The sequence below is a fragment of the Anser cygnoides genome, chromosome 13 (genome assembly GCF_040182565.1).
Source record: "Anser cygnoides isolate HZ-2024a breed goose chromosome 13, Taihu_goose_T2T_genome, whole genome shotgun sequence".
Classification (NCBI taxonomy): domain Eukaryota; kingdom Metazoa; phylum Chordata; class Aves; order Anseriformes; family Anatidae; genus Anser; species Anser cygnoides.
Window position 1 is genome coordinate 21,443,285 of NC_089885.1, and position 69,648 is coordinate 21,512,932.

The 69,648-nt window shown below is 48.9% G+C and overlaps 2 protein-coding genes across 11 annotated transcripts; one reads left to right on the top strand and one right to left on the bottom strand.

The window, feature by feature from the left end:
* The first annotated feature begins 11,927 nt into the window (after positions 1-11,927).
* On the top strand, positions 11,928-27,483 carry EDA2R (ectodysplasin A2 receptor). 4 transcript variants are annotated; one of them, XM_067004827.1, is made up of 9 exons: positions 11,928-12,132; positions 17,185-17,294; positions 17,977-18,155; positions 19,050-19,135; positions 19,447-19,611; positions 20,111-20,257; positions 20,640-21,154; positions 21,945-21,993; positions 22,417-27,483. In XM_067004827.1, the coding sequence occupies exons 2-9, from the start codon at positions 17,208-17,210 to the stop codon at positions 22,710-22,712; spliced, it is 1,524 nt and encodes a 507-aa protein (XP_066860928.1). In that variant the 5' UTR covers positions 11,928-12,132; positions 17,185-17,207; the 3' UTR covers positions 22,713-27,483. The 4 variants fall into 4 exon arrangements, with proteins under 4 accessions (XP_066860928.1, XP_066860926.1, XP_047933569.1 ...); XM_067004825.1 differs by lacking the exon at positions 11,928-12,132 and adding an exon at positions 13,115-13,425; XM_048077612.2 differs by lacking the exon at positions 11,928-12,132 and adding an exon at positions 14,736-15,971.
* A 6,598-nt stretch (positions 27,484-34,081) lies between these two features.
* Positions 34,082-51,419, bottom strand: LOC106045569 (G-protein coupled receptor 83-like). 7 transcript variants are annotated; one of them, XR_007168585.2, is made up of 7 exons: positions 51,184-51,418; positions 49,793-49,980; positions 47,493-48,365; positions 46,600-46,725; positions 45,361-45,494; positions 40,161-41,253; positions 34,082-34,544 (listed from the first exon to the last, which is right to left on the bottom strand). XR_007168585.2 is itself a non-coding variant. In XM_048077643.2 (7 exons), exons 3-6 carry the CDS (start codon positions 47,874-47,876, stop codon positions 40,659-40,661), a joined length of 1,239 nt encoding a protein of 412 aa, XP_047933600.1. In that variant the 5' UTR covers positions 47,877-48,365; positions 49,793-49,980; positions 51,184-51,418; the 3' UTR covers positions 34,082-34,544; positions 40,645-40,658. The 7 variants fall into 7 exon arrangements, 5 of the variants coding, with proteins under 5 accessions (XP_047933600.1, XP_047933620.1, XP_047933623.1 ...); XM_048077643.2 differs by having other exon boundaries at positions 40,645-41,253; XR_007168586.2 differs by lacking the exon at positions 34,082-34,544 and adding an exon at positions 39,299-39,851.
* Between the last annotated feature and the right edge of the window lie 18,229 nt (positions 51,420-69,648).

Here is a 69,648-nt window from a genome sequence, read left to right on the forward strand (position 1 = left end):
AGTTTGAAGAATCAATTCAAAGAATATAATCAATTGATATAGAATGATGTTGTGTGTGCAAGTGAAAGCAAAAGGTTGCCCAAAGACATTGATACATTAAAAGATCAGACTGACTTGAGCTGACTTCATGCTATGACTGGCCTTCTGAAACAGTTCTTTGCAATATTCATTTGGCAGAGGCTGACATGTTATTTAGTTGTTTATCAGTCATAGCTATTGCCAGGTAGTTAAGAACAGTTAATTTGCATTAATGCCTACAAATGCACTTTTGGCAGTAGGTTGCTACTGCCAGTGCTGAGTTCCTGCTTATTTATTTGTTCTGGACAGCCAGCTTTGGCACCTGATGTATAGACACATTTAGGGTTGACTGCTGTTCAACTACAAATGGACTGCATGTTACTGAAGTCAGAGGAGTTAAACACATCTGCACAGATGGAATCAGATGAACTCAATGGCAACATGTGAAATCTTTCCTTGCAGAAAGCTTAAGCTCTTCTTACTGTGAGCAGACTGGAAGATATATATAAAAAGCAATATTGTTTTTGCAGCTGCAATCTAGCAGCACCAGCCATACATCGAGAAGAATAAATGGAGCTAGGCTGAAGTGTACCTGAAGAAGTAATCGCTTCTTCCCTGTTCCTCACTGGTCAGGATGCCCAGGGATGGATTGCTCACTTTCCCCTGTAATGCAAGATTGGCAGTTGTCAAATAAGTTACGGATTTCCAGTTCTGAGCAAATAAAAGGACGTGCTCCCTTACACAACAGGTAGATGAGCTGTGAAACCCCATGTCAAAAGCTTCTGTGGATGCCACATTCATGCATGGGTTTGGGAGCAAACTAGAGAGTTCAAGGAAGAGAACTCTGTCAAGGTCTCATAAGGAAATGTGCTTTTTTTTAATTCCCTTCCCCCATCCCTGCATCTGGCTATTATCAGAATCAGGGTACTGGGCTAGAGGGTCCTTTGGTGCGGCCCGGGAGGCTTGTTCTTACATTCTTAGCTAATTCCCTTTCTGGAATCTTTCCCTCCATTATTAAATCAGGTCCTTTTCTTTACCTGCAAAGCTTTACATCTGCATACGGTCCTTTTTGCTATGTTGAAGTCACTTTGTCCTCCTTTCTCTGCCATTGCTCTCAGCCTCACCCCAGTGTCGGTCGGGTTTTCACGCCAAAGGCTTTATGCCGTCCCTCCCAGACAGTTCCTGAGCCTGGCTCAGACTCCCTGTGCTCTGATATTTTTCTTCTGCCACTGAAATTTGAACTGAGAGATCCAAAGCAGAGACTGCGTTTGGAAGAATACCTCTGCTTCTGGGTGCTATGCATATGACTGACAACACAGAATAGTCGTTGATCAGGGCTAAGAAAGCAGGGAGTCTCCTTGTGTCATCAGTGAAAGAGGGAAGCTCTGAGCAAGGAGGAGGCACTTGGCCATGCCCCCCGTGTTCACAACAGCAGAAGCAGTGAACAAAGAAGCCCGGCCCGACAAGCTGCAGGAGCCACATGGGGAAGGTCAAGTAGTGACAGAAGTGCTCCGGCTTGGATCAAAGCGTGGGGGGAGTTCATAGCTTTTATCGTCTACTGGATTTTCCCTGTAAAACCGAGTCAGGGCACAGAGGAAACAGAGGCAGCCTGCAGCCCACAGCTACCCATGCTGCAGCTCAGGGCTAGCTTGAAACTCTTTCAGCAGCTCTGCCATCAGGGCTCTGTCTGGGGGTGAAACCAGCTCAGCCTAGCTAGCTTAGCAGCTCGCACTTGTTAAGATGGTGAGTCCGTAAAGAACAAACAATGCAATATCCAAATATCCTTTTCTAACAAGGGAGCAGCAAACAATGACTTTTAAGTACGTAATTCCTCCTTTTCTCAAATACGTAATTATTAGAAGTATATAACAATAATATGTTTGTTTGCTCTCTTGCAGCATACTGGGACTTCGAGAAAGATTGTCCATAACTTTCTACCATTCCTGCCAAAAGAAAGCTCCTGAAATACACTGTAATGTCCTCTAAATGCTGCAGGGAAGGATATGTGCCAAAAAAAAAATCTATCTGTTCTGTTTTTACTTTTAATCGCGCTGAAAGAACAGGTGGCCAAAAATGGATGCCATAAAAACATTAAGGATTATGCAGAACTGTTTTCACTCTGCAAGTGAATGAAAGCCTTTTTCCTGCTAAATACTCAAGACTCTGGTTACCATCAGACTTTCCTTAAAATGTTGAAAATGAAGAATGAAAAACTGTGGGTGTATTTCCTCAAGTGGCCAGTGAAGGACCAGACTTCTTCTGGCTGACAAACCTTCGTCATGGGCAGGATCATCCTTCCCGGTTTCTTTTCCTCACTGTACAACTCAGGCTCGTGGAAGAAGACAGCTGGAAAATGTTAACCAGCTGCCAGCCAACCTTGCAGAGTTATTTCCTTCTGCAAAAGACAGCAAAGCATCCAGCCAATTGTTCCATTCATCTGTTGATTACCATTTTCCCCTCTGAAATTAGAAGGCACTGTCTTTCTCACAGCCCCTGTTTATCTGGGGATCATCCTCCAGCAATTCTGACCTGAGCTGGCATGACCAGAGGAGTACCTTCCACCTTAAAACAAAAAAAAACACTACCACCACCACCAAACAAACAAACAAGCACAGAAACTGCCATCGCTTGGGGACTGATTCACTGCTGTCTAAGGGCAGGGTGGGATCCTAAACCATAGCTAGGGGTATTGCAACCAGCAGTAGATTTTCTTAGGTGCTGTTGGGGCAGTAACTTCCTGTTCCTATCTGTACTTTGCACTGCAGTGTTGTAATGTGGAGCACATATAGCCCACTGATGACCTCTACTTCAGTCCCCTGTGGTAGTGCCCGTAAAACACAACTGCTCAGCAAACTGATAAAGCTTGAGGAAACTTCTTATGCTCCAAGACAAAGCACCGTACTGCTCTCAACTGGTGTATTTGATGGTTGCTGCCAAGTCTCCCACTACTCCTGGGACAGCGTTCATTTTAGCACGCCTCATAGTTTCTCACACATCTGGAGAAATAGGTCTTTTTCAAAAGAACTGATCATGGACACTGGGAATTTGATATCCCAGGAAGCACGGAAGTCACAAGATGTCCATTTCCACATAGCTTTGTCAAAATCAAATACTTCAAATGAAACGAATTTCTTTTTGCATCCTGCAGTCAAAAGGATGGACACTGGATATATTTGCTTTTCTTCTTCAACATGAAAACAGAGTAAAATCAACATACAAGCTAAAATTCATTTTATTATAAACCAAAACAAACATGCATTTACCTTTGAAAAGGCTGAGAGAAAACACAAGAAGTGTTTGAAGATGAAAGAAAATTTCCCATATTACTTCTTTTAAAGATTTCCAGAGAGTCTTCTGACCTCATGCCTTTTTCCAAATGCCCTGGTACAGCTAGATCCCTGTGATGTTCACGATAAGCAGAATGGTGGGTGTCCTCCTAGATGAAACTCATTCTAACATATATGCTTTGGTAGATAACCAAAGCAATCCTTGAGAATCGTACTGCCCTGAAGGTACTAAGGGAACGGATGGAAGCTTTTAGGAAAATCTCAGTACCTCAGGAACAGAGCTGTGAAAGGACAGCATGATTTCTGATGGACATTGACAGTGGGGACTGGGAATGCCTTGGAAAAACTTTACCAAGACAGCTTTAGAGCACCTGTTTTTCTTCTCAGGTCCAATGAAAAGGGATCTAATATAGTGATTTTCATACCTTTTGGGACCGTGAACAAGCATCAGCCATGGTCAACAGTACAAGCTCCTTAAAGTAAGTTTTCTGGATGGAGGAGTCTGCTGCACCATAGTGCCAGTGCCTTATATTGCAAGGCTACACTTAAAGCCTCGTAACACTGAGGCCAATTCATGTGCCACATGGCTTCTTATCACATGAAGTCCAGATTTTCAGCTGCTGCAAATGCACGAATTAACAAAGGTTTGACCTGCTATGCAGTGCTATACAGGCTGTGAAATGAGTGCAGGCTGCGTGCAAGGGAGCTAACTGTGTAATGTAGCCCTTAGTGATGTGGTTTAGTGGAGGACTCGTTAGCGTTAGGTCAGAGGTTGGACTCGGTGATCTTGGAGGTCTCTTCCAACCTAGATGATTCTGTGATTCTGGGAAACAGAGAGTATGGGATATTTGGAGGTGGCTGACATCCAGCATAGACATACCTTCTGTTCCTCAGAATTGGAGTGTTTGGGCAGGGGATAGTTGTTGCTTGTTGTCTTTGTGCTGCAGACCTGAAGTGCTCAGCACAGAGGTAGGCCAATATCCTAAGGAGGGGAGCCTGCAAAAGGCAGGGCTGGAAAGGCACGAGGAGGATGGCTGCAAGAAAGCCCTGAGCTGGAGAGCTGCTGAAGGCCTTTATTTCTGGGCTTTTAAATCAACACATGGTTTCTTTTCTTTTCTGTCATTTTTTCTCCTCTTATTTTCTCTCATTTTCATCTGTACTAAGTCTATTGACATATTTAGGGATTTCTCTGAACAGAATAAGGAAGGTGATAATTTTGAGATTTGCCAAGCTGCAGGAGGGTAGTGAATGTCCCACTCCCATGAAAATGAGGAGTTGCATATCCAGACTCCAAGACAGCCTTAAAATGCCAGCCAGAAGATTTCCAGTTTCTGGTTTTCAATGTGTTTTTGTTCAGCATTTTTCCTTTCTTTTTTATTTACTGTTTCTTCTCAGATAGATTTTTTACCATCAGTAATTCACCTCCTAGAGGCCTGCTCATTGACAGTGTTTCAAATAAAATAGCTCAAAATTCTTTTGCACAGAAAGGTGGCTCTTGGGCTTGGGCTGGGTGGTTGCTTGTAGACAGCAAGTGCATCATTTACACATTGTTTTCCTTAAGTGTTCTCTTATTAAATGCTGTGAAAGCTTTTCTAGCCCTTGAATTGCTCTGCTAATTGCAGGTGGGGCCCCAAGGAAGCGTTGCCAGTGTCTGCCAGGTCTTTGTCTCCACGTCAGTGCTCCCCATCCCCATCTGAAGCCCTGTTTCTGTACGCAAGCAGGGAGTCAGTCTCCACGGCATTCCTCCATTACAGGCAGGCTGCGTCAGGCATCCACGTAAAATACACAGCCCTCCCACACACCCCCAGCAAAAACAAATAAGCAAAACCAAAGAAATAAAGAAAGTAAGAAAGAAAGACAATGTGAGAAGTTATCCCCTATTGAAGGAATATTTTGTGCTTCTTGTTTCGCCAGGTTAAATTTCTTTCTTGGGGCTTGCTCACTCATTCATTTTGATCATTCAGTGCATTTGTTTGTTTGTTTATTTAGGCATTTTCCTCTGGTGGGGCAGTTAGGATTCTGGATAGTTGAGAGTATCCTGGCAATGACCCACCAGAGATGCTCAGGGAATACAACTGCAGACGTGGTTTCTGTGCACAAGCACTTTTACAGTAGTAGCTGGAATGAGCCCTTATTTGCTGTGGTCCCTAAGTAAACGCCAGCTTCTAATAGAGGACTCAGAATCTGAACTCCAGACTTAATTGCAGCACAGGTATGAAAACTGAATGTTTAACGCTCCTAATCGCTGTGGCTGCTCCATGACCCAGCTAGCTGGAGCTGTGACTTGCTGATGTGCCATCTCTACTTTTTAGAGCTCTTCATTTCTCCATTGGGAATGTGAAAAAAGCTAAAATCATCTCTTGTCCTTTTTCTCTCAAATTAGAGTATCTTTTTGTTCTCTTCCCTGCTGCCAAAGATCTCCAGGCCTCCCTGCAGCTCTGACCATGCTCTGCAGGGTGGTGTTGCCCCAGACAAAGGCAGCAGAGGCACAGGAGGAGGCTGAGAAGTCTGAGGACGACTGACTGCCTCTTGGCTTTTCCAGCCTGGGCAGTGCAGGGAGGTGCAGAGCATGCTGCTGTGTTGGGAGAGTGGCAGACAACTGATGAAAATAAGAGTAATTCCACCCAAAACAGTGCTGCTGCACTGCCCATATACTTGTGATTGTTTCTCTTATGCAGCTGTAGATTCAGTTTTGTTGTAGGCTGTAATAATATGAAAAAAGTACAATACTTCACTGGGTACTCCTAACTTCTTTCTTTTAAGAAAGACCACCTGAAGAGCACTGGAAAGAGCCAAAGGCAAGCACATAATTCCAGCAAGATTCACATGGGCAATAGGGTCATACAGGAGTAGTGCTTTCACCTCTGAGAGCGTTCATTTTCATCTTACCACCTCTAGGCAAGAAATCGGCTCTTGTGTGTTGCTCTGGGACAGGTATATTCAGCCCATGAAGACAATCCAGACCTTCCCATTGTTCCAGAGAGGTCTGATCCTACCTCCACTGTTGTCACTGGAATTGGATCAAACTGAAAAACTGTGCAAAGTTACGCTGCTCAGAACGTGACTGCAAGGTAAGAGTAATTCATATGATAGAGGACTTACAATGATTTTGCAGTGACCTGCACTAAGGCAGAGCCCAAAATGACCCCCTTGCTCCCAAACCTGAACAAATTAGAAATGGATCCACTGGGAGAAGGGGCAGAAGGCAAAGATGACATTTCCAGGGCAGGGCCCCACTTCAAACATCCAACGATTTCTGACTCCGATGTAAGTGTCACAGCAGGGCAAGCTGCCATGTAAATTGTGTGGCTGGTATGAAATGGATTTTGAAAATACACCCCAGAAAATGAGAGGCTGCATAAAAACTACAGTGTGTGGTAATTAATTGTCACACTAGCCCAGCAAGTTCGATGTGCTAATTAGAAAGAGTTTGCCAAAGAGGTGCAGGAGCAGGAGCCACAGGCCAGTAATAAACCGGTGAAGTGCAAGGTGGCAACTGCCTTGCATGGTTCTGTGCCATCACCGTGACATGGGTTAAAACCTTGTCTGGAAATCAAAACCTGAATGTCAAGGCCAGTGCCTCAGTGACCGTGTGACTGCTGCCTTGTGACCTTGCTGGGGAGAAGAAGCATTGAAATGAAGCATGAGGAAGGAAGCAAATAAATGAAGCCTGGAAGCCACTGAATTACTTTGAGTGAGTTACTCAAGGTAAGTGAGAGATGCAGCAGGAAGGGAGCAAAACATCTCAGTGCTGTAAAAGAAAGCAACACGGGAAGCTAATGGATGCTGAGGAGAGGGAAGCAATGGCAGGATGGCTGCAGGGGCAGTGCCGAGTTCCCCAGAGGGATCCCAGTCTCTTTTCTCTTGGGCCACTTGGAGAGCTGTGAGTTATAAAGGAGTAGGGGGAGAGATCTGCAGCATCCCTGGGTCACCCAAACCTCCAAAGCCTCCCCAGCCCCCTCTCCAGAAGATGTGACAGTCTTCACACCACATGTAATGTTTTGGAAAAGTCCAACCTGTGTCTTCCATCTGTGAGATGAAGACCATGCCCCAGGGCTCCACGGTGCTGCCTTATGAGTGAAACCAAGTAGAGACAGAGGGGTTTGAGTCCCCCTTCTCGCCTCAGGCTGACTTTAAGTACAGGTGTTTGAGTCATTTTTAGCTGTCTGAAGGGTGCAAACCTGCTGGGAGAAACAGGGCATTTAGCAATGAGATGGAGAGGAAACAGTGGGATGAGGCAGAGGACAACTCATTTGGGTCTCGCTGTTGAAAGTAGAGCCTGAAAGCAAGATCCACTTGGTTGCACAATACTGAGTTCAAACACACCACCTCTTCTGTCAGGAGTACTACCGGCTTCTATTTTACAGTTAAAACTGCAGGGTTTTGCATGTAATTGTATGAAACAGGGAGGTCCAGAGCAGCCTGTCATGCTGGCTATGGCATGGGCAAGCTGTGTGGACCGAAAGGGGTGAAATCCTGGCCAGTGGAGTCACGGGGAGGAGGTCTCGGCTGCTCAGAAAGCCCTGTATTTTATGGCTGGGAAGAAACGTAGCAGAGGAGTGGTAAGGAAAAACTGGAGATAGCGAGCAAAACTGGGTCAGAGAGTAAAAAGAAAGGAATGGAAAACTTAAGGCAAAGTGAAATTAAATCTGTGCCTGTGGTTGCGTGACCTTCACCAACTAAACTTGGAAAGGAGAGCATAATTTACTCTCAACTTGCTCCGAGCAGCAGAGGCGAACAGCCCGGGCCGGGTGTCTGTCCGAAAGCACTGACCGCCCTCTGCTGGCAAGCCCAGCCCGGTGCCGCGAGCCCGCAAGCTTTGCGGCGGGCTGCTCAGCAAACGCGCGGCAGCTTTCTGAGCTCTTCGTTCCCTCGGCAGCAAGAAAACCCAACTCGCGGGGCCCTCTGGAGAAACGCTGAAACAAAAGCTGGTCTGACCCTCCCCGAAGTGCTTGCGGGCAATCTCCTCTTTCCTGCCCGTGCCTGCCTGTGAACATGCATCCTCAGCTCCCAGCGCGCGTGGAAATACCCTGAGCCAGCCTCACGAGACGGGACGGAAAGCTGTCATATAAGAGGGTTACAAAAGGCAGGGCTTACAGAAAGAGATAGGCTGTTTTGTTAGTCTAAGATAGCTGGGGAAAAACAAACAAACGATTTTCAGGCACAGAAATGACACTAGTTTTTTGGAGGCTGTTATCTCTTTTTGTTTTGCTTTGTTTTTGTTTTGTTTGCTTGCTTGTTCGTTTTCCAAATGTAAAGATGAACAGATTCTGAACATTTTAACGCCCTGGAAAGACATTTTAATGCCCAGGAAAGATTTGTGACCGGTAGTATGGGTACAGAAAAAACTTTAAGCTTTGGCAAATGAGATGCAATATTACTTTTTACTGGCCCATACCTAAGAGGCTCAAAAGGAGAGCTGACTGTCTGCCACCAGCTGAGTTTGGATTCTGTTCCTGGGTAGGCTGGGGATAAAAAACTTGCATGGCTCTTATGTGCTGGACAAATTCACAAGGAAAATAAGCTATCTGCACTGTTTAGTGCAAATACACCTCTTGTCCCTGAACCGCAGTTCACTGGGAGGCTATTTTGGAGAGGTATCATGTTAGCTTTGTCCTTACGCTTGTGGTCACTGCCAGAGGCAGGCTGTCAGCCAGCTGACTCCTGGCCAGCCAGACTTGCTCCCAGGGGATTTTGTGACCTCTCATGCTGGGAGGGGAACTGACTTTACCTCTTCCGCTTCCCAGGAAAGTCACTTAGTCAATGGGTGCTTGTGTAAAAGCAGATAGTGCCATCGACCCCTTTCCCTCAGGCTGTGTGCAGAAAGTGAGCATGGCTGCCTCTGCCTCTAACCCTAACCCTAACCTGTCCACATGGGTAAGGTGGGTTCAGTGTGCACCCCATGAGGTTGAATCCCATGGGTGTGAAGAGGAGAAAGCCTGGTTGCTGGATGCTTACACTGGCGTTGAGAGTGGTATGAAGTTGTTAAAGTGTTGTCAAGCTGTCATTGTCAACCCATGCGGACAGGGCAGTCTGGGTGGGTTTGGAGGCATAGGTCTCTTTTGGAGGAACCTGGATTCAGGTGGAATCTCGAAACCTGTGTTCTGGCTTGTACATCACAGGTAGCGTCCAGCTCACGGTTAGACTTGCAGCTCAGTGTCCCAGGTTTAGGAACATGTTGTGAGCACTGGGAAGCACAGTCGTGTCTTGAAAAAGTCTTGCCTAGTTTTACGACTCAAGCCCCAGAGAACCAAAATACCGTATCTTATAGAAGCCAAATGCCTTCTAAGCACCTTTAAAAAATGCCAGCAACAAATCATAACTGACGTGTACAGAGAAGTCATAGCATGCATGGGGTGATCACATGAAAAACCTAGTTCATGTAATGGCCTTGGAGAAAAGAAACCATTCTCACTGAGCTAGATGGATAGATGCAGGAAACACCATACAACCAGGTAAGAGAGTAAGTTCCTTTGAATACGTGCTCTATTATTTTGAGCACTGTAAATGGAAAAGGCATTGAATCAAAGAACATATAAGTCACAAATCACCTGAAAACTCTACTGCTCAGCTATATCTTATGCAATCACAAGATTTTTCATAGAGAAAAGTCAGTAGATCTCAGCCCAAAGCAGCTTCTCTCACAAGGTAAGCAACCAAAGGTGCTTCTGAAAAGGTGGCCTTGCCCACGAAACAAGAACTAAAACTGGAGAAATGTCGGCCTGGCAGGGATGAGACTTCACCTGAACACTGTGCTGGGCATTTCCCTTGGAGCACCTCCTCCAGGTTTCAGCTGGATGCCAGGTGCATCACAGCATGTGCAAAGAGGGGAATTCTGCACCACTCCCATCGCATTTCATGACCTCCCCATGTGGTTAAAATATGATTTGTGAAGTCTTAGGCAGGGTTGGGCAGAGTGCTGATCTGAAGTGGAGGGAAAGGTGTAAGGTGTCCAAATGGCTGTGATTTCTTCACCACATCTTGTGCCAAGTGCATGATTAAGCTGTTTCAGCTGGGGGATTGTGTGTTTGTGTGTGTCTGCATGCAGGTGGGGTGTTTATGGTCTGCAATTGCCCCCACGATATATTCGTGCCTGGAGTTGGGGCCCTCTACTGTTGTAAACATTCCAGTGTATAAGAAAAGCTTGTTAAACAGATTCCCTTCTTCGGGATTCATGGTTATGCTAATTTTTATTGTAATACAGTAATGCTGCCAATTATGTTTCATAATTATAACTCAATGAAGAGAACGTGACCCCGAACATATCAGGTAATTAGAGTCACACCATTAAATGTCTCAGGACATGTTTCTGTAGGCTGAAGCTAACATCTGAAAGGCCTTAGGCTGTGAAATACATCCAAATCTGTTGGATGTACAGCACTTTACCTACCCAACAGATCCCTTCATCTGGAATATCAGGTGTCTGGCCAACATCACGCAGCCAGTCACTCCTGTGTGCAGTTTCATGAGCCACTACAGCCAGCCTAAGTCTGTGCTGCCACCCAAAGGCCAGTGCTGCACCTCCCCAGGTGGCTGTTAAGCAGTTGCAGACACGCGTGGGGCAGCGCTGCTGCTCGTGCCTGCGGCTGTAAGGTGAGATGGGTCAAGTCGGTGATCTGAATGGGGGAAAAGTAAAACAGGGTAATAACATTTCCAGATCTCTTAGCACTCTGCTCTGGCTCACATAAGGCCACAAAGGGGACAGCATAATCTCACTGAAAGGAGCTGGGAGACAGGGAGGTTTCAGTCTCAGCCCCAGCTCTGGAGGGCCCATGCTGACCACTGAAACGCGCCTTCCCAGCGCCCCAGCAGCTGTGCATTGGCTGCCAGCAGGACCACCACGAACCCCGCGGCTCGGGGAAGCTCTGACTAGGTGGGGCGGTTTGTTCGGATAACCCACCCCGTCGGCACAGTGCGGTGTGCTGGATGCTCTGCCTGCAAGGCTTCCATCTCGATTCAGTCAGCTTCGGAGCAGAAAATAATTCTACATATGACCTCTGCTGACTTAATTTTTCCCAGTTAAACGACTCTCTTATCAGCTCTCCAAAGTGCGGGAGCTGATGGTAACGTCCTTGCCCGCCCTGGCTGTGTGTAAGCCCTGCAGCCGAGCACCCGCTCGCACTCCGCTGCTGCCTGACCGATGCAGGAGCAGCAGCAGCCGCACGGTGCGGGCCGGCTGCACAGACACGGACCTGCGAGAGGCAAACTGCCCGTGTGAGCAGGGAAGCCAGCCCCATCCCTCCGCAGAACGAGTCCAGCTGAGCTTTTTCCCTGTGGAGATTCCATCTTCCAGCTGGCTGAAGGACGGAGCTGTGGGAAATCAGAGGGCCTGGGGACGACGCAGCGGGGAAGGTGGCTGCTGCGTGGGATCTCACGCAACCCCGTCGGGCTGTCCCAGCCTGAGGTCTCCTTACACCCTGCTGGGGGCAGCTCTGAGACTCAGCAAAAGCACCCGCAGGAGAGAGGTCGCCTGAGCCGCGGGGTGCGGAGCCGGAGGGGGGGAGGCAGGGACCCCGCACGCGAGGCCGCCCGGATTCGCGGGACCTGCGATTTGCATAGCCCCGCCCAGGCGGCCCGCGCGGCCAATGGGAGGCGGCGGGGCGGGGCCGCCCGGGTGCGGATCCCGCGCGCTGCCCGCGGCGCGCCTCGCTCCACGCGGCGCCGCGCGCCCTGCCCGGGAGCCACGCGCGCCCTGTCCGGGAGCCACGCGCGTCCTGCCCGCGGCGCGTCCTGCCCGCGGCGCTCTGCCCGCGGCACGCCGCGCGTCCTGCCCGCGGAGCCCCGCAGCCTGCCCGCGGAGCCCTGCCCCACGCGCGCCGGGACGCAGGTGAGTGGCGGAGCCCACGCAGCCGCTCGCCCGCCCGCGGCAGCGGCTCCCGGCGTTTCGCTGGTGCCGGTGCCACCGTCGGGCGGGGGCCGCCGGCGGGTGGCGGCGCCGGGAGCGGCGCAGCGCGCGGTTGCGGCCGCCCCCGGCGCCGTGTCCGGGCCCGTGGCGCCGGGGCCGGGGGTGCCGCGGCCGTGGGGGCCGGTGCGGGGGCGGTGGGACGGGGGCAGCCGGTGGCGGGCCGGTGGCGACCTGGTGGCGAGCTGGTGGCGAGCCGTCGGGCCCCTCGGCGGGGCGTGCCCGGGCATATCCCCGCGCCCTGCCGCCGTCCCCAGGGTGGGCGGCGGGGGGCGCCGGCGGGGCCCGTCTTCGGGCCGGGGTCGGGCCGGCCGCGCGTGGGTGCGTGAGTACCGCTGGCGAGTTGTGCGCAGCGGTTGGTACTCGGGTTACGCGCCCCTTCTCCCTCTCGCCGTACCTGTGCGAGGGTGTTCACAGTTGTAGTAAGAATTGGAGGGAAAAATAGACGCTGCAGGTAACCGGAGTTGTTATTGCAAGCAAGACGGTGACGGTTATGAATGAGTAAACGTGGGGAGGAAAAAAAAAGAAAGGAAAAAAGAAAAAAAAAACAGATAAAAATCAAAGGTTTCATGTAAATTGGTAGGAGTTTTGGAAGTCTTAGTTGAGATATCTCATGAGCCACAGACACCCAAGAAGGATGACCAGAATTTCATTCAGTTTATATGAACATATGTACATGGGGGCCCTGTGATTGAAGGTATCCTGCTACTGAGGGTGTCTGCTCCTCTAGGATGCTCTATTCTTTCCCAGGCCCCATTTGCCCACCGCAGTTTCTCATGCAGCTCCTGCTGGTGTGGGCAGCCCTTCCTTGGGGCCTTTGGTGAGCAGCCGCTGTGGGCAGGGATGAGGCTGTGGCCGGGGGGGTGTTCTGTGGGACTCTAAAACTGAATGGGAACAACAGCGGAAACAGGAGTGATGCACCGTGTCCTGTATTGTGGGTGGTTTTGGTAGAGTTTCAAATATCTCCCTTTGCACTTGGAACGCGAGGAGCAGAAAGTGAACGCTGCAGCCCTGGGACTACTGCAGGGCAGTAAAGAGAGATGCAGCTTCTCCCAGAGTACCTCCCGTTCTCGTCTGCCGTTAGGATGCTTTCCTCTAAAGCAAATATAAGTTTCCAGCCACTCCATGCCAAGTAATTAGTGGACAATTTTGTGATCGGAACTTCCAAACGTGTTGGAAAACATGCTGATTTCCAAAAAGAGCATGGGAAGATCCAGAGTAAGTCCTTTTTTCCCCCTATTTTGTTTCTCTGAGCAGTCTTCTGGTCCACCAGGCATCCCCTAGGGGTGGCAGGTCACTCCCCGCATGCTGGTTAGTGTAGGAAGGCACACAGAAATGCTGCCTGGTGAAAAGGACTCCGGGTTAATGAACGCGAGTGGAGGAATAACTGAGCAAGAGGCTGGGGGTAGACATTGCCATATGCAAGACATGCAGTCATATTTTCCAAATAACCTTTCTTTTTTCCTCCCTCCTTTTCATTTGCAGTTTTTATTTGGGATATTTGTTCTCTAGTTTTGTTTTTCAATACATACCGACATTCCTTTTGAGGTCCTTCCTGCTGGTGCCTCCTGGCTCTGCTAGGCGGTAACTTCATTCATGAGGCCGCCCGTAGGGATCTGCTTGGCCGGCCCCTTGGCTCGAGCAGCCGTGCCCAGGAGCTGTTCCCTGTGCGCGGACACAAGGGCGCCTGAAGCAGGGGTCTTGGCTCAGGGCTCTCCCAGCAGCGGGGGCAGGCAGAGACCCCCACCCCTTCCTCGGGGGGGGCTTGTGTGCCCACGTAGGGGTGGCCCAGGGCAGGGGCTCGTGGGGCTGACCTGCTGCAGGTCCTGCCCTGCCCAACCTCTGTACCTGCTGCGGTGGTGACATGGCAGGGACCAGGAGCAACATCGTTTGTAATTGACTTTTTTTTTGTGTGTACCCTTTCGTTTATTTCCTCCTCCTTTTTATTCCCTACCACAATCTGTTAGCTGGACACAAAAGGGAGTTTATAAATAGTCCAGATTCCCATATAGTTTAATTTTTTTTGAAAACTTAGTTTACACTGGAAAAAGAGAATCAGAGCTCCAGAACTGTCACTGAGGTAAATGATCTGGGACTCGCACTGTAGCTTTGAGGAAATGCTTTTTTATCTGATGATGATGATCTGATGAAATTCATTCAGCAATTCACGTTTTTGCTGTCTCAGTAATAACGCAGCAGGGAGCACACCCTGCTCGCCCAACTCAGGCAAGTTGTCCCGTTAAGACGATAAAAAAGTACGTTAACAAGTTATGACTTTTAAGTTAGAAGATTTCGCATGTCTTGAAACAATGGCAGTACGTTTTGCTGCCTTCCAGCTGACAAGTACATTGATACCATACCATGTTTGTATTCCTCTTTGGCAGTCACCTTTAGATCCTCTGTAGTTTTCAGAGAGGTGGGAGGGTTTTGTTGTTTGTTTTTGTTTTTTACTTTCAGCTAATTAGGGCTAGTCATTTTTGTTGTTTATTAGACAATCAGAAATTGCTGCTTTTCCAGGGCAGTGCTATGTGGTTTTTGATGTGTGCTTCATTTACAAATTAAATGTCTTGGTGTTCTGGTATTGTTAAAATAAGTTTTTTTAAGAAGTACCATCACTTTGAATTTCATGCCAGATATTCAAGAAAGCTTTCATTCCACTTATCATTAAATTGTGGCTTGAGAAACAGCAGGCCTGGTCTATGCTTCACAGTTTTGCGGCGTGGTTGTGGTGTGATGTTTCCCCCACCATCCCTCAGCGATACCGTCATGCTGGCAGGTGTCCTAATGTACGCGTACTTGCACTGGCATAAGATTCCTTTTGCCTGTGTAACTTTCTCTATTTGGCAAACTGCTTTAAGCTGTGCCCCTCCTGGGGAGATAGTCTGGAAGGGATGTGTTCGTATCTGCAAACCCTTCTGACGTGCAGAAAAGTCTGTAAATTCACAAGAGAAAGAGGTCATGTCAGCAGAAGTTGTTTGCATTACAGTTTCACCAAGACTTTCTTTGTCATCTGTATTTCTTTCTTGTATTACGAGGACGCTTTGGAGAGCTGATAGGCAGGCAGCCCGAAGTCTTGCCTTCTTTTCTCTGAGTTCAGCCCCAGGTACCGGCGTACCGGCAGCGCTGGCTGGGCAGCCCGGTGTGATGGGATCCTACCAAGGCCTGGGGGCCTGGGGCTCGGAGCAGCAGCCTGCCAGCCTGCTGGCGTGGTGGCTATCGCCTGTGCTCGGCCTGTCTCCTGGCTTTTTATTTCTCCTCCTTCATTCAGCCCGTAGCAGGAGCCTAATGCTGAACTTGAATGTTTGTCCTTTGACAGTGGCACAGAGGTCCCTCTTCACCACCTTCTGAGATGGTGACAAATTTCCTTTATTTATTCTATAGTGTCAGTAACCTTTACGCTATTTATAGGCTGTGATCGTGCCCCTCCCGAGATGTTTGCAAGATAAATTTAGCTCCCTTAGCTTCTCATTGCCGTATGTCTTCACGTCCAATCCTCGCTGGCTTTCGCTGCCTTTCCTTGTAGCAAGTGAGCCGCTGGCCATGTGCGTGAGCTGCAGTAAGCAGTGACTCACCTTCTAAGCTTGTCCGGGGCAGACTTCATCTCAAATGAATCCTGATGGTTCAGAGACTGGGGAGCCTGGCCAAACGTCTGCTTCCTAAAGGCAGTCTGCATGGGAGTGGTGGGGGATTAGACAAAGTCCAGAGACAGCCTGCAGAGACTCGAGGCTGCAGGACGCTTGTATCCGCGCCTGCTGGTGGAGCAGGTAGGATGCGAGGGGCTGTCGCAGGAGGGGGCGGCGGGGAGAGCTTGGTGGCCGTGCAGTCCTCTTGTCCCCCTGGTCTGTGCGGGGGTCTGGCAGGGTGCTGTCCTCCCGGCTGAGCCGGCCTCCTGGGGCCCTGAACAGGACAGCTCCGGCTCAAATGCCAAGTTTCCCAGGTGTTTCAGACTGCTCGGAGTGGTGCTCTTCAAAAGAGCATTTCCAAGTGTTTCCTGCTCCTGGTGGGTGTTCAGAAGTTAACGGGTCTTGCTGTCGAGGCAGGAGGAATGCTGTTTATCTACTGCCTGGCTGCAGGAGGTTTGGAGGGAAGTGGAAAGAAGAGTGGTCCAGTGGGGGTGGATTTTATTCCATTTCTGTCATGATAAGAACCCACCTAGAATATACAGAAAAGCACAGACAACCCTGAAACTGTAAACAAGTCGCTCGGTTTTGTAGCTTTGGGTTTTGTTGCTTGGTGAATCTTCAGTATTGTGTTCTCCCCTGAGCCATGCTCACTGAAGGTGGAAATCATGTTTCCACTGAGGCCAGGGGCAGTTCTGCCGTTAATTTCAGCTGAGCCATTCATTCCCCTTGGAAAGGCTCTGGATGGTGTTTTGCAGGGAGATGGCTGCTTGTCTTGCCAGCCCTCTGAGACAGCTGCGAGTGAGTCCGTGTCGTGCTGAAAGCTCAGTGCAGCAGGAGCTCGAGCACCCCATACAGCCCTGGGCTGTGGCTGTGGGGTGGGGGCGCGTGTCCTGCCTGGCTGGGACTGCCTGTCGTGGCACTGGCCAGAGCGTGGCTGCCAGATCCCTGAGCTGGGACTCATCCCTCTGGCTGACAGTCTGGGGTGCCCCAAAATACAGCTGGAGCCAGCAAAACCCACTGCCTGCCTGCTGAACCAGTGGCTCAAGTGGTCACTGTGTCTAGCTTAATATTTCTTTTCTTCTACCTTGAGGGCTGCGGTATGGCAGCAAAATCAGGTACTTTGTCTGCAGCCTTTCTCAGAAAGCATCTTCTTCATGAGCTGTCTGTGCAGGCTGCCGCGTGGGTGAGAGCAGGCAGTCTGGCTCCTGCCAAAGTGACATTCTTGGTGCATAAGAAGTGCAGGCTGTCTTCCTGGCCAGCGTGGAAACTTTTGCCCAGAAAAGGGCACGTTGCTCCTCTTAAGTACTGGGACTTGCTATGACCTCTGTGCTTTTTTTTTGCCTCCCTTCTTCAGGTTCCGGCACCTCCCCAGCCTCGATGGACTGCAAAGAGAGTGAGGACCCGTATGAGCACAGAAAATGCACCCCATGTAGAAATTGCATGCCTGGGCAGGAGCTTTCCAAGGTAAATTGCTCTGGAAGGACTAGGAATCATCTAGCACCAAGGCATTTACGTTGCTGGATGAATCCTCTGCTAATTGTCATTAAGAAGGATGATCCCATACATTAGAAAGAGCTGATCCTCATTGGGAAGGGAAGATAAGCGGTTTCACTCACCTTGCATAGGAGGGTAAGAAGACAGAAGTAAAAAGTGGGGAGGAATTCCAGGTTTCTGCTCAGGTGGTTCTCTTTTTGCCAAAGGAAATCTGAATTTCCTCCCAGTCAGTAGCCCTAGGTAAAGCTGCAGCACTGTAGCCTTTCTGAGAAAGCTTTTTTCCTTCCTGAACTCTCCATGCAGGCCAAGCTGCAGGCTGGGTGAGCAGGAGCAGGATGCTCCTGCAACGCCTGGGTCTGGCCCAGCCTTGGCCATGGCAGTCATGCTCAGTCCCCATCTCCAGCGCTCCCTCCTGGAGCACAGCCCTGCAGGGGTCTCCTGTCTAAAACGTGCTCCAGCGGCTGAGGCAGCCTGAGGGCTGCTGCTGGGCAAAATACGGCTTCCTCATGAGGTCAGGTCTAAGGTTCTCTGCTTTCGGCTGTGTTTGGAGGACCTTTTCACCGCTTGCCTCCAAATAGAGACGCCATTTCTTTCAGCATAACCTCAGGTTCTGAAGTGGCTTCTCACTGCTGCCCAACCTCGTGTCTTGCAGGAATGTGGTGATGGTACAGGAGGGGATGCACAGTGCGTTCCTTGCCCACCCAGGAAGTTTAAGGATAGCTGGGGCCATCACAGCTGCAAGCCCTGCCTGTCTTGCGCTCTCATCAACCGCATCCAGAAGTCCAACTGCACAGCAACGACCAACGCGGTCTGTGGGGAGTGCCTGCCGGGGTGAGTAGGGCCGGATCCTTGCTCCAGGCCAGCAGTGGTGGTTACCCCTGGGAGCACGCGGGGAGGGGTTGGCTAGAGGGAGCTTCATCTGAGGCCGCTTCTCACACGGTACTTAGGACGAGCCCTGGTGGTCCAGAGCTGCCTCTTTGAGGAAACACAAATCAGAGCCATCAGAAGGGAACCTGAAAGCTCCCACGAATGAGCAGTGGAGGACTTCAGGCCTGAGCTCTTCCTGTGGACACCAGGGTGGCCAAGCCCCAAAGGAGGAGTGTCTGTAGACCGCTACAATTAGCAGTCCCTGAAGAGGAGGGTAGAGACCATACCTCGAGTGATGGGTGCCTCTTTCCAAGCACAGTCATGTGGAGGAAGCTGTGGTTTCTTTAACTGTTGATTTTAGCTAATTTTTTAAGGAGTTCCTGAAGTGAAGACTGCTACATACAGCCCATGAAACGCCTGAGAGCTGCAGACCATTTCTTAGCAAGCAATGTGGTTTGTGACAGAGGAATGTCAGAGCTCTGGTTTTTGAATCTCTTCCCAGACCAAGTTGCTAGCTGGAGTTTTTCTGTGGTTTTGTGGAGCTATTAATCACCATCGCCCTCCTTTAGCAAGACCCGGGGAAGGGGGAGGAGGGAGGCGGGAGGCTGCTTCTGGGTGATGTCACTCCTTGGCAAAAGCAGCTACCGAAGTGAAAAAGTAGCTCTGAGCACTGCGTGAGCTGGCATCTGGGAGAGACGTGGTGCCTCGTGCCTTCTCGGCGTGCTGTGGCACGAAGGAGGCTCAGCTGCCTCTGTGCTGCTGCCGGCTGAGGGAGGCGGGCGCGTCTTCTCGTGGTGGGGTGGGCACGGGCCGGCTCCTGGCCCCGCGCTGCTGAGAACCCTCTCTGCTCTCTTGCAGGTTTTACCGCAAGGCACGGATCAGCGGGCAGCTGGGCTGGGAGTGTATCCCGTGCACCAAGCAGACGCCCTCCTCTGAGCCCCAGTGTAGGTGCCCCACAGCCCACCTCCTGTGGGTGGCGTGGCCCTTGGGTGCAGGGAGCAGGGGGACGGGGCAGGGCAGCTTCATGGTGTGCGCGTGAAGTCGTCGTGACCATGTCGAAGGCATGTGCTCGGATGTGCATTTGCACCATCCTTGAGCCATTGCTGCTTGTTCTCTCCACAACACTGAACCCCTGTCCCATGTGGGCCTGCTGGAAGAAGCTTGTTTGTTATATGTGAAGAGGGAAGGGGCAGGGAAGGGGTGGCCCAAAGCCTTTGGGTCAGGTTCCAATACTTTGTGTCTGGTGTGTGTGCAGGTCGATCCAGAACAAACCTGGTGAAAGTAGCAGTCCCCACGGTACCTCCACAGGACACAGCCCTGCTCGCACTGACCAGCAGTGCCCTAGTCATCATTGTGCTGGTGCTTCTGGCCCTCTCCATCATCTACTGCAAGCGGTTCTGGAAGAGCCAGTGCCAGCGAGGTGAGTCAGTGCGTGCAGCATTTCTCTGTTCTCCCTTTGCTGTTTACACGTTTCTGGCCCCTTTGTTGCTGGTAGAGCACTGTCCTGAGCATTGAAAGTCAAACGTTCCTCTATTCATAGAGAATAGATGGCTCGTCCTGCTTTTGTATCTGCACGAAGACACAGAGGAGCCTCCCTCCTCCTTAGTACCAGAATTAGTAGGAGGAGAATGTCATTTTGCTGTCAAAGTTGGCATTCTCTCTTGCTGGGGTTTCTCAAGGGCAGGCAGATGTTAAGTGGCTTTTTGCAGTGCAGGACCAGTGGGGCTGGAAGTGCAGAGGTAGGAAGGAGTATGTTTGATGGCCCGGGCTGGGGTGCATTCAGGTTGGCGTCCACCAGACGGTGGGCCGAGGAGCTGCTGTCTTCCAGCTCCTCGCCAGCAGACATACCATGCAGCTGAGGCCATGCTAGGGACCCAAGCCAAGCCTTTGCTCAGACTGGTTCTTCTCTATCCTCCAAGTCTTCCTGAGGACTCAGAATTTCTCAGGTCAGCGAGCAATGTTCCCCACGTCGGCTGCACCTGGCAGGTTTCTGTGTGAAGAGCAGATGTCTGGTCCCTGCTGCCTGGGCGTGAAGAACCTGAGCCCCTGCTACAGGCAGGCGGAAGGTACCCGTTCCTCTCGCTTTCCTCTTGGGGGGGAAGGGAGGACAATGCTGGGCTCCAGTTCACACAGTCTGAAGATAATCTGAGACTTTCTGAGGAGGGAAGATGGAGAGTGTCCAGGTTCCACCAAAATGAAATTTGGGGTCTTCTGTTAACAACTGCTTGCGGATTTTGTACCAGAAACACTTGCACTCAGCTCTGGTGGCTCTCAAGTCTCCATCCAGCCGTGTCCTAGCTGTCGCTGTGGTGGGGGTGGCACAGATGGGACTCAAAGCTTTGCAGAGGGGTTGTGGAGTCGTGGTGTTGGGTCAAGGGCAGAAGGCTGTGGGAGGTGGGATGGGGCAAGGCCTGCATTGCACTGGGTTGTGGCCCTTTCTTATTCCAGGTCCAGTGGAAGCGGTTCAGTTCATTTCAGAGGGAGAAGCCATCAGCCTCCAGCTGCCGCCCACGCAGCCGGAGCTGGAGTTGCCGTCGGCTGTGGCAGTCAGCCCTGCCTCCAAAGGCCAGCTGGTGAGGAGCGTCCTGGAGAGCCAGCCCCTGGTCAGGAGCTCGGGCTGCAGCGACCGCCTGGCCACCGCCCTGGCCCCCTCCGACCTCAGGCCGGGCCAGCGGGGAGTGGCGGAGGCGCTGGCCCCCCTCTCCTCCTGCGCCTCTGAGATGCAGCACAAGTGGCCCCATGCCCCAGTGGAGTGCACCGAGCTCGACCTGCAGAAGTTCTCCTCCCAGCTGGAGTTTGTGGGCAGCGAGAGGTCGGAGGAGGTGGGGAGCCAGGCAATGCGAGGAGTCCCCAGGGAGGGGGGCAGTGCGGCGCTGGAGGCTGGGAGCAGCCTTGTGGTGGACCCAGCGAGGGGCCTGTCCCCCACCTTCCAAAACCCCACTGCTGAGAGCGGGGAGCGGCCAGTAAGTTCTTTCTCATTGCCTCTCTGACACACCATCGCATGTCCTGGGCCTTGGGCACAGAAGGCTAGTGGGTTAGGGACATGGGTTCCTAAGATTTAGGGTCATTAATGTCCAGGGTGACCTGGTAACTACCAAAAATGATTTGCCAGATGTTTCATGGCGTGTTTGGTGGGAGTAGGTGAGCATCATTTTCCATGGTTCATGTCAGAGCCCTGGAGCAGCTGGTAGCCAGCACAAGTCCAGTGTATCTCCCAGAGGAAAGGATTAGCGTTCTTCCTGGAGGTGTCTTTTTGAAGTGGATTTGGCCATCACTGCAGGTGGCGTAAGGTCACCAGCCCACAGAGGGCCATCAGCCACTGAGACAGGACCTGCTGGGATGGTTTCAAATGCTAAGAAGACTGGAGTCCGTTTATTCAGTGTATAAACCCACCTTTAGCTACGCATAGCTGATGTACTCTGCGGGTGTTTCTCAGACTCCTGCTCATCTAGAAAGCTGACCTGGCACCAGGAGGCAGTGATTCCTACTCCCACCCAGGTTTGCTTGTAATGAACCTAGTCATTAACATAATTGAGGTTCAGAAAATGCCTGGTAATATATATATTAACTTAGCTCCAGGTCTCTGTTCATGGAAGTAGTTTGCTGGGAGGCCCTAGGCGGTTGTTAGCTCCTGGGGTAGTAATGCTGAAATGACAAGTGCCATTGCTTTGAACCTCTGTGGTGGCCCTGGGAGGACTGACAGGCATTGTTGCTGTCAGACTGTCCCCAACCTCAGTGCCTTTATCTTGCCAGGTGAATGATGCCCAGAGCCTTGTGACTCAGATCAATAACACAATGAAGGGTAAGTGTCTTCCCAGCTTCATTTTTGCTCACCATGTATTGGGGTGGCAAAGATGCAGATTTTGAAAAGGAGCTCCTTCAAAAGCCTACCTTGGCTGTGCGGAGGTGCCACTCATTGCAGGGATGTGGGAACTTTCACTGCCTTTGGTGCTAATTTCCAGGTTAGATTTCCTGCAGTACTGTTCTAAGTGGCTTGAGGGTGTGTGGTGAATGGACCCCTAGTTACCGCCTGTTGGCAGCTGTCCCAGGACTGATCCAGTTCTGTGTTGCTGAGCTCTGAAAGCAATATTGGAGGAGATCCGTGCCATGACAAGTAGATGTTTCACCAGCTTGGCAGGGATGGGGATTTGAATCTAGCTACTGCTTATTCTCACCCAAGCTGGACATGGTTTCTAACCCCACTTTACTGTATTGCTGCCCCCAGGTCTCCCTGTTGCAGAGCTGCCCCATTCCTTGGTGCAGTCACTTGCCTTCTTGTTAGACCCGTCCTTGAACGGTGTGAAGAACTTCAGCCACGTGGCACTGGAGCTGGGGGTCACACCCCAGTTGCTGGGACGGATATCTGGATTTGAGCAGCTCGTTGCTCACCTCACCTACTCAGGAGACTCGGTCACAGTCCCTCATCTGGCCCAGGCTCTGCAGCGACTGCAGCGGTTTGATGCCTTGCTCCTGCTGTGTGACCACTTTGCTCTCAGCCAGATTCAGGGCCACCAGTGCTAGGATAAGACGGAAGGGACGGAGGAAACTTCAAGCATTGTGTTGTACTGGTACAGGAGAGGATCTGGTAGCCCTGTGGTCACGCAATCTCTCTAACGTGCATGTGGGGAGTATGTGGAGAGGGTCTTTGCATTGTGGAATAGAAGCACATGAGGAGTCTCCCTCCTTGGAGAAGAGTGGAGGAGCTGGGGAGGTGACAGTAGTACTGTGTATCCTCACAGCTGTCACTCCTGCCCCTTTGGGGCAGGTTGTGCTCAGCACCTCAGAGTTCATTTTTCTTCATCTGTACTTACACCCATGTCCAGCAGCAGAGCGGTGTCACAATTGCTGTGCTGCCCATCAGTGTGTAATAAGCCCTGTCCTTTGCGAGTTGCTGGCATCGGGATGAATTCTGTGAGGTCCCTGGCCACACGCTATGCAGGGGCTTGGGCTTGGTTGTGTGCCACTCTCTTACAGGGCCAATAATCACTTCTCTCCCATTCCAGCTTTTCAGAACGTTTTCCTTTGGCCAATACTGTGGTTTTTTTTTCTGGGTTCCTGTTGCTACTTCGAGTTGAAATTTTGTTTGCTCCTCCGTGTGTACTGGAGGCACTCCTCCTGAAGGAGGACCTGTGTGACCATTGCTGCTGTGGCAGGGAGAGCTGAGCAGTCAGTCTCTGTGCCAGTGCAGCATGTGGCATGTTTAGATTCATTTCTTTTACTTGAAATTATATAGTTTTCTTAAAGAAGTTCCAAGTTGATCACCAGGGTACTTTGATGTACAGTTGTGTTAGGTGCGGTGCTGTGCTGCTCCCTGCCCAGGGCAGTTTTTGCTCCCTGGTCTGCTGGTGACTGCCTCTACTCAGCTGTGTTGGTACATCCACCGACAGCCTCCTCGGTGTGGGTCAGGCATTGCAGGCTGATGTGGGGTGCAGCACAGAGTGCCAGAGGCAGGGACCCTCCTTTGCCTTCTGCACGGAACAGCTGGTGCCGTGCCAGTGCCAGGCATACAGGGGTCATCTACAGACTGAAGACTGCGACTGTGCTGCAGTGAGTGTTGAAGTTCCTGTGGCAGAGCAGGCTTGCTTTAGAATATTCTTTTTTTTTTTTCTGCCTAAAAACAAGCTAATTTTCTCATTTTTGGGAGTAGCTCTTATGCAGGGAACACCCTTCTGCATTTAGTTTGTTCCTGGAGGATTTGTCAGAGCTTGCAGCAGTTTCGCCCGTGTGAGGCTCCCCTCAGTTTTTGTTGTGGAGCTTCAGGGCAGCTTGCAGGTCTGGTGGCTGCCGTGCTGTTGTTCTCATCCGTCTGCCACCAGCTTCAGGGTCTCCCCGTGTCACAGGGGGTTTGACCGGGCGGTCTGACAAGTGGGGCTTGCGGGTCTGTGGTGGAGTGGCTCATGAGGCTGGAGAAGACCTGCAGTGGGAAGCTGTGCCCTGCCTGCCGGCAGCAGTGTCTCTGCAAGCTTCCCGCTCCAGGATTTTTGTCGGGGGCGAATCCTTGCGCAGCAGGCGAGGCGCAGGGAGCGGCCCTGCGGGGGCGGATGGGAATGTGGGGCCGCCGTCAGCTGGGGAAGCTGCCCCGGCCGCCCGGCACGCGCCTGGCCCTGCTGCGCCGCCGCCTCCCGCGCCCGGGACGGGGATGCCTGTCCCACTGAGGTCATGGCGCGGAGCAGCTGAGCGGTCCTTGCCCGGTGCCTGGCTCCAGCGGGTGTTCGCTGCCTCTGCAGCCGGGGCAGGAGGCCTGGTGCGAGCTGGTTGCTTGCCAAGGAAGGCAGGAGGTGTCAGCCCCCAGCTTTGTCCCTGCCTGTTGCACCAGGACTACCAAAGCCTTTTACACCCTCCTCTGAGGAGCTCAGATGAGCATTGGAATGGACCCACAGTGCTTACTCAACCAGGACAGTGCCTGATCCCCCTGAAGATCAGAGTCAAAAATGCCTTTAGGTCAGCAGGGGCAGGTTTTTGCCTCTGCTGCCATGTGTCAGGGAGAACAAGTCTGTCTTGTTTCTTCCCCTCTTTCTACGCCGTTTTGTGCCTGCTGAGTTAGTTTCACTGCCCAGCTTTTTCTGCCCTGTCCTTGGGGTCTGTTGGACACCTCATGCCATTTCCATCCTTCCCTGGTGCTGCTGTCCCCTTGCAGCCTCCACTCCCAGCCCCTGTACGCGGCGTGGCTCCCGCAGGGCTCAGTGCCCTGAGTGCCTGCGCCCCAGGACCCGCAGGAGGTTTGAGCCACGGTGCTCGCCGTGTGTGTGTCCCTACTAAAGGCTGCAGCTGACGGCTGGCTCTGAGCACTTCTTCCTCCTGCACCGGGGCTGGCCGCGCTGTCCTCGACCCTGGCGGCATGGTGGCTGCCAGCAAGCGGCACTGTTACCCTGCCCGCCACCGCCAGGGCATCCCCAGGCTTTGCCTTTTATCTGACCACAGTACTTGGAAAAAGCAACCGACCTTCTGGGAACACAGCCCTTTGCTCAGATCTGCCCAAACAGCAGTATTAATAGCTGCTCTGTTTTTTTTCCCCCCTTTTCTCCTGCTAAATGCAGTTAAGACTTGAACACACTCAGAATGTGGTCAGATAACAGGAGGCATGGACAGCTTCAACTGGATGTGACACTTTATCTCCTCCGCTGTTTATTTCTTTCGGAGTCATGATCGTTTTATTGCTCTTTGCTTTGTGAGAACCAGAAATGTTAGACCTTGTACCCGTTTTTGGCAGGGGTGATGTACTTGGTCTGTTATGGAGCAGTCAGAAAAAAGTATTTCTAGTGTAAATGCAGCCTGGGGATAAGGTTTTTCCATCTGAGGTTTATCTGTGGCAGGGAGAGTGTGTTCGGATTAATCATGTAACAAAATCTCATTTTTAATCTCTTTATGGACACACTTCCAACGGGAATGAAGATTAATTCACCTACAGATGTACAAGTAAAAACATCCATGCAGCTTAACTAATCAGGTATGGCTTTGAACTTGAAGCAGGTGTAGGTGGATTGTCCTGCGTGTCCCTGTGTGTGTGTCCCTGCCCATCCAGTGGGGTGCAGGATGGCGGAGCGGGCTCCTCCTGTCCAGTGCAACGCCGTGGGATTGGGAGCAAACAGTGGCTAGCAACAGCCTGGTAAACTAGAAATGGAGTGAATAAAAAGGATGTCATCACTTGTGTGCTGCAGAGCCTCGTTGGGGGCCAGTGGTCTCTGTCCCTTTCTGCTCTTGCTGGGTGTTCCTGTAGGTGTAGGTGGGGTCTGCATTTGTTGTTGGTTTTTTTTGTTGTTGTTCTTTTAAGGAATCAACCCCATTCCCCTAACAGTTTTTAAGGGAAACTTATATTTTAGGCATTTGAGCAATGTTGTTCACATTCAAAACCTACCTCGCCGTGGTGCTGAGGAGGCGGCACGTGGGGCTGCTCCGCCAGCCCTGCCTGGCGCAGTGGGAGCGCTGGGGTGGCCGCCTTGCGGCAGGTCTGTGGGTAGCTGTGTTTTAACTGTTTTAACTGCTCTTGAGAAGTCTCAAGCCTGCTCGGAGCCTTTTACACAGTCTCAGTGTGAGCTTCTGTGGATGGTGCTTCATGGGTGCTCAGTCCCACACTGTAGTATTGTGGAGTGGGCTTTTTAATGGCAGTGGGCACCGCAGCTCATGTCCCAGGGCTGCTCCCACCTGTGCTGATGTCCGTGGCCAGCAGCTGCCATCCAGCTGTGCTGTCAGCAGTCTGAGAATCAGCTGTGTTTACATGGCCTTTAATTTAGCCAGCTCAAGGCACTTTGGGCTGATCTTTCACAAGTCTAGCTGAAGTCCTCGGAAGAAGGGGGACCACAAGAGTCTGAAAGACAGGCTCTGGTGCTGCAATTTGGACACTGGCAAGCGGTGGCCATCACTGGGCAGCTGGGCAAGCTTGAGTTTCTTTAGCTGGGAACCAATAGACTTGGTACTTGACTTTTCTGCTTTTTCTTAATGGTATTTTCAGCACAATAAATGGAATGTAAGGGAAGGAAATTCTCATAGCGCATTTCAGCTTCAGGAAGCTACCAAAGCCAAGCTGGCATGGTTCAAAAAGAGCTGAAAGAAATAAAATAATCCAGTATCTATGCAAACTTTAGCTGTGACTGAACAATGGAAATACTCTTGGGTGGTGAGATTTTTTTCTTATTATTTTTTTACAAGCAATTGTTTTGACACCAGTCCTGTCTGGAAGTCTGATTTACAGAAGAATTTGTGGTGGGTTTCAGTCCAGCCCTGTTCTGAAAGCTCCTAGGCGTACACTTAAAAATAGGCATGTATTTAAATCTTATTAAAATAAAGAAGCAATTAGTACATCCTTGGGTGCTATTCTTGAACAGGGTGCTTATAAGAATTCACTACACTCTCACACAAGTGGGCAATACTGAAGAAAACTTTTTACAATATGGGCACACTCTGAAAAGTCTGCAAGTGCTAGGGGGAGATGCCCTGTGTGTTTTAGATTACTTAATGCGAATTCTGGTGCTTTTCTAAAACTAAAAAAATAATTTTTCTGTAGTCATAGTTTACCGCTGGGAATACATGATAATTTTTATGGTGGATGTTCTGTTTTCTTTAAGGTTATGAATAGGTTATTTATATTTTTGTAAATCCTTTGTCATTAGCATTGTAATTCTGAAGTTTGTTTCCATTGTTTTTTTGGCGTGAAGTTTGTATTCAAATAAAACAGTGACTGAAACTCCTAAGTTTTGTTAAACAAGAGGTGTCTGAGTTCCCCACATTCCACCCAGACATAGTGCTGTTGAATGCTGTGTGCTTGTAGTTAAATAAATTCCAGAGTTGGAGGTGATGATGTGCCATGAGTTTTAATTCTGTCCTTCCTGCCCATGGGTCCCACTCTGTTGGATGTGGAGGAGCCTGACCCAGTGCCCACACTGCTGAAACACAGGCTGGGGGCAGAAGCGGAGTTGTGTGCTCATATCCTTTTCGTGTTTGGTGTCACACGGCAGCTGTTACTTGTTTTGCAGGCCTGGTTTCCCTCAGAAGGTCCAAATCCTGGGTGGGGTTTGTCTGTGGGCCCAGCTCCTGGGGAGGGGGAAGAGGCAGAGACCCCATAAATGCTGCCCAAGGAGCCCCCTGTTCCTGCAGCTTCAACAAGGAGCAGTTGTTCTGTCAGCTTGTAATTACAGTCCTTACTAAGTCTGTTCATGCCCCTGAACTCTGTTCTTTAAAATAATTATTAGAGTGTAGGATATGACTTTCTGTTCTAATTAAAGTTATTATACTTGCTCAAACCCTCTCATGCTTTGTAGGTTCTTGTACTAGTGTAGCTTGTTTGAGTTATAAGGAATACCCATCTGTGTTGTCCAGTGAGCCTGTACCACTGAAGCAATACAATTAGTGTCAATAAAGAAGCCTCTGAAATCAAGGCACAGGAAAACACTCATCACTGAATGCAAAAGTACAGAATCAGTAAAGGCATTCAGCATGTGTGGCTTCCAAAGAAGCCTTTTGCTTGGAGCATCTTGGGTGTATGCTGCCTGTTTTCACACATGCTTGAAATAATATTCTCCAAGTACACAGTGAAATGCATTAGTGGCTGTACTGACTGCAAGCAGCCTTCCTGAAGGCCCGCAGGAAAAGTGATCCCAACACCTCTGCTGCCCAGCCCACGTCCAGCAGCTTGCAGCAGAAAGGCTGGTCTGGAGGAGAAAGCTGGGGCCAGCTCAGTGGGAGAGCAAGACTTTGGGTTCACAGACTCTTGCATGATGGGATGGAAAATCAGAATACACCTTGCCTTATCTTCCAGTGACTCTTGGGTTTGGGGGCTGCGGACACCATGCAGCAGTAGGTGAGGTGGGGGTGGTTTGGGCCTTTTTCTTTGCTCTTAGGGAGAATAACCTGGGGTGACCACTCCCATGCAGAGGAGAGGCTTACACCCAGACCAGGAGTTCCCTCTGAACAAGAGGTTTACACCCCGCTGTGCTTGCCTTGGGGCATTTGCACTGTCTGCTCTCTCATTTTTGGCCAATGTTTAAGGAGTGATGCGAAGCCACATTCTCCTCTAAGTACTTGGGATTCTTGTTCTCAGCACTGTGATAATAGCCGACATCTGAGGATGAGAGCTGGCAAGAGGAAAATATTCCATGTAAGGAGAAGTGTGGGGTTGAAAACCAGCCCCTAGGTGTTCAGAATAAGACAGTCCTACCTTTGCCGTTCTGGTGCCCCATCAGCCATGACTTGCAGAATCTGGCAGCATATCAAGATGCTGGGGTACGCGTGGTCCCCACCTCAGCTGCCTCTGGGAGGAGCATCTCCAGCTGGGACACAAAGCTGCTGCGAAGGCATTCAAAGCACATGGGCCAACTGCTTGACAAGCCTCCAGTTCCAGAGGAGGATGCCAGTAAATGCCCTTTGGCCCACGCAAAGCACGTGCACTGGGCAGTCTCCTGAGCTGGTCTCAAGCAGGAATGCAAAAGTGCATCCTGTGTTTGACAGCAGCCCCAGTGCACAGCTAGTGATCCTGCCAAGCTGAATATTCCTTACCAAGGGGGTTTGCTTTAAAGAGCCTGGCTGAAAGATGTGGGGTGTTGAAACACAGCACGTTCGTCCCCCGATGAAGTAACTGCAGGCATGGAGATCAGGGGCTCTCAACGTCCTTGTGTAGGCCTGGGAACCCTGAATGTGCTTTACCTAGGAACTACTGAGGTGGCCTGGCCAGTCAAGGGGGTCTTTGCATCTTTCTCACAGGGAACTCGCATCTGAGGGCACATCCTTCTGCCCGGCGAGTGCCGGGTGGCACAGGAGAGCTGATGGGAGAGGTCAGGTCAGGCTGAAGGAGGTGTTACCATCAGCAAAACACTTGTGCTGGAATCCTGCTTGGCAGCCTACAGCCACAACCAGCAGTGAGCCCTGTAGTTACTGTATGAACAATGACTGCCCAAGCTATGAATGGTAATAGCAGATGAGCTTTCTAAGGTTTTCTCTTGTGTACAGAGTCTGGATGCACCCAGCGAGTACTTTTATAATAAATTTTTGCCCCTCAAACCCTGTGTTTGCTTGTCTATTTTTGGTCTGAGAGGATCTGGATTAAAAACAACGTTACATGAAAATACAGACCAAAAACCCGTGCTCAAATGGAGGAGAGGGCAGGAAAAGGGACCGTAAGACCAGGCAGAAGAGTAGTAACAGGCAGAAGAGCAACATGCAGTTAGCTTGCTGGAGCTTATAAAATGTGGTAGAAGTGGACAAGGAGCAACCTGGGGCCTCCCAAAGCTGTTTGAGCGTGCACAAACAAGAAGCAGCAAAACCACCCATGGTAAGCAGAACAGTGGCTCCGCAGGGGTTTAACATGGCACAGCTGTTCATTAGCACACAATGATGCCTGATTACACACAATTATATGACAGTCACTAGAATCTTTCATAAATGATCAGAGAGTATTTCTCAAGACCTCAAGGCTTGGCCATTGGCATGTCTGATTCCTCCTTGTCCAGTGCCCTCCGTCGCTGCGTGGGTGCCGGTTCTAGGCTCTAACCTCAGCAGCACCGTCCTGCTCAGCCGACATTCAGATGGTGAAAGGTGGTCCATCAGATTTTTACGCCTATTGAAGGCATCTTCAGCCAAGTCATTAGCATCAACTTAGGCAGCATGGATAATTTGGTAGAATTAAGTGTGGCAGCTGGACACCCAACCACACCTGAGCTCAGATGCTCACCTTCCAGCAGAAGTTTCCCTCAGTCCTCCGCGCCGGGCTGGCTGTAGCCCTGAAGGTGGGCACACACCGCCAGCTGCCTCTGTGCCAGCACCACCACCAGTCCCTGTGCCAGCCCCGTGTCCCCATGAGGCATCGCTGCGTTAGCAGTGAGCCACTGCTTGGCACTGGGGGGCACAGGTGGGAGGTAGCAGCCAGCCCCGCTGCTTGTGCGCTCTCCAACCGTGAGGGTGCAACGGCAGGGGGGAAGTGCTTTCACACAGGGAAAAGTCAAGCAGAAAGCCAGTAATTAAATTTCAGCTTGTGCTTTTTAATTTCAGGAAGGACAGGGCCTTGGTGATGTTTGTCATCTCTTCTTGTCTGCCGATACGTCTTGCATGTGAATTACTCATCCTGGTAGGAATTGGTCTCACTTAGCACAGTAATAAACCACTTCTCCTGCTGGGCTCATCTTTCACAGCTGTGCATGTCCGTGCTCTCCTTGACAGAGTAATTGTGGCACTGAACCTCTCAAATGCGCCCTGCACCATTTTCTCTGCGTTCCTGTCTCCTCTACAGGGGAGGTTAGAGAACAGTTAGTTAAATTTTGGTTGCTAAAAATGAAGGCTTAAATCCATTAGAGAGAACTGAATTTCCAGGGCCAAGTTTCTTTCCTTTCTCTCCTTCCCGACAGATGATATTTTTATTGTTCATTCTCTGATTTTTCCATTTTATATTTTACACAGTTTTCCCCCTGTGTGTGTGGTTCTCATTACTTCTCCGCAGGACATAAGGGCAATTACATGTGAATGAAAACACACATTTTATAGCATATTATTGGATTATTGACTGTGCTTGCCAGGAGACAGAAAATCATTTTTCTTCTGCTCCAGGTAAACTCACCTCGCAACCCCCTGGGCTGGCTCACAGGGACTCTCCAGACGCAGCTTTCCAAAGGCAGCCAAAAAGCTTCATGACTCATGTGTTTGTGGTGCAGCTTCTCCAAATGTTTTGTGCTGCCCGAGCCGGGAGCGCAGCCACAGTGCTGGCGCTTCATGGCGCAGGGGAAGCCCCAGGCAGGCCTGGGGCCGAGCCTGGTCTGAAGGGGAGCCCCCCCCGGCCTGAGCCCCCCCAGCCCATGCCCCCTGGCTGCACAGCCGGGGCTGAGGAGTGCACTCACTGCTCAGAGCACGGGGGGACAGCCATGAGCGCAAAGCCCCCCCACTGGAACCAAGCTGGGAGCAGCAGATTAAAAACGAGGGCACGCTGCCTTTTGTTGGCAGCAGAAGTTCATTTTTAGGGGAAAGCATCGCTGCTCCAATCAGAAAGCCCTGCTCATGAAAAATAAACACTGTTTTTCTTCAGGGACAGCCTGATGCCAGTAATTATTACTCTTCATAAAAAATACATTATCATCCCAGTGAAATTCCTGTATTCCTCCTCCGAGTCCTGGTGGTAAATGAGTCTTTTTGAGACTGGCCAGCCTATTTCTGTGCAGCAGTTATTACCTTAACGGGAGCCAATAGACTGGATAATGGGCTGATTTTGGATCAGAATGCAGCTGCACTGGGGAGCACAGTTTTAGAAAATAAATAATGTGCTTTTGCAAGCCATTCAGTACCTCTTCAAACTCTCCCTCACCTCATCCCCTGAGCTGCTTTTAAGAAATTACCAGATTACAAATAAATACCCCAATCAAACACAATAACAGTAGGCCCAGCTTTCAGAATTTCTTACCTCCTACAGTTAATTTGAAGCAAGCAGGAGCAGCGAGCACACGCCGCATCTGAGAGCCCAGAGGCCACTTCCAGAGGCCACCCATGGCACAAGCGACCCCAGCAAGGAGCAGGGGCGGGCTCCCCAGCGGGGCTGCCGCGAGCACCGCCGGGCCCCTGCCGCCAGCCGCCCGCCCCGGCCGTGCCCAGGGGCTGCCCGTACAGTGCCCAGTCCTGGCACACGCACCAGGGAGGGGGTTTAGGAAGGAGGAGGTCAGCCCAGCGTCAGCAGTGTACATGTATATACAAAAATGTATACAAAAATACATAAAATGTAGTGGAGGAAAGGCTCCTATCCTCCAATTCATAGCAGGAGGCGGGGGGCAGAGAACGTTTTAGCAATGCGTAAAGCAAAAAGCAGAAAAACACTGGAGGTCTTCCTACCTTCACCCTCAGCCTCTCCTTCCTTCACAATGGCAGAGGAAATGCGAGGGCGAAAGAAAATCACTGACAACTTAGCTTCAGGAAAAATTGGTAAATCACCTTCTGCCTGTCCCCGGCAGCTGTCACTCATCTTGCACAGGCAAAGAGCGGCCTGGGAGGACAGCAACAACCGCCGGGCAGAGAGCTTGAGGGAGAGGGGTGAGGCAGGCAGGCAGGGGAGGAGGGGAAGGAAGGCGCTGGAGCTCCCCAAGGTTCCCAGCGGGCAGGGCTCCTCCTCTGGGAGCCTGCAGGGACAGTCACCACAACACCCATGTTTTCTCCCATGCTGGAGTAGTAAGGTTGTTCTCTCTTTTCCAGGCTTCTGACAGTTCATCACTGTTAAAGTAATTGCCTACACCTGGCTAGTCCAACACCACCACCGCTGCTGCTTGAGCACCTGCTGTGTTCGTCTGAGCAGGAGCTGCTGCTGGGCTGCAGGGGCTGCGGGCGGCAACTCGGCGGAGCAGCAAAGGCTGGTGCTGGCCCCTGGTAAACACATTGAAGGTGGGGAGACTGGTACCCAGTAGTGAAACAAGCTTTTTAAACAACAGCTTGGTGAAGCACATGATGCCAGGCCTTAGCTTGGTGCCATTCTTATTTTGCTGTTTTTGAAATTGCTGTCCTGCTCTAGTTTTTCAGTTTGGAATCAAATAACAAATGGGAAGTGCTGGAATAAAATGTGCTAAGCAATGAGAAGCAACCTCACCAAGCAGGTTCAGGAGGTGTGGGGTTATCTTCTTTATTTTTCTTGCAATGGGAAAAGTGTTGGCAGCAGCTGTAGAGTGATTTCAACAGTGATTTCAGCTGCAAGGGAAAAGGAAATCACCCTGTACTTGCTGTGGGAGGACAAACCATGCTGAGTGATGCTTGACTGAGTCAAGCCTGAAGAGTGTCTGTTGCAGGCAAATTACTTGGAGTGATGGACTAAGGCTACAGAAAATGAATCTTAGGCTATCAGCTAACTCTACTGTGTTGGTGCAGGTAGTTTTAAACCCCATTAATACAGATGTAATAGACTTCAGGTTTGTTTGCTTTGCTCAAGCAGCTCAGGCAGAGTAGGGGTGTTGCAAATAAGCCAAGTTTCAGAGGGTACCTTCGTCCCCTGGTGCCCGGTGGCAGTTTGCCTGCTCTGCAGTGCCTGTGGCTGCTTTTTCTCAGCCCCACTTAAAAATCTCGCCTTCTCCCTAAAGGTGCTCTGGATGTGCTGGGGGGGTGCTTGATGGCGGGGGGTCCCCAAGTCCAGGCTGCCTGAGCAGCAGCTGGGCAGCAGCCAGCATTGCTTCCCTCTGCTGCCGCTTCAGCAGGTGCTTTGCCATGGGCAGCTTGTGCAGCTGAAAATCAGCCATTTCTCTGAACTTAACAATGTGTTATCCAAGTGAACCAATGCATAAAGGAGGGTTAAAGTCCAGTATTTCATTTGTCTCGCAGCTGATATCATGGGGAGGGAAATGCTGCCTTGGTTCAGGATGGCCTTCCCATGACAGAGGGTGTTTGCTCTCTGCGGGGTTCATCAGGGGCTGCCCCTGAAACATGTACTGAGCTGTGCCACAAGGAGCTATAAGCACGCGTTTATTTCAAAATCCCTCTCCACCCCCATTTCCAAAAGCAAAACCGGGGAATATCAGGTGGGGAACGTGCCCATCCCAGTGGAGTTGCTCTGCTCATGAGATGGTTTGGTGGCAGAGGCCAGCAAGCAGGCTGGGGGCACGGTGCTGCCTCGCTCCCTTTTTACTACACATTCACTGCAGTGGGCAGTGACCAGAGCTGGATAATCAAACACAAATCCTGAACTAACAACAAAGATGTATTTCAGGCAGGCTGAGGAGCAGTGGATGTTTGCTGTGCCAGCAGCTCCACCCTGCCACGTGCCTCGAGTTAGCAGATAACCTGAAACCACCACGCACAGTCACAGCAGCAGGAGAAGGAAGAAAATCTCTTTTCAGGAGACCCCCAGGAGCTGTGAGCATCCTTTCTCGAGCTGCTTCCACAGGAGGCTTCAGCAGTGTTCTAGATGGTTATCTGGAGATTTGGGGGAGAAAATTAGAAAATAAATTGTTTCATAAGGAGAAAAAACTTTGCCAAAACTTCTTTCTTGCTTGCTTTGTACATTTCTTCCATCTGCAGTATATTGTATTTTGTTCAGTCTTCTTTGTCTTCCTCAATGACTAGAAGAGGGAAAGAAACATGTGCTGCTGCCGGCTGTACTGCCGCTCACGGCTGCTCCACCAGAGCTCGGTGTCACCATGCCTGCAAAAGCACGGAGGAAAGCCACAGCGGCTGGGGACAAGCCTCTCCAACACACTCCCCCCTGTTCCCCTTCAGAACCAAGGCAAACAGGATTTGAGAGCAATGAAGGGAGAAAGAATCTGCAAAAGGTTTAGGCCATTGGTCACTTAACTCCTGTTTGAAATTGCCCAAGACAAGATGTGGCAGCCAGCAATCATTTCTTTCCTGAGAAAAGGAATAAGATCTGTTGCTCAAACACTTGCCCACCATCATTTTTGCAATGTATCATAAATTATTCCCTTAACAACATCCAAAGTCTGGCAACCTTGGAATTACACTGATTACCATACTAAAGCTGGCTACAAGTGGGGATTTGAACAAAGTCTCTCTCTATATATATACATTTATGTACATAAAGTGCCTATCACCACACTGAAAAACATTCTTTGGAACCACTCTGAGGGCAGGGGTAAGAACGGGAGTCGGCCTGTTAGTATCTCAGCACTCCTGTTTCCAACCAATTAAAAAAAAAAAAAAAAAAAAAGAAGAAGCTGCAAGACTTTGTGGGTCTGGCAGAAGCATCTGGTGCAGTTCTGCTAGAATGGCGTGAAGCTGTCAGCCATAATGTCTTGAAAATCACTGCAGCTTTCAGCTACAACTACCCAGCGGAGCTCCTTGCCAGAGTGGAAATCCTTTCTGCAAGAGACCGCCGATGTTCGACAGCCTGCCAGGACATGATATGGATTAGCTACTTATGTGCACCAGGAAAGCATGCAGGTAGGTCAGACAGACAAGACACTTGGTGAGGATATAAACTTATATACACTAAAGCAGCATTAATTTCAAGTCAATAAGCAGGAATTCCATTAAACGGGACACTCCCTATGATTGTCTCTTATGGTACCCCATAAAGCAATTGTTTTTGTCTCCAGCAGACAAATTAGATGGTCCATCAATCCAATTTTATAAAGCAATTTGTCTATTCTTATCTGCCAAGGAGATTTTTATGAGGGCTGTCATAGAAACAACAAAAAAAAAGGCCTCTCCAAAAAAAGGCCTCTCCAAGTGACAGACTATTGTTATAAAACCAAGCACTTGGTTTCTGTGGGATTCAGCCCGTTGATTATCATTATTATTATTATTATATTTTTCCCTGTCACCTCTGATAAGTGACAGCTGCTCTTCACTGGCGGCTCATTGCAGAGAGCAGGACCATCACGCGATTTAGCGTTGCCAAACAAGGCATTATTAGCCACTCTTGACTCACAGAAGAGAAAACCTTTTTTGTATAGAGCAAAGGTGTTACTTTAACCCCTATTACTGGGGGCAAAGGAGTAAATACAGAGAAGGGAGACAGGAGGTGAAGCAAGAAATGTTTTGGCTTTGATCTGGAGGGAGACATCCAGCAGCCCCTTAGGAAGGGCTTGCTGCAGCGCAGCACGTCAGGCACAGCCGCCCGCACGCCTTCCTCTGGGCACGGTGACCGCCTCCACGCTGACCCCATGCCACCCCCCTCCTCGTGCAGCTCGGTGCTTCGGGCAGACCCTCACCGGGGCTTCGGCAGCATCCGGGGATCTGCTCCTGCACGCCTGCTCGTCCCGACAGCTCTGCCAGGCAACCCCAGGGACTGCAGTCCTGTTCCTGCACAGACACCTGGAACGCAGCACGGCCAACAGTACGGCCTCTGGCGTACCTGCTTTGCACAGAAGCTGATCAGGACAAGCTACATGGAGCAGCTGTTATTGGAAAGGTGTGTGCCCTCGGGAGTGCTTGGAGATCGAACTCAGGACATAGGAACATCCATGGGATTTGGGTAGGGACTACTGCTGAGCGGCGGTGGGACAGGACAGCTTTGTGAAAAGCCTTGAATCTTTAAAATGAGAGCTGACTGCAGCGCTCTGCTGGGCATAAGAACCAGATCCTTATCCCTTCAGTATTCCTGCTTGGGCTTCATCCAAAATCTGGGGAGATCAGACGAATTTTTCTCCCCACCACGATGTAGGAGGTGATAGCTTGAGGGAAATGGGCGTTTGCTTTTCAGTCGGTGAGAGGGTAGAGCAATCTTCCCTGACTTGCAGGAGAAACTCCTCGGCTGGCCATGGCAGCGGCTGTCAGTTCGTTATTTTCCAGCTGCTAATTCCAGGTGTGCACTTTGCATCCAAACTTCCTGTGTGAGGTTTGGGGGTTTTTCTCCCTCTTCTCCCTCTGGGTATCAGCATGAACAAATCTGCTAATTTTTATAGTAGTGCAAGAGGATGGTCTCTGATGCTGGCCCAGCTGCATTCCCACTTCTCAGGGCTTGATCTGGATCTAACTGAGAACATTTCCATTTATTCCTCTGAACAGACTTTCTGTACTGTTTTCAACTTGAAGAGCTAACTGCTAATAATTCTATTCTGCTTCTCCTTCCTGAGCTAATTTTCTGACTCATTGTGCATTTTTTCTGCTTTGCTTTTCCTCATCTAGTTGGCATTTTGTGGTTTCTTTGTTCATTATGTGGTGGGGCTATATAAGGGGATTTGCCTCTGGAATTCAGGTATCCTCTGCACTGTGTTCTCTGTTATCGCCTTCATCAGCAACTCTGCTGAAGGCAGTTGGATACATTTGGCATGAGCTAACATGAGTAAATCTGGGTTGTTAATCACTCAGACATTTCCCTGCTGAATCTTTGCATACTGATTTGCGTGTGCTCGGGTAGTTCCTGTGGAGCAGGCTCCGGTAAGTCGCTGTCTTAGGACTCTGTCCTCCAGGCTCACCCTCGGGATCTTGCCTCCCACAGTGATAAATCTGAGTCACCTGCGTGCTGGCGAGGGCCACAGCCAGGGCAGCAGAGGCCGGTTCAGCCTGGCGAGGGACAGGAAAGGGCTTGTGCGGCGGTCGGGCTGCCTGGGACCACTCTGCCCACTCCACAGCAGCCCACCCCACCACCCCAGCTATGAGAGCATCCGGGGCCAGAAGGGCCGCGGGGAACTGACGGCACAGGTCACACCTACGTTGCCCATCCAGGTGCCTGCAGCAGCCACAACCAGCCCCCGGCAGCCTGCTGGGGCAGCGGGGGGACAGCAGCACCCGGGGCAAGGACTGGCCACGGCCGTGATGCAGCACACGCAGCTGCCTGGGGCGCCGTTCAGGAAGCCATTCCCACCTGTGAGCGTGTGTCTGAAGACAAAGCGTTAAGCACTTCAGCTTCTATTTACCTGCTGAGTAGGCTCAGACCCTGACACATTTTAGCAAAAGCAGATTTCTTAAGTTTTTTTTCTTCTGAACATTGGCCAGGTAAGCCTTCTAATGGTAGGAGCAAGCCTTGTTCCTGCATTTCAGCAGAGGTGCACCCTCTTCCCCCTCAGTCACTGTACCTTCCGAAGTCAAACAACACAGCTCAGCTTTCCTCCTTTTTTTTTCTTTCTCTTTTTTTTTCTTTTTTCTTTTTTTTTTTTTTCCTTTTTTTTTTTCAAGTCATGCGTCCTAACCTTTCCTTGCAAGCTGATTAGCCAGTGCATCCATCCTCAAGTGATATGAGAGCCCCTAGGTAATGAGTAAAGCGTGTGAGGTTTTGAATCTCATTCAGGCATTGATAATTGTCAGTCCAGATAGCAAAGTCATTACAAAGATGCAATACAGACAGCTCTTACATCATGCCCATTTAGGGGAGAAAAATCTCAGCAATAAAGACATGCTACAGTTTACAGATCTAAGGAAAAAAGCTAAGTTACTTTTCATAGCAAGAGACAGCTAAATGCATGGCAGGAGGACTGGCAGGAAATCAAGGCATGAACAGAGACCTACTTTGGACTGAGGTCTTTGATTCCTCCAGAAAAAGATCATGAAGCCATTTAAAGATAGAAAGAAGAAAAAAAAAAAAGAAAGGAAAAAAAAAAACAACACTAATAAATCTTAAAGATGGACTTGAGACAAGCTTAAGAGATTTCTGAGAGACTTCTGATACTCCCATAGCCAACAGAAGTGACAGGTGCTCCCAGACCACTTCTTGTACCGAGAGGATGCCAGGCAGGTACGACCCCAGGGCTGGCTCGCTGCTCCCCAGAAGTGTGGTTCTTTCTAGGGAAATGGGCAGCCAGTCTGTACCAGCACTCTTGGACAAACATCACAAGAAAATACAGAATTACAGTGAGAGCCATGTTTCTCATGGAATATATCATGTTAACATTGTTGCTATGGTTATTTCACAGAAGCCTGAAATATACCAAGAACATTGAAAGAAAATGTAGAAAGATGGATCTCTTCGAAACCATGTGTTTTGTGTGCACACATGAAGTGGACTATGAAAAGACATACTGAAAACAACTTGCAGAGAGCACAATGAACACATTTTTAGGCTTGGTTTAAAGGTTCTCTACTTTAGAGCAGTGCATTTTGTGGGACTATTCCAGCCTTTCTTGATCTCCAGTCTTGGTACAATTTATTAGAGGGGTGGCATGATGGGGAGGGGACAGCTCTGGCTAGGTCAGAAGCAGATCCTGTTCCCAATGCCCAACCACTGCTCAACACTGCTTGCAAAATCACATAGCAAATCTGATTTCTGTCTGCCTCTTTGTCTCTTGTCCTTGTCTTTTTCTTTTTTCTTTTTCCTCTCTCTCTCTTTCCTTTGTTCCATCTTCTTTTCTTCATCTACCTCCCAAGCACATCTAAATTAAATTATATTTTTCCCAGGATTGTAAACAAAACTTTCCCTCTTACTCTGAGTCAATTCAGCTGTCTAAATGAATTGCTCTTACAACAATTAGTAATTATGTAGAATAATTTCATTCTTCAGTTAGTGAATGCTACAGCCCTGATGCAATATTTTGTGGCCTTTAGTTCCTGTGTAGGTTTATTTGATGAATTAATGGATTTATAATAGAAATTAGAAGGAATCCTTACTGGACTAAATGACATTGTGTCTAATTATGAAGCACAGCTCCAGTCTAAGCCGCAGTGTGGGAACGATCTCTTCCTGCTCACCGGCTCTGCTCCCCAGCTGCCACCGAGGGTGGAGGTTTGGTTGCTCGGAGCTCTGTGTGCTGGACACGGCACGTCGCTCCATCCACTTGTTCCTCTGGAAATCCCATGGAGCCAGTGTTGCCTGCATTCATGCCCTGCCTTTCAACACAGTTATTCATGTGGCTCTAGCAGCCAAATTAAATTCTTCCCTTACCTTTACCCGCATAGCCCTGCTGGAGCCCTACACCCCCTGGTAGTGCCGGCAGCGCCATCCCGCGCTGCTCCCGCTGGCGCCCCGCTGCCTGCTCACGCTGCTGCATGCTCCCAGCCCCACCAGCACTCCTGGGCAGTTTCCAGCTGTTTGCTCTGGAGATTCCAAAGCAGCAAGGGGGTAGGACAGTGCCAGGGAGGAAAGCGCAAGGGGAGGAAGAGCAGCTGTACTTCACATGGAAACTGCTGCTGACTTACCTTACGCTTCACTCTGCTGGGAGGCTTTGGTATAAATTATCTGGCGAAATCATCTGTGGACAAAGTCTACCTGGATGTCAAAGTCCTTCCTTCAAACACGTCAAAACCTGCACACTTCTGCAGCTCTGCAAAGCCCTGCTGGTATCACGGCACACATTACAGGCTCTGACACAGACCAGCAATGCAGGAAACTGGGGTCCCACAGCCTGTGCTGTTAAAACGATGGGAGCCTCCTGGAAAGCAACCACCCCATCCACGTCATCCCATGTCCCCTGCATTCTTGCCTGCTCCTTGGACCAGTTTCAACTGCAGGGTTGGAGGGAGGGTGTTAGAAAGGCTGTGTTTCCACAGCACTGAGTAAAGCAGGTACTACTGTGATACCAGTAAATAATATGTGAAAAACAGTAATAACAAACCAGAGCAGCAACACGGATTCCTGAGAAGAAACAGGGAGATGCCCTTTGATGTCCACCAACCAACTCACCTCTGCCCTTTGCCTCACAGATCGGTGTTGGCTGTCTGGGCATTGACAGTGGAGCAAATGGTCTGGGAGGAAGGTCCCTTCCTGCACCTGGCCTGCTCCATCCATGCCTCTCGGCAGGACGTGATAACAGGCGGCAGCACGTTGTCCCGAGGCGGAGGCACCTTCTGGCACATGCAGAGCAGGGATTTGAGCTCCGAGCGGAAGCTCTCGTTCAGCCAGCAGTAGATGAAAGGATTGTAGCAGGTGCTGCTCATGGCAAACCAGTGCAGAACAAAATAGAGGGAGTTCTTCGTCTTGATGCCTAGGCTGGAGATGAGCACCACGTAGCAGTTGAGAGGGAACCAGCAGACGGCAAAGACCACCACCACCAGCATCAGCATCTTGATGCTCTTCTTCTTGTTCTTGTGGTGGGTGATATACTGCTGCGTGGTGATGTCTCCAATGGCGTTGCGGAGCCACAGCTTCTTAGCCAGGCGTGTGTAGGTGACAGTGATGATAAGCAGGGGTAGGAGGTAGAGGAGGAGAAAGGTAGACAGGTCCAGATACTTCCAGACCAGTTCTGCAGGCTCAGGAAAATCGGGGACGCACAAGCTCCGGACAGTGGCTTCCCTTGAAAACAAAGAAATATGTATATAGCATGTGGACATTGCTTTGTAAATGGATGCTACTAATTTGGCAAACCATAGTGGGGCTTGCACACCACCCACAACCACATCCTCAGGCTTGTAATGCTGACAGAGGGCCAGATATTACTAATCTCAACCAAGGCTTACTCAAAATTGCCTATTTTCTGTTTCCCAGAAAGCCTTCTCTCATGATGTTCTCCACATCTTTCTCACTGAGGCTGACTGGCTACTGTGTATTTATTTGTATCACCTTTCCTCCTAAATTGTCATGTTGTCTGATACAAGAAAGTCTTAGAAAGACAATGTGGAGTTTCTTCTTTGAAGCTGCAGTGGATTTTAATTGAATGAGTCCCCTTAACATGGCAAGAAGTTGCTCCTGAAGGCCGCTTTTACAAAAGGGGCTCCTGTGGAAGAAGCACTGAACTGATCAGCTCTGCCCCTTCCCTGCGCGTGCCTGGGCACAGACACAGCAGTGTCACCTTTCTCTTCCTGAAAATCCCAGTGCAGGAGGAGAGGGGATAGTGGGCGAGCACCACTGAGCTCCCTGCTCTTCTCCCGTCTTGTATGTGATTCCTGCACACCCAGGTAAGGCACACATGATGCCCAGGTTTCCCTAAACGTGTCCACCCAGAAATCCAGCCCAGGATGCATTACTCCTATTGCGGATGGCCTGTTCAAACTGTTGTCTGGCCACGCACAACTGACCCGATACTACTGGGACGCAGCAGAGCTTCAGGACACGCTTGGGTCATCGCTGCAGCCTGCTTGCCCTAGCTCTGACTTGTCTTTGCCACGCTGGACCTGCAGCCGCTGCCCGCACTGCTGCAGCCGCCCTCCTGCCCAGGACCCCACCGCGGGCAGCCGGGGCTGGAGGCCGAGAGCTGCGCCGGGGAGCGCTCAGGTGCCCCCTGCAGAGCCGTTTGCACCCCCGACAGCACGGCTTCATGTCCTGCCCGCCGTGTTTTCTCCAGGGACCTTACTGCTGCCTCGTAAAACAGGCACAGTTACTGGAAAACGGGGTTGCTTAACGCGGGTTTAACTCAAACACCACAGTTTAACTTCTGGTGGCTAACTAACATAAATAAATAAATAAATAAATAAATTAAAAAACAAATTTTAAAAAGTAGTTTAACTATATCTGATAGCTTAATTCAACAGAGATTAACTAATCTGCCAAATTCAGCACAACAGACACATGCTCTGTTAGCATTTCTCACTGCGTTGCTGCTCTCAGCACACGTACCTCAACAGCCCCTGCAGAGAACCAAGCGTTCCTCCACACGGCACAGCAGATGACTGGAAACAATAACACCTTAAGAGGAAGGGGCACTCAGAAATTTATTTCCTGTGGATGTTCTCTCCTTTTCTTTCTTTTTTTTTCCCTGCTTTTTTTCTTTTACTCCCTTTTGCCCTTTTCTCCTCAAACCTTGTCCTCTGTTCACTTGTTAGCCTCCATCAAGCCACATTATTTGCTGCAGTATTGATTAGTATCTTTAATATCCTGTTTTCAACCCTCGGAGTTGGCTTTTGTGCCACAAATAGAAGATTGCTTGGAAAAGGACTTCAGTGAGCGGAGCTGCGCCTGTGAAGAGGTAGTACGAAGGGCAGGGGAGCAGAGCTCCTCCGAGCGGAGCCGCAATGGGCTCCAAGGATGCTCGTGGGAGAGGAGAGGAGAGGAGAGGAGAGGAGAGGAGAGGAGAGGAGAGGAGAGGAGAGGAGAGGAGAGGAGAGGAGAGGAGAGGAGAGGAGAGGAGAGGAGAGGAGAGGAGAGGAGAGGAGAGGAGAGGAGAGGAGAGGAGAGGAGAGGAGAGGAGAGGAGAGGAGAGGAGAGGAGAGGAGAGGAGAGGAGAGGAGAGGAGAGGAGAGGAGAGGAGAGGAGAGGAGAGGAGAGGAGAGGAGAGGAGAGGAGAGGAGAGGAGAGGAGAGGAGAGGAGAGGAGAGGAGAGGAGAGGAGAGGAGAGGAGAGGAGAGGAGAGGAGAGGAGAGGAGAGGAGAGGAGAGGAGAGGAGAGGAGACGCGCTTCCTCCTGCGGGGCACGGGGAGGCCAGGCCATGCCCTGGGGCTGCCAGCTGGCCCGCAGGTGGTGCAGGCGTGAGAAGCAGCTCCCGCCTGCTCAAGGACGGCGGCTGGCAGAGAGCGAGGCCGGAGAGGCCGCCGTGTGTTGGTGGAGCCCGGGGTCACCACGGATTTGGCCGCGCCACCGCACGCCGCAGCCAGCGGGATCCGGCGCTGCTGGAGCCCATCCCCTGTTCCCACGGGAGGAACAGCTCCCTGCTCGGCTGCCGCAGGGGCCCCTGCCCCGCAGGACCTATTATGGGCGATATTACAACCGGGATTTTTATTCAATGGAAAACAGTGATGAGAATAACGTGTCCTGGAAGTCCTTATATCGCCGAGCTGCCTCATGCCAGCTCGAGGCTAGGTTTCCTCTGGGCACGCTAAAGGACAAGCAGAGACAGGTGCAGTGAAAGAGATAGCGGCATTTGTTCATTCATAAGCAATTTGTTCAGTAATAGCCTGAGCGCAGCTGCGAAGCAATGCAAGCACTGGAGTAACCCAGCACTTTGTTTACAAAGTCTAAGCAGTTGAAGATCTTATATCCCCCCATAAGGCATCTCTCAGCAAATAAATCATAAGCACAAGCAAGGAAGAGCTGTGAAAGCCCTGATTACTCTCCTATTTTGTATAACCTCCTGTACGCAAACAGCTATAAAAAGCCTGAGCGAATAGTTGAATGGTCTCCCTGTCACACTGATAGAAGTGGCCGTACTGTAGGAAGAAAGACGTTTGTCCTTTACGCAGAAGCTCAATATCTACGACAAAAATCCTTCTCTTGCTGTCTTCTTACTCTGCTCCCTGGTACTCGGCTCTCAAGCCGAAAATTCCAGTCCCTTGGCCTTGAGCCCGGCATTCCTGCAAAACGCAGGCACCAGCAGTATGAAGCGGCACCACGAAAACCACACGCAGTGTAGCATTATGGCCTACTTTGTGGCCGGGAGGTAGCACTGACACCACAGGCGTGCTGTGGGTTGTGGGCTCTCCTGACCTATGCCGCACACCCAGGGCTAAAGCTTAGCATGGGTCCATAGGCATTCCTGCCTAGTGCCACTCTTGAGGCTCATGAGGACAAGAGGAGCACAGTAGATTGGATAATGTGGAGGAACAACAGATTGCAAGGGCAAACCCAAACGAGACTTCTGATTCTTTATTTCTCCCTAGTAGAAAAGGTGGCTACCTAACAATGAAAGCCCTCACTAGACTAACAGGTAGATGAGAAGATCAGCATATTTTTTATCTTTATTTTTTTTCTCCAGAGCAGAACCTTCACTTTCTTCTGATACTTCAGAAGTCTTCACGTGGGTGTGAAATTCCACTTTACCTTCTTTTAATAGTTTTTGTTGTTGTGTTCAGCCAAGCAAAGAGCCCTCTTCATTGCTAGGGAAGACAAAGAAGCATACTAGAAATAGTTATCTGGGTGGTTTTCTGTATAGTCTTGCTAAAGCAAGTACCAGATGTTTACGTGATAGGTTTTATTTTCTTTCTTTTTCAAACTGCTGCACCTGCTCTCCACTTCCTCCTTGTCTGGGTACTGGGCAAGCTGAATAGACATGGTCTTCCTGGCATCTGCGTAAGTGTGAGGAGGGAAGAGGAAAGACCCTTGGGAGAAGAAACTGGGGACAGACCCCACCCTGAAGGTGTGATGAAACTCAAGGAGGCCCCAAGCTGCTGTGCCCCAGCGGAGCCGCACCGCCTGCCCACCTGCGCCTTACAGCCTACCACCAGCACGAGGCTGCACAGGTGAGGCTAACCCGCTCGTCCTGATTTTTGGGAGATGAAAACAAACCGAGGTCCTGAGCACGTATGTGCACTGAAGTGAGCCAAGAGGCTCTTCGCAGCAGCCACCTCTGCTGTAGGAAGTTAGATTTTATTCACACACAAATTCCCGCTGATTCCACCAAGTTCTTGCCTTCCCCCCCCGAACCTGGGAGCCCCTCCAGGAGCTCTGCCTGCTACAAGCCACCACCACTGCAGCTGAAGGCTGCAGGACGTCTTGCTTGGAAGGGGTCAGATGTGCCAGGGAGTAACTCACCTGTAGTTATACTGGAAAAGCTTTTGATAGATGGCATGTGGCAGGGAGAAACAGGTTGCCATCAGCCAGATAACAGAAATGCTCAGCGCTCCTTTTGTTAGTGACATCCTTTGCTTTAGTGGGTTCAGAATGACCTGTAATAAAGACTTCACAGTGACTCTTATCTCATGGGAAAGCAAAGTCCCTCCACCAGTACACACAGCAGAGGTATTTTTCACATGATCTAATGCTATTAAGAAAATAACATCCATGATTAGGAAGATGTCCTGCTTATTAGAGTGACCTAGAAAATGGCAACCTTTCAACTTTTCAGAAGTGCTTTCAAATAAACTTTCTCTATTTTCTTCTGTGAGACTAATTTTCTTTAAATTGTAGGTTACTTTAAAAAAAAAATCTACACAAGTCTCTTCAATAATGAGTACGTTCATTTATTCTATATGAATTACATAACGAAATGTCTTCTGTACTAGCTAAACCTATCAAGCTGAGCCCTTCTCCCATGTTTTGAGGGATTAACTCACCTTTTACGAAATTTCCTGAGTTAGATTAAAAGATAAAGAGCTTATAAAAGCTCAGTCTGAAGAATATAATTTTTGCTGATAGGTGTATATATAATACAGGAAAGGAGAGTGACTGCTAGAAATAAGCACTGGCCCGGTCTACCTCCTCTTTTGTCTACTTGCAGTACATTGAGTATTTATTACAGTAAGTAAGCAACTGATGCAGCTTGGCTGTAGGCAGATGGCAGGAAAAGTCTTCTCACAGCTCCGACGTGTCCTCCCAGTGTTGCCAGCAGAAGTTTCTCACTCTGCCACTCCCCTTTATGGTCCAGCATCAGTCCCACAGTTACACTTCAATCCTCTACTTTAGAACTTTAACGCCAGGATTGCTTTTTACTCACTGCTACAGTGAGATGAAAATTGCTACCAACTCAATCTGCCCTGCAGCTTGATGATGCAGCAAATGCCCAGTGGGAAAAGAACAAAACAACAAACAGGTGATGAGGTCAGAATTTAAGCTCAGGATGATACAGACCAGTGTTTTATGGTTTTAGGGATAGAAAGCTGAAAAACTTGAAAAAAATCCCTGTATAGCTGAACAAATGGGTTGCATTCAGCAGTGGCTCGGCTGTCTTTCAAGGCCCCCATTTAAAATAAAGCCTGAACCACCGGCTCAGCCGAGGCTGGCAGGGGCTTGGGAGGAGCCTTGCAAGGGAAGCGCAGACAAGCAGTGCCTCACCTGGTGCCTGTCCAGGGCGATGGCTGTTAGAGTCAGCGTGGAAACGTGGAGCGAGCAGTACTGCACAAAGCGGCTGATGTGGCACATGGCCTTCCCAAAGATCCACGTGCTGTTCACAAACCGAACCTGAAGGGAAAACAAGCCATCAGTAAGCAAATCCGTAGGGAAAGCCCCTGGACAGCACCCGAGCCAGCTCATGCTTTTTGGTTGGCCGTCTGGGCAGCCTCACCTGAAACCCAACTAGCTATGTTGGATTTCAAAACGCTTTACAGAAGAGTTTATAAGGTTAAAAAACATAGTTGAAATGAGTGGTCCTGTTGCAGCCCTCCTGGCTTAATCACATAAACATCATTTGTGAGCAATGGTAATAACTTTTTGATTATACTGACAATTATATTTGGAAAAAGTGGACCATGGTTTGCTCACACAACCACCCCCTGCAGGTCTGGAGAGCTTTCACTAAAGACTTTACCCAGCTGGTAGATCTGAAGAATTTGCCATCTTTCTTCCAGTTACCTAAGTACAACCAGCATTCAAGTTGTTTTGACCCACTAAGTCTTAAGTTTGACCTTGTAATTCCCCAGCATGTATGTTAACATCACCCAGACACCTATTCTCCATTCCCCAAACTCTTCTGATTTGTGTCAGTTCAGCAGCATACCTGGAGAGACTTCAGAGTCTTTTAGGAAATACAGAGTCTGGAAGAGCAAGGGGAGCGCACAGTTTGCTGACCAGAGTTTTACTTGCCTGGCAGAGTTGTCTATCAGACTTATTTCTGTTGGGTTCATGCCTCAGTCCTAGAATTGCATGCGCAGAGAGCCTGCGACCGCCAGACAGAGCATTTCCATGAGACTCCCCTCCTGGCTGAAAGGACAACAGAGCATGCCACTTACCAAGGTAAAAGGCGTGTTGAGCAGCGTGATCATAATGTCAGAGACCGCAAGATTGACAATGAAAAGGCTGGTGGCTGAGTGCATCCTCTTGTTCTTCAGCACCACGTGGCACACCAGCATGTTCCCAAAGAGAGACATGATGATAATCACCGAGTACGCCACGATAAGGAGAGCCTTCACTGTTGGCTTCTGGGACTCTGGCTCATATTTAGCCAGCTCAGCAAATTTCTCCCACTCCACAATGCGGCTGTCTGTCCAATTGAAGGTGGTCCTGTTAGTTGCTTGGTAGACTGACATGAGTTTGACCAAGGAAGAGTAATGGTCAAACTCCTCAAGAAAACCCCTCATCTGTGGCCCGTACGACCGAAGCAGGGAGTGAGGCATGGCAGGTTACCCAGACTGTGATCACTCAGGGCAGCTGGGACCACAGCTCTAGCTGACATAGCAAGTGATCCATCAGCTTCAACTGCTCGGTTCTCTAGGAAGCTGATGAAGATGCAGTTGGCATTATGAACAATATCTTTACGTGCAAAGCCAAAGGGATCTTCTAAGGTGTGATGGGTTCCTCAGGGGCAGAGGCAGCACTGAGGAGCATTTTCAACAGGCACACTGGAAAGGGGCTGGTTTGGCACTGCACACCCTCAACCCCTTCATATATCAAGAACAGTAATAGCTCCGCAGGTTGGCTGAAAAGAATAATTAGTTATTACATGAAGCAAATGAAGGAAAACCTCAGATGGAGCTTGAAGTTGTTTTAATTCCATGTCAGCTTGTTTTAATTTGTTCTCAGCTGAGTACACTTTTCCTCCAACTTTCAGAGAAGGCTGCTCAGTTGGTGCTTTCATCCTCTACTTCAAAACACCTGGTTCTTTCCTGTTGAAACAAAGACAGAGCCATTTGGGATACCATTTTTAAGAGCAAAAGAAGCTTTTGTCTGCATCTAACCCGAGCAATTATCCCAAAGTGGTTCAGAATGTGGAAATCACATCAGAAGTTGACTTTGGTCTACTTCATATTTTCTCTTCTAAACAACAGCTGAATTCTGCTTACAGCGTTTCATTTTCAGTGAGAAAATGGTCTCTCCTGCAAAAGGTGAGCCTTAGCAATAAAAGTGGCATGCAAGTTCCAGACTATACACGTATACCATATACAAACCAGTATATAATGCTACATGCACCAGAACAATTCACTAGACAAAAAAAAATCTCTGCTTACTCACTTTTAGGCCTCCTTTTACTGTTTTTACATATTTCTGATGATTTTAGATTGCACTGATCTGTTGGTGCTGGGTGGAACTTATGAACCACACACACCAGTATTTCTGGATACACTGCATACAGGAGGAGAAAGTTGTTTAGAAACTCTTTCAGGTTCTCGGAGAGGAGAGCCTGTTTGTTTTGTACATGCAATTCCCGTCAAGCTCCATGACTGTGTGCACAAATCAATGGACCTCATACGGAGTGCAGGATTAATAATCAGTGCTTTCAGATCTCTAAAAGCTCCCTGAAATACCTCCCCAGACAGCAAACTGTCAGGCTGCTGAGGGCAGCGAACTCGCTGCGTAGCAGGTGGTGGGCCTGAAGCAGGCTTTCAGCAGATCCCGAGCTCTAACACACTGTCTGCTTGTGCCTCTGGACCTCAGCTGCAAATATCACTGAGCAAGAATCAGGGATCAACAGTTTTCTTACAGAGGTAAGCTGCAGGAGACTGCATATGTGCATTCTTACTCATACATTCCCATAATAACCTCTCCTTTGGCTTGTCTGCTTACACTGGTGAGTGTTGGGAATACAGAGGACCTATGAGAAGATACCTCTCAAAAGCAGAGAATGTTAAACAACTTGGGGTGGGAGGAGGGTGGCATTATGCAGGAGACAAAGAGAAGTAGTAGTTTTGAATACAGGCAGTGGCTGTTTCCTGGGCAAATTTATGAGTGAAATAACCCTGAAAGGACAGGAAGCATGACAAATGCTCGTGGATTCTGCTACAGCAAAGCATCTGTAATGCAACAGGCAGAAAATCACAGTCTCCACACCTGACCTCATTATTCTCTGTTTCAATATCTGCCCAGCCCTAGAGCAGGTCCTAATCTGACTTTCTCACAAGACATGGTGCTGGGGTGCTGCTATGACACCGAAATGAGAGCTGCAAGTGAGAAGGGATCATTCATTCTGTTTGAAGAAGATGGCTGGCACAGGGGACTCATTGCAGCGACACATCTCTGAGACTAGGAGCTTGGCACAACTCAGAAAAGACTTGATGCTCACACCAGAAATGAGAGCATCCAGAACTGCATTCACCTGGACTTCTGCAAGGGGAGAGCAGACAGTCTCTCTGCTCCACTTGGGGTGTTAAAAGACCTGTGAGGTTTATCACATCTGGGAAAGGCGCACATGCTTCTCCATGCCTCTGCTGTCTGCTGTGGTATACGCTGAGGCGATCATTCTTTATGGTGCACGGCTGGGCAATGAAAGGAAGCCCCGGTGATCTGTAGGGGTAGCGCAGTGTACGTGTAACAAAGAAAGACAATTTTAGTCAGCTCCAGCAGAACCACTTTCATCTTTGAACAAGCACATCTGGGATATTCATGCTGCAATGAAATGCCATCACTAAGCCTGAGAGATGCTGTGGTATGACAGATGAAAACACCTACTGCCTTCCCTGCATCTCACGTGTACAATTGTCTTTGCTACCCTGAGAGAGAGGCTTTTAATGGAAGCTGAGTTTCAAGGAACTACTACAATACATGGGTCAAACCAGATCAAGAAAAATCTCAGGACTGATTATTTAATTTAAAAAATGTGCAGACAGGTTTTCTGAAGTGCACACGTGACTGAGAAGCCTATTTCTCACGCACTACCTGCACGACCTGCACTCTAGGTAGTTCACAGTGATCAGGGAGCCACGGCCTTAAACGTGGGTGACGAAGGGGGACTTGGTTACTACTTTTCTTTTGTGCCTATGTCTCGGTACCTGTACAAATCAAGAAGCTGTTCCAGCTGAAAATTAAATGGCCCACTCCATGGCTGAACCTTATTTCTTCCAAGGAAGGCTCTAGGAACAAATAGACAAGGGGAATGGAAGAGCTTAAAAAGATGACGGAGCTACAACTTGATTTTCTGACATGGATTTTCTCCTCAGATCTTTCTGTATCCACTAAAACGTTATTTGAGGTGATTGTTGAAGCTGTCAGCACTGGCTGTTGCTTTAGACCACAGGTGCAGCAGAGATGGCCACCCTGTCTTCCTGAGAAAGTGTTTAAATGCAGATTACCCTGATGAGCTGGAACACTATGGCTCCATGCAATATGAGAGTTCAGCTTTCAACTGAAAATTATACAACTATATAACTTAATATAATCTGAAGGACCGGGGAGGAAGATCCCACCTCAGTCCAACTTTTCCTGGCTCTTCTACTATCTGGTTGCAAGAGGCTGCCTGAATACACCTACCTGCTTTAGCAGTAATTTCTTCCTGATGCAGAAATATTAACCCTTCATTCCAAGGAATTTAAATACATCTTTCCAGCCACAGTCTGTCAAATTACTTGAATTCTCAATCAACACTTCACTCCCTGCACCGGATAAATCTTTAAAGAAGAGCACGCGCGTCGCAAGCACAAGTTATACACAGTTCCCTAACAAAACCCAAAACACAGGAGGAAACAAAACCTAATACCCGCCGCCACTTACGTCCCCTCGTGCCATCCTCCCGCTCGCATCCTTTCCTCGGGAAGCCCCCGGGGCTCGCCAGCCGCCCCCGCGGGTCCTGCCGCCGGCCCCCGGAGCACGCCGGGGGGGTGCGGGCCGGGCCGGCCCGGGGGCTCCGCTCCGCCCCCGAGCAGCCGCGGAGGGCTGGAGGCGAAGCGAGGCCGGCCGCGAGCCGCGGCGCTGCTGCGGGGGCGCTGCCGAAGCCCCGGAGCCCCCGCCCCGGCAGCAGGCGGGGGGCGGCGCTCCCCCACCGCGGGCAGCCGCCGCCACGGCCCGGCCCCTCCCCGGGCCGCAGCCCGGGGGCGCGGGGGGCGCCCGGGGGGTGCCAGGGACGGATCGGGCGCGGAGCTCCCCCCCGGAGCGGCCCGAGGGCAGCTCCCTCGGCCGCGGCCCTTCCCGCAGCGGGCGTGAGCTGGGGGGCTCCCTGCCGCCGGCTCCCGGAGCCTTCGCCGGAGGTTTGCTCTGACATTCATTTCAGAGCGCGGCTGCCGGGAGGTCCCGAGCGCCGGGGCACAGGATTCATCTCCCGGCATGTGCGAGTGGAGTTAGGGAGCAACGCCGGGGATTAGCGATTCTTTGGTTTATTCTGTGCCGCGGGTTCGCGTATGCTTTGCAGGCACAGAAAGGAGAGGTCCAAAGACAGAAGTTTCCGATAGAGAGAGCCCTATGGGAATCACAACTCACATGTTCCTCTATGACATTTTAGAAGAGTGAAGAGTGCTTTACAAGGTTCATGCTATTCTTTCACTTTGAAAGTGTAAGAAAAAGCAGATAGGATGCTTGATACGTGTAGTAAAATTGTCACTTCCTTTTGAACAGAAGCTGTTCATCAGTTCTTGTGAAAAAAGAACAAGATTCTTTTCTTCTTACTCCAAGAGATTTGGTTGGTCTCAAAAGTCATTTACAGGAGCTAGAACGGTGCCTTGGTTTCTCCTCGGTGTGGGCTGCCAGAACACACACACCCTGATGCCAAGGATAAAGCCTGGTCTCCGCCACACATCAATTCCCAGACCAGCTGGCACAGAAAGTTAGTTCCTATGGCACCTTTCTGAAAGGAAATTGCCAAGAAGCTTGACTGGAAGACCAATGAGCTCAGTGAGGATCTTCGCGTTGTCTTCACTGGGCTCTGGATCAAGTCCCCAGGCTGGGAAGCACGGGGCCGGGCTGCGTGCAGTCCCGGCGAGGGCACGGCGGGTGCTGCAGCGCAGCCCGCGGCCAGGCTGCTGGCAGTGGGCTGAGGCGGCGGGCATGGGGCCGGCGGGTGGGCATCGAACACGGACAGGGGCCTCCACTGACCTTTCGGTATGGAGCATCTGGCTGTGCAGAGATGCTGGCAAAGTAATTAGCGGGAAAGGAAAAAAAAAATCACAAAAATCTCCAGGTCTGAATTTCTGAAGTGGGGCTCTTAGTGGATTTGCAGCACTGATGCATTCTTCTTAGAAAAGTGCTTTTTCCCATGCCTGGATCCCTCTTGACAGATTTTGACACAGATTTGCAAAAACACAAAGGCAGCTGAGGTTTCAGTTAAAGATTTTAGAAAACATATTTCTGGAGATTACTGTCTTTCTCATTTTCCACCCTGTGTATGCGTGTGTAGCTCACACCTTATTAAAAAAAAAAAAAGTTTTGGTTTTCTGTCCACTTCCAGTCTCCCCTATGATCTGATCCTGTCCATGGCTGCTTTCCCTCCTTTCCCTCTGCATAATTTTTGCTTCTTACCAGTGTTGTTTTCCTTTCCATAGCCCACCTCCCTTTTCCTCCCATCTTGGTCTCCTTGGTGCTATCACTGACCATTTTGTTGTTAACACATCTTTCTTTCTGGTCCAGAAGTTTAATTACAACACAACTCCTTGATTGCACTAGACTTCTGTCATACACAGTGTAATGGTTTTAGGTTAAAAAAACCACTCAGTTGTATAAAGATACATGAAAACTAAAATTAAGTTAGATGTCAGCCATCTAACGGTAGGTGAACCTTTCTATCTCAGCTGAAGGAAGCTGAAATAGTCTCGACACAAGGCAAACACCAGCCGGGCCTGACTAGCCCTTTGGGGTCTGCATTACGCGGTTGTTAGCGAAGCTGTGGTCCTTCGCTGGTGCTGGCACCTCGGTGCCCTGGCCACAGGGCTGCTGCCTCCCCCGCCGCCCAGGGACCTTCCTCTCCCCAGGTTGCCAGCACCACGCACCGCCTTTTTCTCTTTCCTAAAGTCAGGCTTTCTCTGTGTTACCATGCAATGGAAGCTGGCCATGGACATGCTACCTGACTCACTGCCAGCTGCCAAAGCAAGTAAACAGAGGTGATCATTTAAATATTTTTACTGTTGTTTGCAGTTTGGATGTCTGTTGGAAATAGACCGAGCATGCCAGCTTCTGCTGCATCAGACTTTTGAGAGGCTTTTTGAGAAACCGGTGAAGAACTTCCTAGTAAATAGAAGAGGAGGAGAGAGACACTAGGCTAAAATAGGAATTACTCCCGTGAGAGGAAAAATGTGTATATTGGATATATGTGTTTCAAGGGAACCAGTTCTTTGCTCAAAATTTATTATTTATTGCTTCCCAGGGTCTCAGTGCTGCTCCAGTCCAAGGCTGTAACAAAACTCCAGTTGCTTTCAACTAAAGCTGGACTTGGATGAAGCCTAGTACTTACTATATTTTCTTACCTGAGGGGTGTAAAAAGGACCTTCTCTACACTTATTATCATTAAAACAAGATGACCTTGTACTCTTTTTTTTTTTTTCCCAGAAGTCATTCTTATCAGGACTGCGGGATTCCCATGCATCTCAAGAGCCATTTCATTATCCTCTCATACTTGTCTTACCTGACACATATTATTACTTGCTTTCTAACTGCAAGCATGTTCAAAGACGAAAGCTATGAGTTCAATCAAGTTCTCAGCAGAATCCCAGGCATATTATCTTTCTTCAGGTACAAATTATTTAATTACAGGTATGTGCTAGAACTTCTTGAAACAGTCTCACACTCATTTGCTGAAGAATGAAAACCTGATGCACAACAGCCACTGTCTCCAGTATTCCTATTACAACAATAATCCTTATTAGCCCTCCTGACTGGGGACAGTGACTTTCCCCTTTGCCGCTGGCCCTGCTATTTTCTACTTACGCCTTACTGCTTGCTTGCTTTCTACACTGAGGATGGGCAAGAAGCTGGATGATGCTTGCTGCTCTCCCTGGCCTTCACTCTTGCCCAGGATGACTGCCCCCTGCTTGGTGAAGGGGGAAGAGGAAGGGGTTTGGCCAGAAGCAGCCCACCTTCTCCACCCCACTCTCTCTGTGCGCTTCCCTGATAGCTAACGTCGACATGTCTAGCTCAGCAAGCCAGCACACAACCCACAGCATGTCCCCGTCCGGAGTCCTTTGGTAAGCTGACTCGGTAGAGCACTTGTCCATGGCTCTCAGAGCTAGCACAGGTTTTGGTGCTCTGCTGCAGCTGATGTTCACGCATGTGCCTGAACTTCTGGATGAACGGAAGGTCTCAAACTGTTTGCAGCCTGAAATCCAAGTGGAGACTAAAACAAGTCAGCCATGTTTCCAAAGGCACTGTTTAAAACATTTCATTTAAATCACGTTATTTTGAAATAATTCATATCAATGCAACTTCTTATGCTCTGGCTTTAAGGTTCCTGTGGTTTTTTTTCTTCACGGCAGCTCTCTCCTGGCTCCTGTGCCAGCCACTGGCCCCATTGCCCCTCAGGCACCCTGTGGAGCAGCCAGCCTTTGCTTCCATGTCATTCTGACATCAGTCTGCTTCTTTGCCTACCAGAAAATATTTTAGGAGCAGGAGTGGCTGTGCTGTGGAATAAATTTGCTTTGAGTGTTCTGCATTTTTTTCTTGGGCAAAATTCAAGTTACCTGCCTGTCTCTGTGGAGACTTTGCTGACTGAAGATGTTAAAGATATTCAATATTTTTCCTTCTGGTGTCTTACTTTTAAATGTCAGAAGGTCATTTTGTCTCCTGGAGGGCTAGATGCCCTCTAGACCGATGAATTAATGATACACAGGTACAGAGGCATTGTAATTTACCAGCTTCAGGAAAACTCCTTTTGCCCTCAAATATTGACGTCTGCTCTGTTATCATCATCGTATTTTGAGGCACAAAAGGCATAGCCAATTCCCTGAAATATTTATCACCATGCATGATACCTGCATTCACCTTTTAATGTATACAGATGGGCAACACGTAGGTCACTCACCCCTTCTCTCTCATGAGACTTGCATTTAAAAAGCCAGTTCAGGTTTACATAAGGTGACGGCAGCATAGCCAGGGATTGAGTTAACAAATTCTGAACTGCAGGGCAAGATCTTCTGCACCGCACCACTTCTCTTCTAATTACTATTCCATGTGAGCTCAACTCACAAAGCAGGGACTTCAAGCCTCTCTCCAGATGGAGCTGTGTGGAGGCTTTGCCTACCTGGGATAAAAATGTCAGATATCTAAACAACTGATATTTCAAATTTAAAACAGAAACTATAACCAAATTTTAAATTCTTTGCTGTCTCAAATTACAATTCAGGTGGCAAGAACTGTAAGTTAAACTTCCAGTGATATTCAGGCACAGTTTCCCCAGGGTCAGAGTATGATCCAGCATTAGCTGTCCATGTAAATGGGAACAGTGCTTTCATACACATTATTTCAGATTAAAATTTTCCATTAGCATATATTTTAAATAGCACTTACATTCATCATAAGCAAGTGGGCGGAGGGAAAAGTCTTATAAAAAAGGCTTCAATAGGAAAAAAAAAGAAAAAAAAAAGAAAAAAAAGAAAAAACAAAAACAAAAAAAAAGAAAACAAGAAAAGACCAATAATGCAATAGCAATTGCATTTGATTTTCTGTGGACTGTTACAATTTAGACTTTATTATTCAAAACACAAATGGCAAGTACGTAATAGCTACTAATAATGGAACTTCAGAGTGGCTGGAAAAGAAAGGCTTTAAAATGGGTTTGATAGTCCTTGAATTTTCAGCTGAAAGATTCGGGTGACAGAACAAAGAAAACCAATATGACACCGTAAATCTTCCGTCTCCCTGAGCTGATGGGTATTGTCTAGCTAGTCCTCTTGGGTCTGGATCTTGAGCCTTAATTTTTTTTCTTTTTTTTCTTTTCTTTTTTTTCCTTTTTATCTCCTTAAAACCACAGAGACTGCCACTGACAGTGTGTTCAGTTCCCATCTGACATCTGGCCACATGATATCCATTGTGGTATGAAACCAGCAGGTAACACCGACAGACAGCAAAGTCCTGTTGGAGTCTCTTGGTACGCCAGCGCGGCTCACTGCGCTGGAAGGCAGTCCGCAGTCCACAGGAACAGCCCCCATTTCTGGGAAGAGCAGCCACCCTGACATTTCTGAAGAATGCAGTTTCCTTTGCTGTGGTAGACTTTTGGCTTCAGAAGCCTCCAAGCCTTTAGCACTCCTTAGGGTAAGTTTTCTTCTTACGTAGGTACTAAATCTGGTCATTCTTCATAATCTCTGTTGGAATATAGGACAGAAAAAAGAAACCCAAACCATCTTTTCCTTAACTGAAAACTCATTGCTAACAAAAATGACTTGACAATGAATGGAGAAAATAAGCAATTTTTCATGTGTCGTGTACATATACTGTTACTGTACACATTTGCTTCTTCACCTCTGAAAGCAGTCTACTGTTTGATGCACCAACCTGTGCATATCGCTTTTAGTCTGTCCGTGAAAATACAGAAACCGTAAGCAGGAGACCCTCAAGTTCAACTGAGACCATCCAGAAACTGCATTTAGAAGCATTTAGAAGCACACTTCTCTCTGCATTCACATGGAGTTGTGTTGCCTTTGATGAGAAGTTCAAAACTTGTTCACTTTTCAGTCTTCAAAACAAGCCTATCTACAAGTGCCTTGTGGATCTGAGGCCAGAGAGCTGCAACTCTGCAGGCAAGACTTTGTAACGGGAATCCTGCCACCCTGAGCCCTTCTCAAAGCATTAGAGATTGGGAGACATGGCAGAGACCTCTCATTTACACCTCTCCACTCATCATCTAGGAAGACAAGTTGATTAACTGGGATTTGGATGCATTTGACAGGGTGAGAAAAATTTCAGTAGCACCTTAGCGTTTGCTGTACATTTTCCTGCCTTTAAACAAGGGCATCCTGCATTTGCTCATCATTTCTGCTCCTGGATTGATTTGAAGTTGTGATAGGTTTGCTGGGATAACTCACATACTGAGGAAGCGAGGAATGAAGGAAGATGAGGCTTGAGCTGTAGCGAAGTGTGCATTCATTTCAGGTCTCTGTCTCTCTGTGCAGCTCTGAGAAAAGGAAGAGAGGTGACAAAGAAAAAAATGCATTAGCTTACAAAGGATTGTCCCACGGAGAAGCTGGCAGCAATTAGTGTCCTTCCAAGCTCTGCTTGGGCAAAAGCACCCCTCAGGCCCCTGATCTGGATATCTGAATATGGTGACAAGTGTATCTGTGGGCAGCGGTGCAAGATGCTGCGGCTCAGGAGGGCTTTGGACAGCAGGTGATGCCTGAAGCAGCCACAAACTCGTGGGGAGAACAGGCAGCTGAAAGCCTCTGCAGGTCTGAAATTCAGCAGGGGGGGTGCGTAGTACAGCTCTCTGTGCCTGCAAACAAGTGGCAGCAGAAGCAAAAACAATCGGAAAGGGACATTTGGTTTTGTCAGTCACTCACTCTGACGCATTTATTTTTTAATTTTCAGTTAATTCAGGCAAAAGAGGTTATGAAGTTACAATAATGAAATCTGAAGAGCATACTCCAAACAGTACTTCCCCAGAAGGTCTAAAGTGCTCAAATACAAAAACACTAATTACTGTGCTTTTTAATTTGTAAATTAAACCTGTCTTACCACCAAGGGAACACAAAATGGCAAATGTGGCATCCTTTCTAAAACAGGGGCAATCCCGGTCACTTCAGATCAGCACATCCAGCTTCCCTTCCAGGCAGCCTGAAAAACAAAATCAACACACGTGGAGAAAGGTGATTGACTGGAGGAAATGTCTGATGCCTTGGTTTTAGAGAACATTCTTACTTAAAGGAGGCAGTGTGGACAAGGAGGACCCACTACATACAGCCAGTTTGGGTCCCAGAAAGGTTTGTGCTGGATTTCTCACCAAAGGCTCTTGAAGAAATGAAGCTGTTGTGTGATGGCGCGCCCAGGACAGCCTGGACAGCCCAGGGACAGAAAAACCTGGCAGCGAGGTGAATTCCTCAGGCTGCTTTGCCTGCCCCAGGGCAACGAGGAGGAGAGCGCGTACAGGACACGGGCAGACAGCAGGGCTGCAGGCTGAGATGTTCTCCACGGCAGTCCAGGAAAATACTGCAGCAAAGGAGGAATGGCTTAACTGATCAGAAGCAAAGAGGGGCATTTTTCAACGTCAGGGAAAGCCTCAGGTTTGCTGAGCAGTGCTGGGACTTACTTGAAGGGCTGGCCTTTAGCTGCTGAAAAATACTGCTGTTTCAGACATACAGCTATGCCGCACCACACTCACATCTCTACAGCTTTAAGCAGGCAAAGAATTCAGGGGCTTGAGTGTGTTTGCAAAATGCAGTGCTTGGGCAAATTGCAGCCTCAAAATCTCAGGTCTAAGGAGCTAAATGAGAGCACTGGAAAATGACCTCTGGACCTGGGACCAAGCAATACAGAAAGATTTCCAGAGCTATTTGGAGACTGATTTCTGTAATATTTTGTGGTCAAGGTAGTAATTTTCCATTTTTTCCTTACCGATGCAGAATCATCCAGTGTCCTAAACAATCCAGGGAACAAATAAATAGGCAAACCACCCAACTAGCATGTGGCTGTATGGAGTTGCCAGCCAGCATACTCTGTGAAGACTGTTCCAAGTTTCAATTACTGGGCAAAACATGTTTACATGTGTAAATTTAGGCTCTTTTATCTGCAATAGTTTCTACAACTTACTCAAATGGAAACTCAAATACTGCTTCTGTGGAGTTAATCTTAAATCTTCCAGAACCAGGCTTGTGGAACGAATGCAAAGCAGAAGGAAAATACATGAAGGTTTACTGCCTGTTACCTGTTCGCAGTGCTTTCATCTCAGAAGAATTGCCGAGGCTTCCCCACCTTTCAGGGATGAAGCAGCTGCTGATCTCCAGTTCCCGACACGGTCTCAGTTTGTCCATGGCTGTTGACGTGAGCGGGGGCTGTGCGGCTCCACGGGTGCCTGCAGTGACACCTGAGTGTCCTGGGGAGCAAAGCCCAGCCCCTGACACTCCAACCTGGACGGGCGCTCTGGGCATGATCCTGCATGCAGCGCCTGCAGATTTGTTATCTCCAGGGAAATATCAAATGAAGCTTCAAAATGTTCTTGAAACTCTCTGAGCTTCCTCTGGATTTGGGGGGGGGGGGCTTTGCTCAGCTGCTGGGTGTCGTGCTTGGCAAATGAGAGGCTGCTAGTCCTGTCTGAGGCTGAGTAACCTCGATACAAGAAGATGTCACAGGAAAGCTGATTTCCTGCTTCCATCTCTCTTTCTCACTTGAGGGACTGATCTAAATCACAGTCCTATAGGGTTCCTCCTTTTCTAGATGTGAGAACAAAACTTAGGAAACTCTTTCTTGCTTTTGCAACATTTTGCAAGCTGCTCACCAGAAGAGACGAGTCACCTCTGCTGCTGCTCATGGCACATCCCATCTTTCCAGGGAAACTGCCCGGGACACGGGGAGTGCAGGGGCTGGGGAGGGGAGGCTGCCCCGCACTCCAACCTGACCTTCCCCACTGTGCGCTGCATCGCACGGTGCATGCCTCCAAACACCTAACCCACAGCTACAAAATATTTTATGTCAAAGCGAGGGAGAGCCACGCCATGTCAGGATTCAGATACAGATGCTAAGTGAAGGCTTTTCCCAAGAGGAAACATGGAGCAGGATTTCAAAGCCTTTGGTCGGCTTTATGCTGTCCACAGTACAAGCAGAGCCAAGGCGAACACTGAGACCTGTGGAAAGCCTGCCACATCGTCTGTTCATCTGGCCGCTCTGGCAACCCACTGCTCATGTCAGTGATGCTTAATTACACCGGATGATGGATTAATTTGTGTATTTGGGGCTTGTCCAACCTGGAACTTGGGTCCTATCCATTCTTCTTCCAGTTTTTATTCCTGTCCTGGCTGGTACTAAAATGAGAAATGTCCCTTCTGCTTTTCTCTCTCTAGTCCAAAGTGTTTAGTGTCAAGTGGCCATGGGTATCAGGTGGATTTATCTTTCAAACCTTTTCTCTCTCTTTTTTTTTTTTTTTTTTGTGACTATGCAGTGTCTGGGATTAAAATGCACATTAATGTTCTGTGTTTTCTATTTCACTGATTAGCTTGGCAAGCACAGAAGCCAAATCTTTCCCAGAGGCACATGAATGGCTTCAGAGGAAGAATACCATGAACCTCTCTTTACTATGTTCTCTTTGTTTGCTTAAGAATATGAACAATTAAAGCTGAAGAGACAGGCATTTCCTTTTTATATAGAAAATTCACTGCCAAATGCAGGGCCTGGGGAGCAATTTTTGTCTTTCCATTCAGTTCATTTGTGCTAATGAACAGGGTATAATCTAAGTGGGAAAAAAAAAAAAAAAGTTACTCTGGTCACTGATGTGGCTTGCTGAGATAGAGGGAAGCCTGACTCAGACCAGCCTAAACTGATTTATGGAATTGAACCCTAAAAACCTTCTGTTATGAAAATAGTCATCTCTTGTCAACATTGGAGACCTCACATAAGAGCACAGATAAATCTCTGGGCTATTGCCATCTGCTTATTTTTACAGTCTAAGCTCTCCCGTTCTGATTCAGGAACTAGTATTTGTTTATCTCAAAAAAGAAAAGGTGCAGAAATGGCTGTTACAGTTGCATGGGGCTGTGAACAAAGACAGGCCGATATTCTGCTTTGCCTGCATTTGAAGTGATTGTGAACTGACAACTTCTCCGTGTGTGAGAAGCTCACTGTCAGAAAAGATATGCTAAAGCTGCAGGTAGCTTTCAAGGTAGCTGCAGCTCTTCACCTCTCCTACTCATGCCAGCCAGAGTTTACTGCTCCAGTCAATCATCAGGACTGCAAGAAAGTGGTGGAAGTGGCCCACATAGGCACCTGGGTACCTCCCTTACCGCAGCAAGCAGGACGAGTACCTTAGGTCATGAGATTCTTCTGCAAGGCTGCTCAGCAAGTGATTTCCTTTCGTTTCTGTTTAGTATATGATTGGGATCCTCCACACTGAAAAAGAGCTTGAAAAGAAGACTTCAAAAAGAAATGAAATGTGTGAATGTGTAGGCAATAGAAAGAGCAAAATAAATACCATTCTACGGCTTAAAAATATTAGTTTTTCTTTGCTTCTGAGTGACCAGATGCCACAGACCTTCTGGCAGCTGATCTGCTCCACAGAGAGCCCACTGTGCTCCAGGATGGCTATCGGTCAATTGTGGCTTACCAGCAGTCCTTAGCTTCCTGCAGCAAAGCTGCGAAGTATCACAGCTTCAGAACACTGCATTCACCCCAGGCTCCAAGCTATTCCAGACTCATCTGCAATTACACCCACAGGAAAACTGCCTTGGTGGAGTGCTTGCTAGGACTGCACAGCCAAAGACTCAGCAATCAATAAATGCCAGAGTAAAGACTTCTTGTGCAACATGAATCCATGCTGCTTGTGTGTCTGTTTCATGATAGTCTTCATCTATGTAATCCAGTACATCTCTCCATCAGGGCTTCTGCTTCTTCTCCACCAGAGCTGGATAATGTTTATTTAATGAACACTTTATCAATACACAGTTGCTTTCTGGAGATGAGCTGTCACTCATGACGGAGTCTTTCTACTGGTTGCTCTTCAAACTTGTTAGGCTATTTTTTTATTATTTTTTTTCCCCAAAGTATCTAGTTTTCTAATAAAACCTGGGACTCAATCTGTAGCTCTCACTACTGGATGTTATCATGGAGACCCTGGTCTGGTCTGGAGATAGACAATAAAGATTCAAAACTTCAAATCTAGATTAAACATTAGTTTTTCTCCATGTTAGCTCATACCTCCTTTTGAGAAATCAATGCATTAAAATGAAAAGCTGTTAAGTGTAATTGTACTTCAAAGAACTTTAAAATCATTTCAAGATAATGTCAACTCCAGTCCTTGGCAAGCATTTGCAAATTCCTCCCCTCCCACACACCTGGCAAATGCCCGGCTGAACCAGCTTACCCTCTCTGGCCCAGGTGTAATTCTTCATTGCTCTCTGCTCTTGCCCGTCAGACTGCTGGAACTGCTCTCCCAGAGTTTTGGTTGATGACTGAGCTTGGGGGCTGTGAACAGTGCAGCTCTTGCAGCTCAGAAATGTTCACGAAGTGGTATTTTATTCTCTTCCAGAAACACAACTATATTATGAAATCTTCTTCCTCTACCAAATGCTGTATATTTTATCAGAATAATATAATGTCAGCTTTGATGTTGTTATCTGGGTTTGTTTGTCTGTTTCTCAAGTGCTTTGAAATATGTGAGATCTCCCTTTATAGACCATATCATAACACTCCCATTTCCTACAGGGCTCAGCAATTAATATTTATCTGAACTCTCTGACAAGTATCGAACATAAAAGGGGACCAGAAGATACAGGGTGGCTCTTCAAAGGCTATGAAAGCATTTTTTGAGTTGCTGCTAGTAAACTCTTTCTGGGTTCTTAGGATGCTCAGAACTTTGGTAGAAAAGAGATTTCCTGTGAATGTCCCAGGATAGCCTGAATATTCATGTCAGTAAAATGCCAAAAAAAAACACCATCCCAGGTCCTATATACTTCGTCCGTGAACTGTACAAAAGGACTCTCCATTTCTTCACAACCTAGGAGACAGAAAAAAGTTTTCTTGAAAAATCTATAAAAATACATAAGAAGCTCGCACGGATGACCAAGTGGGCATTGTTAGTGGCATGAACATCCTGGACAGGATACAGAAAGGGAGGAGGAAACTGTACTGGTGATGGGGAGTGCAGATCCTTTGGTAGTTCCCTTCAAGTTTAGCCATGAATGCTTCTTGCCTTCTAACCTAACTTTCTCTTCTTTTTTTTCTTTTTTTTTCCTATATCTGAGCACAGTTTGCTTTTACTGCTCTCTTAGTTATTTCTCACAGAGATTGATGACCGTGACTTCAAAATTCAAAATTGAGGGTAACCGCAGGAGAGCTAATCTGTGTATTCATCAGAATGCCCTTCAAGATTGCAGACCATATATGATTTCCTTTGAGGGCTGCTAGAAACAGGATATTTTCAGCAATTTTTATTGTCTTTTAGGGCGGTAGGCAATGGAGTGTAACAAATTGTTAAATTCACACCTCTGTTTGCAAGCTATTTTACTACTGAAGCAAGATCATAGCAGAAACAAGGAAATAAATACCAACCTACAATTTTATTGATTTTTTTTTAATGCAGATCAACATCTTTAATGTTGGATTAGTTTGAACAGTTTTCTGCTACCTTTCCCTGTGCTATCTCCACTGTTACGACTAAACCAACACATTCTGCTACACTCTACTCAAAATAGTATGTCCCCAACGCTGGAGAAAACAGGAAATGGATGGTCTAACTCACTGCATCATCATGCTCCTGGCCACACAGCAGCTCAGAAATAATGACGACAGATCGTTAGGGGAGAAAAACATTTTGGAGCTGTTGGAGAATTGTTGGAGAAGCAGTTTAGCAGCTACTTAATTCTCAGAGAAAGCAAAATTGCTCACTTTGTTTAGACAATCTTTTGTCTTCTTCTCCTGAATATTTACAAAACACAGAACAGGGTTATTTGAGCAGCTGCTGTTAAAAGCCAGAGCCACAGACTCCAGATTCAACCAGGAGTCCCAGAAAACACGAGGCTTTGTCTCCATGAATGGGAGCTGATGGGAGCCTTCAACCCAAAGGGCTGAATTTTCACGAGTTCAGAACCAGCACTTTCAAGCATCACTACATAGCACCTTTCTGAGCATTGCAGATCATTTACTGGGGTAATTACTGAGGCCAGCGGAGGCAAAAAGGGTGGCTTCAGCTGCCACAACATAACCAAATGCCATTGAATTCTCAGAGTACAGCAGCCATGCTCAGAGAAGTCAGAATTGTGAAACTGCCTTGTCACTGACAGAGGAGTGAGGTATTACAGAAGGATTCATAGGAGGAAGAAACCAGTTTGTGACTTCGAAAAGCAGATAATAATAGGCAATTATACAGGTAGCAAATAAGGCTTTTAGTTGCAAAGTGAAATCTAAGCTATTAAAACTCTTAAGTGCTTCAAGATGTGGGGACTGAAACTTGAGTCGAGTGGCTCAAAACCAGAGCCACTTGAAAGGTGTGGATACAAACCTGGAGAAATCTCATGCGCAAATCCCAGCGCAGCTGACAGCAGGAAACACCAAGGGGATTCACTTCCCTTCCTGTTCCCTACCCTTCCCATCCCGTTTTCCAGTGGTGTAGATAACACTCCACTGAGAATGGCTCAAAAGCTGTGCAGAGGAAAAGGTTCTGGGGATGCCGATTGATACTCACCTGCGCATGAGCCAGCAGTGTGCCCAGGTGGCCACGAAGGCCAGCGGCATCCTGGCCTGTAGCAGGAATGGTGCAGCCAGCAGGACCAAGGAGGTGATCGTCCCCCTGTGCTCTGCTCTGGTGAGGCCGCCCCTCGAGTGCTGGGTTCAGTTTTGGGCCCCTCACTACCAGAAGGACATCGAGGCCCTGGAGCGTGTCCAGAGCAGGGCTACGAAGCTGGTGAAGGGCCTGGGACACAAGTCCTACGGGGAGCGGCTGAGGGAGCTGAGGGTGTTTGGTCTGGAGGAGAGGAGGCTCAGAGGAGACCTTATTGCTCTCTACAACTACCTGAAAGGAAGGTGTGGGGAGCTGGGGGTCGGCCTCTTCTCACAGGTAACTAGTGATAGGACTAGGGGGAATGGCCTCAAGTTGTGCCAGGGGAGGTTCAGGTTGGAAATCAAGAGAAATTTCTTCTCAGAAAGAGCAGTCAGGCATTGGGACGGGTTGCCCAGGGAGGTGGTGGAGTCACCGTCCCTGGGGGAGTTCAAGGAGAGGTTGGACGTGGTGCTTGGGGACATGGCTTAGTGGGTGACATTGGTGGTAGAGGGGGTGGTTGGACCAGATGATCTTGGAGGTCTATTCCAACTTTAATGATTTTATGATTTAAGCTCCTTCTGGTATTGAAGCTTACTAAACACTAAGACAAATATCTTTAATCTACATCATGTTGTTCAGTGTAAACCTACTTACAGATTTTAGGGCCATCAAGGAATTATCTGACACCCAGGAAATCTGTACCTAGTATCATTTTCTGTGCCCCTGTGGCATATTGCCCTCCAGTTTCCTGCTGGTATTTGCTAAAATAGAAGAGAAATTGTTTCCTCATGAATCAACACAAGCAGTATCTTTTGCTTGTTTTGTCTGGCTATTTTCTGCCTGGGAGGGAGAAAATTGTGCCCATGATCCCATGAAACACCCATGATCCCTGTCAAACATCCACAGTCCCCAGGCAAGACGAGTAACTCTGGGCTTGGAAACTAAATATCAAGACAATTTTCTATTTATTCTTTCCATCTCCTAGCTTTTGATTAGGACTTGCTGACTGCTGAGCTGCACAGGCAGCAACTCCCACAGTCTCGGGGGGAGCAAAGCACCACGGGCTGCCCGGGTCCCACCTCGTCATTTTATCATGTGCTGCTGCTCTTCGTACTCCTGCTGCTGGAGCGTGGCCTGCTGGTTGTTGCTGCTACCACGCAGTGATGGTGAGCAGAGCTAATTTATTGGAACGAGACATTGCTGCTCTGCGTGTTCGGAAAGTGAAGGGCTGCTGCGGAGGAATAAACAGCAGGATGTGACATGACAACTCCGCTGCCCATGACCTTAAAAAAGACTTAGCTTTTTATCAGTGAATTAATACAGACAAACGCTGTTTTCCTGCCAGCAGCTGTCTGTGTGTTTTAAAGGCTTTGTGTGCGTAAGCCAGGCAGCTATCTGCCCAGCTCCCTGGGGAACAGGAAGGCAAGGCGACGGATAACACAGCTTCGGGCCCTGGGACCAAGGCGTGGAAGCTCTCGCCCTCTTTGTGTGCCAGGGCTGCTGCCGGGCGTGCGAGCAACTCCCCGGGAGGCTGCGTCGGCCGCGCTGGAGCGTCCCCTCCACTGCCTGGGCGTCACGCCGGGGCAGCGCCCGGGGCCGCGGGGCCAGAGCCAGGGCTGCCGGAGCTGGCAGCTCTCCCGCGCCCACGGCGTCCCACAGCGGCAGCTGGGACTCGGGCACCACAAAGTTTCCCTGAAGGAGGCCTCAGCACAGAGTATGCAGGACCCTGCGGATCTCTGCTCATGGCGAAGATGGGGCTTTCTTCTCTGCCTCTGTGAAGATCTTTGGTGACTGAACAAGTGAGGTGGTGTGTCGTTGTTAAGAGGGAGCAACAGAAAATGTTTTCCTGAAGCAGAAGGGATAAGGTCAACAGCTCAGATGATTAACATGCTTGGAATCTCCTTCCCTGTCTGCCGCAGAGCCGGGAGCAGAGCTCGCTGCATCACTCTGGGGCTGCGGGACCTGGCAGGGCAAGCACGGCAAAACCTCCCGGCACACACTGGCCCTGGTTCTCGTTGGGCACTTTGGTGGTGACGGCTGGCACGAAACACAAAGAGGAATAAAGGAGAGGCACAAGTTTGAGACAAACACAGGTTGAGGGTTAGGCTTAGGTTACATCCTCGCTTGCTGAGGGGCTGGTAGTTCTGTGCTGCCTATGGCCTGAGTCATACGCCAGACTAGTCGGTTCTGACTTCGGTGAAAGTCTGGATCCTGAGCCAAAATTAGGAGGAGAACCCAAACGGGCATTAGCAGTATTTTGCTCCTACCAAATGCACATTTTGCCATGGCATGCCTCTGCTACTTGTTGCTGGAACCAGGGACAGGCTCGGGACACATCCTGCCCCTCACAGCACTTGGCACTGGCCTGACCCGGGCTGCTGTCCCCCGCAGAACCGCTGCCAAGCGCTCTGGAGGCATGGACCAGTCTCAAGCCAGGGCCGGCTGGGGAGGATACTGGTCCCCGGCCCCACAGGAGGACCCGCAGGGTCTAGTGCCAGTCTCGGAGCTGGATAGCAAGTCTCCTGGCAGGAGACAGGCCCTGGGCCAAGAGAGCCTTTCCCAAAGCCCCTTGTGCCTCCTCCATGCCAGTGTCACTGCGCGACCTTCCCAGTTCCCCCCTCTGTTAAAAGCTTGCCGTGCCGAGCTGTCCAGTTAGTGTCACCTGGGTCACCGGAGTCCCAGCCGCATGAGCTGTCTCGCTGTGGTGCTTATTTGAAAGGTCAGGATCTGACTCACGACTCTAGTATGATGATATTTCTGGCTTTGTTTTAATCAGTTTCTCCTGTATGTCTCATGCACTGCCTGCTAGAACTTCTTGTCCTCCCAATTATGGTGAAAATAGATTATTAATAATAGACTAATTCAGGAACTACTTCGGAATTATTGACAAACACACAATCTAGTCCAACAATACAAATTCCTCATTTATCTTCCTCAGTGCTGGCATTGTTATAAACATTGGATGAGGCTTTCCAAATTATGGCTGGGGGTAGAGAGCAAGGGAGAACACTTTTGTCTGCTGCTATGAATTTTTATCTTAAAATCATTAGGTTTAATATTAAACTTGCCAACTCAAAAAGGAACACAAAAAAACACCCATTGCTGGGATCCTTTACCTAAGGATCCCATTAACTTGAGGATTTCCTTTCTATTTCCAGTGAAAGACTTTACATTTTTTTGTACCCTGAAGACAACCCCACGCTCTTACTGCTTTAGCCATAGGCATTCCAGTCCAGATTACATGAACTCCCAAATGTTTTTGAGATCTAATTCTTATTCCTCAGTCTAGACCCATCATGCCCAGCTATTTCACTCCTGAGATCCCAACAATTTAAAAAATGCGTTTCCTCTGCAGCAATTTTATTCCACATTAATGTCATGTCTTTTATGTCTCATTATTTAGCAAATGTTAATTCGTACCCAGCACTCCTGTGAAGCACAGAAATTGCTATCGTTAAACTCACTTTACAGAAAGGGGAGAGTGGAAAAGTAAAGTGATTTGCTGAACACAAAGAGGGAAAATCAGTCAATGTGGGAGTACGAGCTCAAAGGTCCACCTCTTGCCAGCATCCCAAGCCCCAGCTGTCCTTCTCCAGGTAGCCAACACAGTCCCACACCACATTATATTCACATCTTTTTTTTTTTTTTTAAATTCTACACAGTCTTTTAAAAAATAAATTCTGGGATTCTTCAGGCATTAAGACAGTAAGAGAAGTCTTCCTTCCCTCCCTCTTCTATCAGGCAGACTGGTAGCAATGTCTTGAGTCTTTCTGCATTCAATGCCCCTTTCCATCAGTCTGAAGACGACACCATGCCCCTTCTTGGTGAGAGCACGCTCTGCCTGCATGGTCAGGCTCCATCTCTGACATCTTTGAAGCGGGATGGGTGCAGGAGCAACTTGAGCAGTGCGGGGCTGCCCAGCACCTGCATGGCTCTGCCTTCACCGAGGGTTTTGTGCACTGTGGGAGCAGGCTGGTGTGAGCCCCGCGCACAATGCCAAGGTGCAGTGATAATGTCGTTCCCCGACACAGTCATGGCTCTGACATGCAGAGATGGTATCTGCTGGCTTCCCAGAAGCCAGAGCTTTCTCAGCTGTTTTTATTTTTGCCGAGTGACATGTTTGACAAATAGGAGCAGTTAGCTGGTTCCCAGCTGTCATGCAGCCGAGTCGCAGAGAACGTGCCGACAATGCTTGACACGGGAACAAAACAAGTGCTGCTTCTCAGCAATCGGCGTGTATCCGTTTTTAATGCTGCATATACTGGAAACTCATATCTCAGCTCACAGGAGACTGGATTGCCAAAATCTAGAACTCAGCTTGAGGAGGTGTCAGTAAAGATATTTCTGAAGCTCTGGACGAGCTCAGTCTGTGAAGTGCAATAACCCTGAAGAACTGTTTGTACAACATATTGATTTTGTCACACACATAGGATGCTGCAGCCTGCAAATATAACCAAAGTCAAAGAAGAGTGTACACAACACTTTTTTCTGTCATTAATGACAAATTTTTATTCAGACTTAAGAAAATTACCACATTGTACAAGCAAGCTGCTTAGTTTTTCTTTTCTGTTCCTCCCATTTTATTTCAGAGAGGATTTTATTTCTATAATGAATTTTGCACTTTTTGGTGTGTTTATTTTTCTAAGAAATGCATCCATTAAAAGACTTTCCTTGTAGCCTGAAGTATGACTTTACCAGTAAAAAAATCTCCACCATAAAGATGATGTTACTTAATTAACTGATTGCAGAAGGCCAAGTGGAATTAATGAGACTTCTCCAGCCTTTACGATTCATAAATGACTAGGAACAGCCTGGACTGGGGTCGTGTTCCTATTCCAAGTCTATAACAGTCAGGCCCAGAAAACATT

Coding starts and splice junctions, on each gene's coding strand:
- EDA2R (XM_048077612.2), top strand. CDS start 15,824: ATGGTTCAGAGACTGGGGAGCCTGGCCAAACGTCTGCTTCCTAAAGGC. Junction 15,972..17,184: donor CGCGCCTGCTGGTGGAGCAG/GTAGGATGCGAG, acceptor TCCCTTCTTCAG/GTTCCGGCACCTCCCCAGCC. Junction 19,136..19,446: donor GCCCTCCTCTGAGCCCCAGT/GTAGGTGCCCCA, acceptor GTGTGTGTGCAG/GTCGATCCAGAACAAACCTG.
- LOC106045569 (XM_048077643.2), bottom strand. CDS start 47,876: ATGCCTCACTCCCTGCTTCGGTCGTACGGGCCACAGATGAGGGGTTTT. Junction 45,495..46,599: donor TCGCCCTGGACAGGCACCAG/GTGAGGCACTGC, acceptor TCTTTATTACAG/GTCATTCTGAACCCACTAAA. Junction 41,254..45,360: donor CTTTTCCAGTATAACTACAG/GTGAGTTACTCC, acceptor TTTGTTTTCAAG/GGAAGCCACTGTCCGGAGCT.